The sequence below is a fragment of the Trichosurus vulpecula genome, chromosome 5 (assembly GCF_011100635.1).
Source record: "Trichosurus vulpecula isolate mTriVul1 chromosome 5, mTriVul1.pri, whole genome shotgun sequence".
Lineage (NCBI taxonomy): Eukaryota > Metazoa > Chordata > Mammalia > Diprotodontia > Phalangeridae > Trichosurus > Trichosurus vulpecula.
This window is the reverse complement of record NC_050577.1, coordinates 18495875-18563939: the sequence shown is the minus strand read 5'-3', so window position 1 is coordinate 18563939 and position 68065 is coordinate 18495875. Positions and strand designations below refer to the sequence as shown.

At 50.0% G+C, this 68065-nt stretch overlaps 7 protein-coding genes across 8 annotated transcripts; all 7 read left to right on the top strand.

The window, feature by feature from the left end:
• Window positions 1-1442: 1442 nt before the first annotated feature.
• HOXA11 (homeobox A11) lies at window positions 1443-4057 on the top strand. The gene is made up of 2 exons (XM_036758376.1): window positions 1443-2163; window positions 3825-4057. The coding sequence occupies exons 1-2, from the start codon at window positions 1443-1445 to the stop codon at window positions 4055-4057; spliced, it is 954 nt and encodes a 317-aa protein (XP_036614271.1).
• A 10180-nt stretch (window positions 4058-14237) lies between these two features.
• On the top strand, window positions 14238-18659 carry HOXA10 (homeobox A10). Of its 2 annotated transcripts, XM_036760447.1 has the most exons (3): window positions 14366-14787; window positions 14863-15407; window positions 17012-17286. In XM_036760447.1, the coding sequence occupies exons 1-3, from the start codon at window positions 14366-14368 to the stop codon at window positions 17284-17286; spliced, it is 1242 nt and encodes a 413-aa protein (XP_036616342.1). The 2 variants fall into 2 exon arrangements, with proteins under 2 accessions (XP_036616341.1, XP_036616342.1); XM_036760446.1 differs by having other exon boundaries at window positions 14238-15407; window positions 17012-18659.
• A 6214-nt stretch (window positions 18660-24873) lies between these two features.
• HOXA9 (homeobox A9) lies at window positions 24874-27183 on the top strand. Its single transcript, XM_036760381.1, has 2 exons — window positions 24874-25459; window positions 26945-27183. The coding sequence occupies exons 1-2, from the start codon at window positions 24910-24912 to the stop codon at window positions 27181-27183; spliced, it is 789 nt and encodes a 262-aa protein (XP_036616276.1). The 5' UTR covers window positions 24874-24909.
• A 9282-nt stretch (window positions 27184-36465) lies between these two features.
• HOXA7 (homeobox A7) lies at window positions 36466-38527 on the top strand. The gene is made up of 2 exons (XM_036760166.1): window positions 36466-36841; window positions 38223-38527. Exons 1-2 carry the CDS (start codon window positions 36466-36468, stop codon window positions 38525-38527), a joined length of 681 nt encoding a protein of 226 aa, XP_036616061.1.
• An 8266-nt stretch (window positions 38528-46793) lies between these two features.
• On the top strand, window positions 46794-48932 carry HOXA6 (homeobox A6). Its single transcript, XM_036760201.1, has 2 exons — window positions 46794-47232; window positions 48667-48932. The coding sequence occupies exons 1-2, from the start codon at window positions 46794-46796 to the stop codon at window positions 48930-48932; spliced, it is 705 nt and encodes a 234-aa protein (XP_036616096.1).
• Window positions 48933-51019: 2087 nt separating this feature from the next.
• Window positions 51020-53778, top strand: HOXA5 (homeobox A5). Its single transcript, XM_036760054.1, has 2 exons — window positions 51020-51689; window positions 52818-53778. Exons 1-2 carry the CDS (start codon window positions 51131-51133, stop codon window positions 53066-53068), a joined length of 810 nt encoding a protein of 269 aa, XP_036615949.1. The 5' UTR covers window positions 51020-51130; the 3' UTR covers window positions 53069-53778.
• An 11368-nt stretch (window positions 53779-65146) lies between these two features.
• On the top strand, window positions 65147-66603 carry HOXA4 (homeobox A4). Its single transcript, XM_036760239.1, has 2 exons — window positions 65147-65750; window positions 66233-66603. Exons 1-2 carry the CDS (start codon window positions 65147-65149, stop codon window positions 66571-66573), a joined length of 945 nt encoding a protein of 314 aa, XP_036616134.1. The 3' UTR covers window positions 66574-66603.
• The last annotated feature ends 1462 nt before the right edge of the window (window positions 66604-68065 follow it).

Here is a 68065-nt window from a genome sequence, read left to right as displayed (position 1 = left end):
TTTTCTTTGGTATTTCTCGTTCTGTGGGGTGTACAGAGACTTTCTAGTCCCTGCCTTGCCTAGCCGCCGCTGCCTACTTTCCCTTCTCTTTCAAGTAAAGAGAGGCAAAGCCTTGACAGCGATGTTTCAAAAACGGTTCCTCCTATTCTCTCCCTGCCAGCACCCATTCTCCCAGCACCCCTTTCCCAGGTCTGTCTGAGTCTGACTGCTGTGGAGAAGCGGTGGTTGGGGAGTCATTGAGCATCCAGCCTGCTCCTGGAAAGAGCCTTGGATGTCAACTCCCATTAACTAGGCTTGTGGCAATTAAGTAAGACTCAAAGTGTTTGGGGAGCCCGGACTTGCTTCATGGTCATTGGTTCCCCAAGCCATCAGGGCTAGGCATTGAGGAGAGCATGCAGTCTCCCTCCCGTTCCCAACCCACTCCCGGTCCAGATCTCTGCATCAGGGAGCTCCGAAGCTGGGTAGCAAGCGTGGGAAGATGGGAAGGGGGAGAAGTAGGAAGAGAGGAAGTGGGGGCGAAGAGCGAGAAAGATCCCGGGTGAGACGAAGGCCCTGCATGACTGAGCAGGTCCAGCAAAGCCCGGGTGAAAACCGCCTTGGGGGATTGCTGAGGCTCCTGGTAAAGGGAGGGGAGTTATTGGAGCGCCTCGGAAGTGACCGTGAATGCGAGCGTGTAATGGAGCCACCGTGCAAATCGGACAAGCCCCGAGCCCGGCACATTCACAGAGACTGAGGCTAGTCCTGAAACGGATAGACTGGGGGATGGGGGGTGGGAGATGGGGGGAGGGCTAGTCGGAAGCAAGAGACCTGGACGGGAGCTGGAAGGGGGAGGCAGTGGGAAGGGGGAGTCCAGGAAGCCAGGGAGAAGGAGAGAGCCCGAGGCGGAACCAGAGACAGAAAGCACAAGGCCCCCAGCCCCAGCCCCAGTCTCGATGCCTCCACAATATCACCTTGGCTAGGGATAGCAGGCACTCGCCCGGCTAAAAGGGGGAGGGGTGGAACGGACAGTCGAGGTCTGTAGTCGGGGGGGGGGCGAGGCAGAGGCTCAAGCCCCCCCCCCCCCGAGCAAGCAAGGTCTGTCACGCGTCCGGCGGTCCTCGGAGGGTGCCCCAGCGAACATGAGTTACACTGGAGATTACTGAGCTTTCGGTGAGAATACCAAGTGCCGATCTGTTGCTTCCCTTGAGATGGCCACAAAGAAAGGAAAGGGGGGTGGGGGTGGGGAGGGTTGGGGAGGAAAGGGGGGGAAAGGGCCCAGACTCGCAGCTTGTCAATTTCAACATTTGGTCACATGACCAGCACCTCCCTGCTAAGGATGGGGATAGATTTCCACGTCAGCCTACGTCTCCAAATTTCTACTTCACGGATCTGCTTCAAAGACGCAGCTGCATCAGAGAATCATGTGGAGCTCAGCTAATGCGCCGAGAGCGAGGTAGCCCAGGATGGATTTTGATGAGCGCGTGCCCTGCTCGTCTAACATGTATTTGCCCAGTTGTACTTACTACGTCTCCGGTCCTGATTTCTCGAGCCTCCCTTCTTTTTTGCCCCAAACCCCGTCTTCTCGCCCCATGACATATTCCTATTCGTCCAACCTCCCCCAGGTACAACCTGTAAGAGAAGTGACCTTCCGGGAGTACGCCATTGAGCCCTCCAGTAAATGGCACCCCCGGGCCAACCTGCCCCACTGCTATTCCGCAGAGGAGCTCATGCACAGGGAATGCCTGCCCGCCTCCGGCAGCGCGAGCGTGGGCGACATGCTGGCCAAGAACTCCGCCAACGTCTACCACCACCCCAGCACCACGGGCACCTCGTCCAATTTCTATAGCACGGTGGGCAGGAACGGGGTCCTGCCCCAGGCTTTCGACCAGTTTTTCGAGACTGCCTACGGCCCCCCGGACAACTTGACCACCGCCTCCTCCTCCGACTACCCGGGGGACAAGGGCGCGGAAAAAATGCCCCCGGCGGCCGGGGCGGCGGCGGCTGCTGCAGCAGCCCCGCCAACTTCAAGTTCGGACGCCGGCGGCGGTGGCTGCGGCAGGGAGAATGCGGCGGCGGCGGCGGCGGCCGCCGCAGCCGAAGAGAAAGAAAGGCGCCGGCGGACTGAAAGCAGCAGCAGCCCGGAGTCATCTTCCGGCAACAATGAGGACAAATCCAGCGGCTCCAGTAGGTATAAAGGCAGCGCCCCGCGCGCTCTCCGAGAGGGGACTTGGAAATGTAGCGCAGCCCCGCTGTTAAATTTTTATATGCTGTTTTATAAGCATATAAGGTTTATGAAGGGCCCTTAGATTTCCCCCAACAAAACTTTGTTATAAAAAGGCGCGATCACGTGGCGAGGGCTGAAATTGGCCGTGAAATACCCACCGGCCAATGGAGGCCTGAAAAAAAAAGAAAGAAAAGCACCCACCCTGGTTCTTTTTATTCCACCCCCCTCACCCCCCAGGCAGCCGCCCAGAGTCCCGGCTCCCGCTCCGGGGTCAGCCCTCGGGAAGGGGGGAAACAGAGGGGGGGGCGCCTGTAAATTCACCCCGAAAGGGAACCCGGAGCCTTTGATACCGAGGTAATCCAGCGCTTTTTATAAAAGCCATGTGTTGCGCCCAGAGTCTAGTTAGGGGCCCACATTCAAAGGCAGGGCTGATGTGTAACCACTGCCTAAGAGAAAGAGAGAGAGGGAGCCGGGCTGCGCAGCTAGCTCAGCCCTCGCGGCCCACGCTAGCAATATATTAGAAAGAAACAAATTAACCCAAAGCTGGCCTTTTTGTCCAAAGGAAGCCATTTTACTCAAGGCACTGTGGCAATTACTGGCCGCCTTCTGTCCGGCGGCGTGTTCCTCCTCGCAATTGTTATTCAATCTGTCAGAAGGGGGTTTTTTATGTCTGTGGGGTTTTTTTTTTCCCTCTCCCCTCAATCCCTCTTTAAGACCAAGCTTGCCAAGGCTTTGAGGAACTGGGCTCTGTCTCTTCCACTCCGCCCTACCTGCAGAGGGTCCTATCTGGAGAGGCCCTCGAAGAGGAGAGGAGGGTTTACTGAAATCTCGGGGAGTTTGCTTGGGAGAGGGGGGAAGACAGGGTCAGGGTCCGACTATGAAGCTAGAGGAAAGGACCGCCCTGTCCAGGAGCCATTGCTTTTAACCAAGGGGAGGCTATGAGTCCGGACGGACTGGCTAAGTCTAGACTCAAGGACCATTTGCCTCTGACAAAAAAAGGGGAAAGATAAATCGGAAATGTTTGCCAAATCCAAGCCCAATAGCCATGGCCACGAGAGCGACTGGGATGAGGGATGTCTTATTGTGCCCCTTGAAAAAAGAAAAGATGCCCCAGGTGCTAGGAGGTGAAATTTCCGTGAGCTGTTTGTTTAGTCTATCAGGGCCTTAAGAGCTTCAGGGTAGCCCCCGGCTGGCTTTAAAAGCTTCAACCAGTGCAGCCTGTTGATTGGGAGAACATGCGTTTCTGATCTGGAGTCTGGTGTGTTGCCTTCTTCGGGGGCCGGTCTGGCTAGAAGTACTGACTTTTATCTAGACTCTGCCTGGGATTGTGTGAGGAGAGCTCGGCTCACCAAGCCAGCCTCCTGCAGAAATTATCCTGTCGCCCCGCCCGACTTTAGGTTACAGAGACAGAGACGAAGTGGGCTGGAGAAGGGGAAGAAGGTGTCAGGAGGAGTCTGGTAGCCGAGACAGCCCAGGAGGGGGAAAACTAGGGGAGTGCCTAGCCCAAAGGTTCTGGGAGTCCCAGCCCTCGTGCCCATGTTCCTCATGTTAAGAGGCTAAGTTGAAACCTCAAGGTCACCCCGCCTCAACAGTCCTTTCTCTGCCTTCTCTCATTCCACAGGTGGCCAGCGGACCCGGAAAAAACGTTGCCCCTACACGAAATACCAGATTCGGGAACTTGAGAGAGAATTCTTCTTCAGTGTCTATATTAACAAGGAGAAGCGTCTACAGCTCTCTCGCATGCTCAACCTGACCGACCGCCAAGTCAAAATCTGGTTTCAGAACAGACGCATGAAAGAAAAAAAAATTAACAGAGACCGATTACAGTACTACTCTGCCAACCCGCTACTCTAAGAGTCGGTTCCGCCTTGGGGGGTTCGTGGGGCTTTTTTTTTTCAAGAGGAGATTAAACTCAGATTTCGCCCTTGACAAGGTCAAGCCACACGGTGACTTTTCAGGAGGAAGATGTGGAACCGAGGGACAGAGGGAACTGTGGGGTTCACACGCCAGAACAGCATCCTGGACCCTCGGAGAGGGTTTTGGCGCTATTATGGAGGATAATGGGATTTTCCTATTCCCATATCAACTGGAATCCATTCCATTGGGACCCCTGTGGCCCTTACTCGGAGTATTTTGGCCACCCCACGCCCCAGGGCGGAGCTTTTACCTCTTACTGTGACAGACCCTGCACCCGGGCTAGGAAGAGACTGTCTCTTTGGTTTTCAAATGAAGGCATAGGACAGAGAGGGAAGGGGTCTCCACACCTAGTCGTAGGTCCCTTTTTAGGATGGCTGATCTGGGATGAAAGTGTCTAAGACCCAGGATATGCAGCGAGGACTAGTGCGAAATCAAACTTGGAAAGGAAAAAAAACAAAAACCAAAAACCCAACAACACACCATCACGAGCAAACTGCAAACTTTGGCAGGAGGAGGGAGAAGAAGGGGTAGGAGACAGAACGAAGGGGTGTCTTCAGTTAGAGAAGGGCCCCGCTCCCCCTTGATGGAAAGGAAGACAAACAGTGCTCTCTCCAACAGCCGATACGAAAAGGGGCATAGGAGAGGGAAATCATTGGAAATATTTCTGAAAGATTTCAGGTACCGATTCGCCTGATGCCTTCGGAAAAACAAACAAGTGCTATCCCAGCAGCTCCAGCCCTCTGCCCACCTGGAGAGGCTCTGGGCTTTGTAGCGAGAAACAGTCGCGCTGGAGAGAGCCCTCCCGGGACTAGGGCTCAGCCCCTGAACTTCAACAGTGGACCAGAGGGAGAAGGGAGAGAAAAGACAAACTCCCTTTGCAGGCTGTTGCTGACTCCCCAAACTTTCTTCAGGAAATACCTGTGGAGAGCGAGTTTGGCAAATCCCACCCAACACTTAATTGAAACGTGGATTTGTGCAATGCACTGACATCGGATCATTAAAAGTCCTTTCATCCAGTGTTGTTTGCAAAGGGAGGGAGGGAGGCAGGAATTCCGCGACGGGCAGAGCAGGCAGACAATGTAAATACTCTGTTCTGTTTTCTCCCTTCCAGTTGTGTGTGTGTGTGTGTGTGTGTGTGTGTTTGTGTGTGTGTGTGCTACCATTCTGTGTCCTAAAAAGCTTTGCCTGAAATCCGCCAGGAAAGGAGAGTTGTTCGCAATTATTTTAAAAGAGAAATAGTCTATAGATATATATATATTTCCCTGCAGGAACCAAAGCGATGGAAGAAAAATGCAATTTAAAGAAAAAGGAAGAATGAAAAAATATTTAAGATTCTATATCTGTTTACAAAAGGAGGGATGTTCATGGCGAGGTTAATTTACTGGTGAGAATTTTGAATGTATGTTTCATACAGGAACAGTGTTTTACAAGACTTGTAAATAAAGAAACCATAACCTATTTTGTTTGAATACTTTTTTTACATATTTTAATTTGGGGGGAAAAGGGGGAGGGAAGAAGCTTTTCAAACTTGTGCAAAGTCGGGGGGACCTACAAACGAATTGGAGGCCAGTTAGCTTACCGAACGGGATCGGGTCCTTCCTTATCGCGATTCAATGAGATGCAGTATCTTCATATTCCATCACTGTTTTGAGAAATGTATCGTCTCTATGTATGTACAGTGTTCTTTTCGTATGCCAACGTATTGGGCTGCATGTATACACTGCAACGGGGCACAAGGAAAATAAAAAAGTGGAAACCTTATAATATTTATCCTGGTTTGTGATATTCCTCTCCCTGACTGCTTCCCATCGCCAAATGCCCAAAATCAAATCACCCACAAATAGGGAACGAGAAAAAAAAACCCAGCCCACTCATTCTCCATTGAACGAAGAGAATTTGGTTAGGTTTGCTGTTACTGTTGTTCATCCCAAGGGTGCCCCAGGCTTCAGATGAAAAGGTTCGAAGGAAATCGACGCTGGAGGGGTAGAGACTTAATGGAGGTCACTGGGCTAAGAGCCTGTCCCCAGAGTCCCCACCACCTGGGTCAAAGCAGATTGAAAGTCAAGGCCTCAACAATACAGAGGGTTGGGGTGCTTCCCAGAACGGGTCTTCAGGATAGACTCCATCCTTCTTACTTTCCCAAGCTTCTCTGAGCCAAGCCCGGGGATGGGGTGGTGGGGAATTAGATTTGTGATGTGCTAGTCCAGGACCATCATCAAACAGATGACCCCGAAAGGGTTTTGAGGTACATCAAGAGACAAAGTGTGTGAAAAATGAAGGACAGGGCTGGAGGGAGCACTTGGGGATCTTTCCAAAGGGGGACTCCTCTCCGTTAGTATACAAGGTAGCCTTTTCCTTTTATTCCTTCCCATGTTGTTGGGGGATTTTGGGGGGCGGAGGGGAGAAAGTTCTCTTTTCTCATTGTTTGCTGGCTTTGAACTTCTCTCTTGCTTTGGACATCACCCGTAACCTTGAGGTGAAGGGCGAACCAGCCAGGACCTTTTGTTGACCACCCCACCCCCTCAACCCCACCCACCCACCCATCCAGTCAGGCGGGCGTCTGGCCCTGGGGAGAGGGATATAATCTGAGAGTGAGGAAGGGGAGCCCGTGTCAGTTTGTTTGTTTATCTGACTGGTAGGGCCTGCTGGATGCAGGTTGAAAAGTCAGCCAGACAGACAGAGAGATGTCTGTCAAGGAAATCAGACAGACAGACACACAGACAGAGAGACCAGGATATTGAGGAATGGGGCGGGGAGGGGGGCTCGGAAAGGGATGTGTAGGATGCTGGGGGAGGGGAAGAGGAGGGAGGAATCTCTTCGCCCCCCGGGCTGAAAGCAGGGACTTCCTTTTCTTGCTAGTTAAAAATTAACTGAAATTCGCTGCAAGTTGCTGGAGAGACTCAAGGCCTGGAGCTGCTCCCTGGTCGGAGGATTTGATTTCCTGGCCCAATAAAAATCACATCCTCTTGGTTGCTGTGACAATGTGGTCATAAACCCGTCCGTGACTGGCCGATTTGCATATTTGGAATGCTCTGCTATAAACCCGGCCGAGGTTTTGAAGCAATTTCTTAGATGTAAAAATTAGATCTGAATAGCAGCGGTCTGGGCTCATTCTCCAGCATCTCTTTATGAGAGTGAGCCGTCTTTGAAAACAGGGGACTCCCGTTCAGGCCTAGGCAGATGGCGGCCACGAGGTGGCGCGCTTCCGATCAATGTCAAAGCCGCCGCCGTGGGAGCCTCGGAGCCCTGCAAGAAGCTGGCTTGGCCTTTGTTCCTTTCAGATCCTAGGAGAAGCACGTTTAAATTATCTCACTTTCCCCTGTTCCCAGTCGCAAAAGGGGGTCCTCAAGACAGATTGGTAGTCGCATTTAAATACACCCCCCCACACACACGGGGGAGGACGGGAAGGGCGAGCCAGCGGAAGAGATGGCCAGTGCCTTAGGAAACCCCCTCAAGGTAAGTGCTCACAAGTTTGAAGGTTCGAGTCTCAGGTGGCGTCCGTTGAAAAACGGGCTCTGAGAGTTTGGTTAGGCTTGGTGGCCACACCGAGCGAGCTCCGAGGTTTGGGTTCAAGGTCCCCGGGGCTGAAAAGAGACAAAGCTCGGACCCATTCTAAAAGTTGGACATTCAACTCAGGGTTTAGCCTTTTTCTCCTTAGAGGCAACTGTCTATCTTGTTTGTACTGTCACAACCTTGGTCAAGCTGGCTGGAGAAGCGGACAAGTGTTACGGAAGTAAGGTCATTTTCGTAGAGTTGCGGTTGTGCGGTAGTGTTTGGTCAGACGAGGTCTCACTCTTAAAGTTATGTCGGTTGCAGCCTTAAACTCGAGCAGAATCAGAGGGCCCAATGCCTCGCTGGAAGGCTTTGCTGTGTATTCTGCAGGACGACTAGTCCCCCCGCCCCCCCCCCCCCCTCTGTGCTGCTCCCTAATTCGCAGGCTGGCTTGGTGGGCGACCTTTGTTCGAGAGAGGGAAGGCCGCTGGGGAACGAGCAGATTCAGATTTCTGCACCAGCAGAATTGGGAAGAGCTATTGGTAAATGCGAATTTTCAAAAGCTTGCATTGTGCATGAATTCTGATAATGTAATCTCCACATCAGGGTTTTCATAAAACTAGATTTAAGTAGACATAATTCATTTATATTTTTTCTGGGCCACGTTGCCCTCTCTCCCTCACTCCCTCTCACTCCCTCCTTCTCACTCTCCGTCTCTGTCTCTCCCTCCATATATATATATATATATATATATATATATATATATATATATATATATATATATATATATATATATATATATGTATATGTATATGTATATGTATGTATATATTTATATTTTCCGTTTTCCTTTTTTGTTTCATTCCTATTCGCTGTTTTCCTAAAACAGGCCCAGTTTTTGGAGCATGTAATAATGGGTGAAGGGATTAACCTAGCTCACTTCCGACCTACACTCTCTAAATTCCTGATATCCGAGATTCTTTTACTATCCGGTGCCACAGAATTAGGCTGAGACCTCGGGTGACTTCCTTACTCTGAGGTTCACTAGGTTCTTGGACTCTGGGGGTCTTTCATATTTCGAGCTTGGGCCTACCCCTTCAAGGAGAGTGAAGAGCCATTTAGAGAGGGCAGGAGAGAAGACAGGCAACCTCTGAATTCTATGAAAAGGCCACCGGAAACCCAGTGAGGGCTAGAGAGGTTGGTTTCCGAGGAAAGCAAAATTTGGGTAGTGATTGTTGAAAGCAAAGGGCGCATCTATCAGCTTGGTTCAGGGTAGCTAAATAGGAAATGTTAACGTTATTGGAGATGAACGCGAAAAGGACGTCATTGCTGACGAGAAATGCTTCTAAAATATGTGCAGCGATCTCGGGAAAGCTATTGACTGAATTCCAGAGTTCGTGAATTAGTGACTATCGTGGAAACAGTGTTTATTTTTTGCAGGCCTTTGCATCCCACTTCCCAGTATTGCTAGGAAAAAAATCGGGGAGTCCCATCGTCCACCCCTGCGTCCTTTAAATACAAATTGTTTACCAAGGGGATCAGCCTAGGAACTCAATTTAAAAACAAAACAAAACAAGCTTGCTTCTTGCAATAACAGTTTATTATTTCTTATCCTATGCAAGGGTCCATTTTGGAAGGAAAATTCAAAGTAAGGTCAAAGGGGTGTTTTTCTGGCGGCAGAGTATGTCCAGGGTGACTCAAAGCTCCCAGGCGAGAGCCAGGCCTCTCCAATATCGTCAGGGACACCGAGAGCAACCAGGGCCATTCGGGACCTTTTAGTAGAATCAGGACTTGGGCCTGGGGAAGGCACAGGGCCGGCTTTTGAACATCCAGAAGAAGCATCCGCTTGCGTCAAAGGCGTCTTGAGTTATCGAAAGAAAGGGAGGAAAGTAGTGAAGTGACAGGGGCTGTAGCTCCAACTGGGCGTTTCTGCTCAAGTTGTCCATTAAAACACGTTGGGAAAAGATGTTTGGATATGGGAATATTTTATTGATGAAGGTAACACCACCATGTTACCATGTGGAAGAGAGTCTGGTCTTAGGATAGAGTCCAGGTCTGCAGCCTTCTCCATAGTCATGGGGGGTAGGGTGGGGGGGAGGGAGGGAAATCGGTGTTTAACTTGAGCTTCTGCTGCAGCTGCGGAATGTGGGTTTTGTAATCCAAAACATTCCTTAATGCATTGGTTCCTCAATGTATGTGGCTGTATAATTCTGTGTGTATAAACGGTGTGTATGGTCCTTTGAATTGGAAAAATCTATGCTTCCAAAGTAAATAACAAATGTAGATATACTCTGTAGGTATATAACACGCTCACTTATATCTAGTATATGGGATAGGACTGGACCTCTGATTTCATTCTGATATAAATAATGCAGTACTACGTTGTATTAGAGAGAAAAGAAAAACAAATGTATTCAACATATTTATTACAATGCAACTTATCCAATACATTTATTACAATGCAAACATGTACAAGACTATGGCAAAGATCTAAAGGCGTCTACCTTGTTGGAGTCACTGTTACTATCGTTTGTTCATTTGCAGGATATTCCTTGCCCTCCCGGCCCGGGCCCCGCTTTACCCAGCATGAAAGTATTCTAGTAAAGATAAAAATTAGCGAGTCTGTGGTTCGTCCCCTCGGTTGGCACTAGGCTGCAGCCGAGAGGGGGAGGCGGGGAGCCGCCTACTTTGGAACCGATCCAGACCAAAAACCCATTTGGCTCTTCCACAGGGTCCTGACAAGTGACAGACCGAGAACTCTGAAATAGAGGAGCTTATGCCATTTTGGGTTTTTTTTGGGGGGGGGGTGGGAGAGAGTTCGCTAAGCACAGTGGGGGCCTTAGAGATTTTCTCTGGATTCTGGCTAACAGCCTCAAGTTGTTGCCTCAGCCGCTTGAATTTTAGGTAGCGATCTCAAAGTCCTTTACTTCGATGTTGGGGGTGGGGTAGAAAGGAGGTTTTCCCCCCTCTTTTTCTTTCTTTCTTTCTTTTTTTTTTTTCCTGAAGAGGCACTTCGTCCAAGAGCAGGAAAAGCCCACATTAAAAAAACAACAACAACAACAACAAAAAAAAAAACCAGATTCTCAGCATTTACTATTGAGCATTAAAAAAAAAAAAAACACAGAACGGAGATTTGCTCTGAGAGTTAGTGAATTTAGGTTTACCCAAAGATTAGCGAGCTGAGGGGAACCTCAGCGCCTTCAGTTGATGCATTTAACAACCTCACGCTGCAAGGCTAAGGAGAGAGGTCTGCTGCCCTCGTAGCCGCCCTTGTTCTTTGCCCACTTCAGTTGGGCTAAATAGGCTGGTCTCCCTATCCTTGAGGGTCCAGAGTAATTTGCTCCTGGACATGAGTGGGGTGGACGCAGGTCCCACATACCCACTTCTTTGACCCCGTGGGTCTTTTTGATTTTCCCGTTCATTTCCCCAAGGCCCAGCTTGGCCGAGGGTAGGCTGGCCGGAGCAGCAGTTAGCAAGTACAATCTGGTGAGGGCAAGGAGTTGTGGGATGTAGTACCTGGACAAGGAGCCGACTCACCAGGTTCTGAGAGTGCGGGTAGGGGCACCCCTAAATGTGGCAAGAAACGTGTGTGACGGGTTTACTTCAGCCACCTAGGATGAGCCAGGCTGCCGTTTGCCTTGGCCTTGTGAGCTATCGAGGGAAGCCTCAGGACAGCTAACAGGCGGCGGCGGGTTCATGATCTTCCTCTCCAGACGCCAGGAAACTGACCCTCAGTGGCCCAGCCCCAGCCCCAGCTCCCGCCTTAGCCCCTGCCCCCGGCGGAGAGGCCCCGGCCGGCTGGTCCTTTTTCTTTGCCTCCTCCGTCCCTGCCCTCCTCCTTTTCTTCTCCTGGAACCCTTTCCTGGGTCCAGCTGCAGCACCCACCACCTGGCAGATGAAGTGTAGTCGATGAAACTCAGAGACTGGCAAACGCGAAGGAAAGGGAAGGAGGGGGCGTAGAGGGTGCGCCGCTGTCTGGGGCTGGGCCAGACCTTAGGTTTCTGCACTCCTCGAGTAGACAGGAGGGGAGAAGCACAGGGCCTAGCTGGGCAGCCAGATCCCTAAACCTCTTCTCCTCTGGCCAGCACAGGAGCTGCGGCTGATGGGGACCCCTCTCGCCTCTGGCCTTGGCCGCCCTGAGGGCCTCTCTCCCAGAGACCCGCTGCATGTCTGCAAAGGAGCCTGGGTGAGGCCGGGGCTCAGGCCTTCCTTTGGCCGCTGCCGGGCAGACCGAGCGGAGCCGAGAGCGACCTGCCCCAGGGAACCCAGCTTTATACCTGCTGTGGGCTGAGAAAGGATCTGGAGCGTGGGCCGAGAGCTCGAGTTTCATTGCACTGAGAGTGCTCTGGCGCATGAGGAGCCTTGTAGGTCAGCCAGCAAATGGGGGGGGGGGGTGTTGAGCCAGCAGGAGGTATGGGCTGGAAGGGGGGAATTTTTTCTGGGAATACTGAGTAAGGAGTTGGGGGTGGTGGGAAAGAGAGGGTGACTCAGGAAAGAGCGAGGACAAGAAGCAGGGAGGCCGGTGAAGGCGCAGAACCCATGCCGGATGCCTGGGCCTGGTCCTCGCTCCCTGTTATAAAGACAGTCATTTCCTGGGATCCATTTGATCACACCCGTAGAATGTCGCTTTTCCATAAACCTTTTATGGGGCTGGGGAAAGTTGTGACAACCTCTCCTATACCCTGGCGTTTACAGTTGGCAAAGAGGGACCCTCCAAGATGAGGCGGGAGAGGGAGGAGGCTCAGGGACGTCCCCTCCTATAGAAAGTCATCCAGGCTGCCCTGCTGCTTGACTGGCCCACTCCCCAATAACTTGTCCTGGAGCCTGTCAAACCTGGGAAGGAATTTGCTCAGCTGAGATCCACGCTAAAATATCCAAACGGCTGACAGATCAATGCGATTTGGAGGGGAGGGAGTCCTGGGGGGAGGGGGGAGATGGAGGAGGATAGAGGGGAGGGGGTAACCGAGAAGCAGGAAGGGGGGGCTAACAGTGACACTGATTCTTGTCAGATCCTCCGGGATTGTGTGAAAGCCAAGGCTAAAGACAGGGGAAGAGGACAGCATTCAGAGCCTGGGCGGCACTGTTTCCTCCCTCCTCTTGAGCCCCTCTTCTTCGTCCCTTCCCCCCGTCCTCTATTCCCTTTTTGCTCCCACTGCAGCCCTGCGCTGGTGGGGAAGGAACAGCCTGTGGATCGGAACATGGGAGGGGGGAGAAAGGAGTAGAATTTGAGTTTGGTTTTAATTGGGAAAATTGATTTTCTATATAGGTGGGTCTGAGCTCTAGGAAGCTTCCCAATGAGATCAGAATTCTTAGATTTGTTAGGAAAGAGAATCACACGGAGCCACCTTCGTGAGCACTATAGCACTAGTCCTGGCTGCCTAGCCTCCCTCTGCTCGAAACCCGGAAAGGGGTTAAACAGAGAAGCCGCCGGTCTGCTTACCCAATGCCAAAGCTGGGCAGACGCTGGGCCCTGGCCTTTCCTTCAGGCTGTCGGTCCTAGGCCCAGGTATTCAATGTTGCCTTCTGTGGAATTTCGAGGCAGACCTTTTAAAAGACCCCAAGCCCAGAAGGTCAGAGCTAGGAGGGATAGGGATCATACACATCGTCTACATACACTGTCCTAAATAGATTCTGGAAAAATAATAATAACAGGGACAACAATAGCCAACAGACTGAAACAAACACAGCCAAGAGACGGAGCAGAGTAGCCGCTAAGACTAGGAAACAGACCGAGTGCGGCGTAGACCTAGACGCTGTGGTTGGATCCGAGGGGAGGGAGACAGTCTCAGCGCCTTCCTCACTTACAAGAGAAACGCAAACGAGGGGAGGAGAGCTACCGGGGCAAGGAGCCTGCCAGATACCCCTGTGTGCGGGAGAGGTGTACTCATTCGGCTGGGCTTCCAAGCTCCTTTCTCTTTCATTCCCTTCGTTCGTTAGTTCTCCGGCTCGTTGCCTTGGCCCGAGGCGCCTGGCCTCACTCCTCTGCGTAGCCCCGCCCGAGCTGCCAGGGTTCTTAGCTGAAGCTGAGAGCCTGCCTTGGACCAGAACTGACACTTGGGTCCCAGTCTTTCCTTATGCTTTGGGGACAACTAATTCCTCAACAATTTAGCGCCAAATCCGGGCCAAGATCTCTGCTGTCCCCTAAGCTGGGCAGAGAGAGAAATAGCAGGGCTAGAAGATACCGGGAGGCCACTGACCTGCCCGCCACCCCTGCCCCAAACCAAAATTTGAAAAAGGCAGGGAGAGGAAGAGACATGTGTATATAGTTTTATTTAAGTAAGCTCACATACATGCGTTATCCGGAAAGAGGCTTTTGGAACAAGCCAAGGGCAGACTCGAGCTCCCGGATAGCGCTAGGTCTGAGGCGTCATAAACACCCCACTTGTTTACTATCTGATATCAGGGCCCAGGAGCACTACAGAGATGAGCTTAGTTTTCCTCCTCCCGGCATGAAAATGGGGTGCATGACTTGGAGAAGGAGGGATCCGGTGGCCAGTCCTAAATCTTGGTCAAGATCGCGCCCCCAGAGTCCTGAGCCTCAGCCCTAGGTGTTGGGGCGTGTGCTCCAGGCCCATCAATATACATTACATATTTATATAAATTCTCAATTCAGAGGTCGACCTGAGACCAGCACAGCGCCTACGAAACCAAACTGGGAGGGGTCGCTGGGAAACCCTGGCTCTTCATTGGCTGCGGGAGCTCGCCGAGGTGCGGGGGGATCTCTAACCCTATTCAGCATGTTTTGTACAAGAAATGTCAGCCAGAAAGGGCTATCTGCTCCCTTCGCCAAATTATCCCACAGCTATGTCATGCTCCGAGAGCCCGGCCGCGAACTCTTTTTTGGTGGATTCGCTGATCAGTTCGGGCAGAGGGGAAGGAGGTGGAGGTGGTGGCGCAGGCGGCGGTGGCGGCGGCGGCGGCGGAGGAGGCGGCTATTACCCTCACTACCTGCCACAAGCGTCCGAATTGTCCTACGGTCTGCAAAGCTGCGGGCTTTTCCCGGTCCTGAGCAAACGCAATGAAGGAAGCGGATCGCCGGGGGGCATGGTGCCCTCGTCTCACCCTTACATGTCAGGCATGGAGGTCTGGCTAGACGGCCCCAGGTCGTGCCGAATGGAGCAGCCGGATGGTCCGCCGCCCCCGAATCACCAGCCGCAGCCCCAGCAGCCGCAGCCCCAGCAGAACCAGCAGCAACAGTCCCAGAACCAGCAACAGCCCCAGAATCATCACCACCACCAGCAGCAGCCCCAACAGCAACCGCAGCAGCAAGCGACCTCTTGCTCCTTTGCTCAGAACATCAAAGAGGAAAACTCTTATTGTCTCTATGATTCCGACAAATGCCCCAAAAGTTCAACGGCCCCAGAGCTAGCCTCCTTCCCCCCGCGGGGCCCTCCCGAGGTCTGCGCCCTCAACAGCGGCGGCGGCGGCGGGGGCGGGGGCGGTGGCGTGCCGGTCCCGGGCTATTTCCGCCTGTCTCAAGCCTATGGCACCGGCAGCTCCAAGAGCTATAACTCGGCGGCAGCGGCGGCGGCCGCAGCAGCATCGGGGGCGCAGCTGGGCGCCTCCCAGTTCCCCCAGCAGCCCCAAGTTCGCTTCGACTCGCCGCCCGCTCTCGCTTCGGTCTCTGCTGAGACAGGCAGGAAGGAGAGCTCCCTTGAGTCGCCTCAGCCCACGGCCTTAGCTTGTGGGTCCCAGGCTGCTGAGGAAGAGACACAGGCGTCGTCCCCCGCCGCCGAGGAACTGTCCCCCGCTCCTTCGGAGAGCAGCAAGCCCTCTCCGGAGAAAGACCCCATAGGTAAGTGTGCTTAAGCCACGGACCTGCCAAGAGGGAGCGGGAAAACCAGCTACAGAAGGACCAAAAGAGAATGAGGAGAGAGGGAACCAAACAAGGGAACAGAAAGGAAGGAAGGGGAAGAAAAAGACAGAAAGGGGGACAGAAAGTCAGAGGTAGAGAGCCCCCGAAATAGCAGAGAGCCAGCAAGGAACCCCGAGGAGAGAAGAGGGAACCCAGCAGCCGGTAGGCTCGGTCTGGCACGCAGCTCCACTTCAGCTGACCTTGTGAACTTGGTTTAGTTTTTTTTTTTTTAATATTTGGGCGTGGGGACGCAGTAAAAATTAATGTCCGGTTTAGATAGCTGCCTACACCCTGACTGTGCTTTCTAGCCCCAGGCTCGTTCCACAGGCTGGCTAGGCTGGAGGTGATCAGGTCCAGGAGGCCAGGGAGCAACCCTCCTCCACCACCTCCTCCTTACCATTCTCTTCCTTCACAACAAAATCCCTAGCCCAATTGCCCCAGCCCACCCGCCCTGCCCCGCCAGCGAGGAGAAGGTGGTTCGCAGATAACAAGGCTGTTTGTAAAGCTTCCAAAATAATCAGCCGCCGGCGCCAATAAATAAACCTTATTAACGGGCGAAGTTGTAGTTTACGATTCCAAATGTCTTTTGCAAAGTCACAGTCGCTGTGAGATCCTCCTTGCAAGGAGCAGTTGCAGGGAATCTCCTCTGACGCCCCCAGCCCAGTCCAGCCTACCCCAGATCTAGAGCTTGGAGTCATAGCATAGTAGGGCTCCCCCCCCCTCTTTTTTTTTTTACCTTGGAATTCCCCAAGTTCCTATATTCTTGGCTGGGGGTTGGGGATGACACCCAATCGACTGTTTTTCCTCCTTAGTTTTGGCACAAATTCAACCGTCTCCCACCATCCCCACGCCCACCCTCAGTCCAGTAGAGACCGGTTGGGGCAGCAGCCAAGGTCCCCTCCCCCAAGCCTTTCCTCTGCTGACCCTGGGGCAATAATGGGACTCCCTGCCCCCAAGCTCAGGGGGGCAGAGGAAATGCTTGTCTGCGAAGTGGAAGGAAAGGCAAAGAAAGGCGTTAAGTTCAAGATATACGGCCGCTCTTCTCCCGGTGCCCAGCATTCGCTTCCAAGCTCTCTTCTGCGCCCTCCCCGCTAGTTCCCTTTGTGTGAAAACAGGTGTTTGGAAAACCAATTAAAACGCAATTTGGGGGATGTGGGGTGTTCTTAAGGGTGAAGAGAGAACCAGGAGGCCTTTAGAAAATGTCTTTTAATGAAGTCGCCCCCCTCCTCGGCATGACCAAAGGGGAGACTTGAACCCCTTTCTCGCTTTAGCTTTCAGCCCTCCCCCCTCCCTTTCCACAGTCTGGGGTCCATTAGGGACGATGTGCGGGAAAGGCCTTTCAACGACGTCCTGGGCCAAAGCAGCCAGAAGGCTCACGGGGATCCTGAGTCAGAGCCGCCGCCTGCTGTCAGCCAGGGTCCTCGGTGTGCTGTGCTCTAATGAGGTCCCCGCCGTAACTTGCCTTCCTCCTTCTCTCTTGTTCCCTCCTCCCTGCCTTCCCCTCCTCTTCTTTCCCTTCCCCGCTTTCTCTTCTTCGACCCCAGGCAACACCAAAGGTGAGAACGCAGCTAACTGGCTCACGGCGAAGAGCGGCCGGAAGAAGCGATGCCCCTACACCAAGCACCAGACTTTGGAGCTGGAGAAGGAATTTCTTTTCAACATGTACCTAACTCGAGAGCGGCGCCTAGAGATCAGCCGCAGTGTCCATCTCACAGACAGACAGGTTAAGATCTGGTTTCAGAACCGACGGATGAAACTGAAGAAAATGAACCGAGAGAACAGAATCCGGGAGCTTACAGCCAACTTTAACTTTTCTTGATGAACCTCCAAACGACCACCACATTTTGACGGTGAAAAGAGCCAGTAACCCTTCTTCCTAGGCGCTAGAGATTCGCACCTGTATCACCCGGAGTCAAGAGTTCCCCCCCCCCCCTCATTCTCCATCTATCCATAGCAACTTTGCAAGGCGAGATTGGGTGGGATTGTTTGGTTTGTTTGTCTTGTTTTCTGGGGGTGAATGGGGAGGGAGAGCCATGCCTCCAAAACAAACAAACAAACAAACAAACAGAACGGGCAGATACATCAAGCGACGTCTTGGGCTGAGCTTGCTCCACTCCCTCGTTCCCCACTCCTTCCACGGGCCAAGTGTCATCTCTCAGAGGGCCGCGCGTGTCTAGCCAGGCTACGAGCCCAGGCGACCCTGGCAACAAGAGTGTACTCATTGTAAGCCCTAAGGTGTCTATGGGGAGGTGACGGGTGAGTAGTCGAGGCCTTCCATTCTCTTTCAGGTCAGAGTTGGTGTTTGTGTGTGTGTGTGTGTGTGTGTGTGTGTGTGTGTGAGAGAGAGAGAGAGAGAGAGAGAGAGAGAGAGAGAGAGAGACTCTTTCTTTGCCTTGCGGTTCCTAGTTGCTTTCTTTCCTTTCGAAGGGAAGGCCTTCACCACCGCGAACACGCAGGGTGAAAACAAGGACTTGACGTTGTCTTGGGGGAGAGAGAAGGAGGGAAAGAGGGAGAGAAAGAGTGGGTTTCCTTCTCTCTTTTCTCTGTAAACTATCACAGCTTTAAAAATTGAGCAGGAAAGGGAGACCTCGCTTGGCTCCAGCCAAGGTCTTGTGCTGCTCCGGCATGAAATGTTCACACTTACCTCTGACTCCCGCTATCTTCCCTGTTGTAGATAGTGACCTAATGTAGTTTTGCTTATTATATTATGTGGAATTAGTGGATTTTTGTCTCTAAGTAATGTTACCACTGGTAGCACGTGACAAGCACACACAATTCTCCCTGCCTTATGAGGATGGGGGAGCAAATTTCGCTTTTATTTTGCTCACTAAAATTCATGGGACCCTTCAGAGGACTCTAGCAGACGGGATAGAAGAGAGAGAGGGAGACATTGTTCGGATTTCCTTTATACTGTGAAGTTACATGCATAAAAGGGTCAAACCTGTAGGTGCAGAAACAAAGAGAAGTCTAAGTACAAATCTGTATAAATGTCTATTATTAAAGAATTGCCAATACTGTTTTAAGCAAATGCATTCTATCGTTATTATAAATGTTAGTCCTAGCTCTATTTACTTCTTACCTTAAATCAGAATAAATTAATATTGTAATGCTGCTGTGCGTGGAAAAAAAAAAGACAATGTTTATGTTCTTATATAGAAGAATAAAAGCCGTGGAATGAAGCCTTTTAATTTTACCTCTTTTGTCATTGTTTATCTTCACCACCCACTTTATCTCGTCCCCAACTTTTACAACAGGAATAGTGCCTGGGCTCCCTGCAATTACTCGAGGCATCCATTTAAATATTACCTAGACAGTCGTAATTTGTCTCGGCCGTAGAGCAATGCAGCTCTAAGGTTTGTGGGCTTTTGTTCCTTTTTTTATGACTTGCTAGTATATCTGGATTGTTGCTGACTTGGACGAGCGAGTGGTTTCAGTCGAGTGAGGAGCTGCATAGACAGAGGAAGCCACAGAGTATTTCTGGAGGGTAGAGAATGGATCAGAGATCAATTTTTTTTTTTTGGTTTTGTTTTGTTTTGTGGCCGACACCCAGTCTCAATGAATCGAGGTCTCTTCCTAGGCAGGAAGCAGGCCATAGGTGCCACCCACAAACCTCGGATGCCCCAGGAGCTGCTGGGAAGGTGAGCCCCTACAAGGGAGATGGCGGATGGCTAGAGACAGTGGTGCCCCAAGCCCAACTGTCCCCTCCCCACAAGCTCCTCTCAACTGTGGTTGCCCTCCTCTCCCATCCCACCCCCACCCCCACCCCACGCCTTCTGTCTGTCTACCTTGTTGCTCTAGCCTGGCGAAGCAAGGAGGTTTTTGCCCTGCCAGATTAAGGTGGGAATCTGGGGGGTGGGGCAGCATCGAGAGGGCGCTGGGGGAGTGTTTGAAGAGAAGAGGAAGGGAGGGGGGGAAGGAAGTGAGGGGCAGCCGCGGCAGGCTTGGCTGGCCCAAGCCGCTGGGCCAACTCTCCTCCAGGATAGACTTTGAACCCGGTGCTCAGCTCAGTCCTTTAAGGCTTTATGGTAGGCCCATTAACGCCCTCCCCTTTTCTCCACGATTCGCCCTACTTGAAGGTTTGGGAAAAACAAACCCACACACCGGATTTCTCTCTCTCTCCCTCCCTCCCCTCTCTCTCTCTCTCTCTCTCTCTCTCTCTCTCTCTCTCTCTCTCACACACACACACACACACACACACACACACAATTTTCTCTCTTCTCTCTTGCTTGTTCTCGCTCTCTCTTTCTCCCTCTCCAGCATTTCCCTCCTCCCTCCCTGTCCCTCTAGCCCTCTTACCCTCCCTTCTCTCTGTCTTTTCCATTCCTTTTCCCATTTTAAGCAGTCATAAGACTGCAGCGGTGGTGGTGGCTGTGGCGGTGGCTGTGGCGGCGGCCCCGGGCAGGTTGGAGCGGCGGCGCCTTGGTCTGGGGTTTGACCTGATTTTGTTTCTCTCTCTATAGCGGGATCCCTACATAAGGAGCCGGGCCTTGGGGGAGCAGCAGAACTGGTCTGTGATTTAGGTAGTTTCCTGTTGTTGGGGCTCCACCTTTCTCTCGACAGCACGATACTGCCTTCATTACTTCAGTTGAATTCGTCACCAGGTATAGAGAGCCGATGGGCAGGGGGCCGAAGATAGGGGCCGTGGACGGACCTCTAACTGGGCGTCACGTCCAAATGCCGCTACTGCCCCCGGGAGCACAGTACCTCGCCGCTGTCTGCCCTTCCGGATCCCGGGAGTGCGCGGACCAAGGAGTACTCAGTTCTCCTCTTCCCTCTTCTCCTTCCTATCTCTTCCCATCCCTTGCTCCTCCCCCCTCCCCCCATCTGGGGGCAGGTATGGTCAGGTTAGCTCGCTCGGTAGCGGCGGGGGCGTGGTAGGAATTTCTCGGCTAGGGGCCATTCAAGGTCAGGTGCGGTTTGCTGAGGAATGGGGGCGTCGGGTGCTTGGACCCGTGTTTCAGCTGCCCTTGCTTTTCGCATAAAAGCCCCAGGTCTCCTGTTCCCGGGAGAGAATTAGGGGAGGACTAGAATTATGAATGAGATCCCCTTCCTCTCACCCATCCTCTCTAAGATCTCTGGTCCAGACTTGTCGAGGAAGGGCCAAGGTGGAAGGAAGTAGTCGGGATCTTCTCTCTCTCTCTCTCTCTCTCTCTCTCTCTCTCTCTCTCTCTCTCTCTCTCTCTCTCTCCCCTTCCCTCCCTCCCTCTCTCCTTCTCTCTTTATTTTCTGATTCTCTCTTCCCTATATTTCCCCCTTTCATTTTGGCCTTTGAGGCACAGGCCTGGTTTGTGGACTAACTGCGGATTCGCTTTAGTTCCCCCCGCTCAGGTGCTGCGGTTAGGTTTCGGGTAAAGCCTAGAGAAACTGAGGTCTCCATTGCCTGACTCGGGAAGGAATGGGGTCCCGAGGAGAGGAGAAAATAGTGGCAGATACTCCATTTTGGCTTGGTAGTGTTCGCAAGGCCTCGGTTACGATCACGATTAGGCAGCGGCCAGGAGCCTGCATTCCTTTGAGGCGGACTGAGCAACAGCGACCTCGCTGGGTCTGTCGCGGGGAGCCCCACACTCCAGGCTTTGTTACATGGACACCAAACAAGAACCAGGAACCCGGGAGCCCGGGAGAGATGGGGGCTGGCGGGAAGACAGGGTGGACCAGAGGGGTCCCGCAGGTTGAGCTTGTGGATACGGGGGGCATGCCGCTCCATCGCTCTGTGCCAGGGGCTGAGGCTGACTGAGTTGGCAAGGGCATGGAAGCTCTTCTGGGAGAAGTCTCCGAGAAAACCCGGTAGAAGCCAAGCCGGGAGACAGCTTCTGCGATTGGCTTTAGGGCAGAGCTTTGCCACGGTCCTTATTCTGGCTAAGTTAGGAGAGTGTGTGTACGTGCAGAAAATGCCATCCCCTGGGGGAATGCAGTCCCAGGTTTTTGGAATAAATATCTATATATCTACTACCTTAAATGCATGCCATTGCCCAATGAATTTTGTTTAAGAGTCAGGAACATGGAAAGAGAATGGGGAGCTTCGGAAAGGCCAATTTCCAGATTCAGGAAGTTTAAAATAATCCAGGGAGGGAGTGGACGGGACCCACAAAACTCTAGGGAAGACAGCTCAAAGTTGAGTGCCTGTCCCCAGGAGGAGTCTATTCGGAGGCAGAGGTCACTTCCCCCGCGAGCGGGGCTTGCCACAACAACAGAAAGGCCCTTTGCGTCCCACGCGGTGCCGAAATCCGGCCAAAATAGACACTCTCTCTCCCAGCCTTTTGGGCCAACCTGGCGGGGACCTCTTTTTTTTTTTTCTTTAATGAGGGAAAACGAGATTGCCGTCCTTTTCCAACCTGCCGCCTCTCAGTTTACTCTGAAGACCACTTCGAGTGTTGGATTAACCTCTGGTGCTCGTGGTCTATGGAGGGTCGTTAGAGAGCCTGGCGCGGTGGTGGCGTCTACAATTTAATTCATTTGCTATGCAATACCCTTAAAAAAGAATTATATGCAGGGAGGAGAGCGGTTCTTAATTACACTAGCTTATTAGGCTGGCGGCTAGGGTATTTATTTTTCTCTGAAACAAACAAACAAAAACCCAACCGCTGCTTTCACATTCAAAATAAAAATCTAGGCCAGCTAGCTCATTGACCTCTCCTCCAAATATGGTTTGGAATTTTTCCTTGTTAGGCTCTTTCAAGCCTCAATTCACCGAGTATCAATTATTCAGCTATGGCTCAGGTTAGGAAGAATTCAGCAGTTTGAGAGAACAATCTCTCTTCTTGGTTGTTGTTTTGGTTTGGTTATTATTGTTGTCGCTATCATAAAGAGTTTTCTCTAGGTTGAAGCTGGGAAAGAACCGACTAGGATTGCCTCGGATGGGAGACAGTAAAGTCTATTGCTCTCAACTAAGTCTGAAGTGTTTACAACGAACAAAATTGTCCTCAAGGAAGGACCAGCAGCCTCCGAACGATGCCAGAGGACTATTACGGACCCCTTGTTCGTCCTTTGTTTATGAGGAGACAATTTAAAAAAAAGAAAGAGGATAAAATCAGCGTTCTGCGAAAGCTAGCCCCGGACGTAAGCAAGCACACAGGCGAGGGCTAAGTTGGAGGTCATTGTGTACCTAACTTCATTCACGTCCATTCCATATTTTTTTTTAGGAAGCCAATGGGCCGGCCTCCCTCGAGTTGCTGCGTCTTGCCGGGTTCTCTGACTGCCTCAAAGAGATAAGACTCTCACAGCCTCTTATCACGCGGAATCAGCCGTGGAATTGGGAGAAAGAATAGGATCTTTCTGAGATTTCTGTTGTAGCTATTGAGAAAACTTGAACAGGAGGAAAAGGGAGGAAAAAAAAAGGAGGGAGGAGAGAGGAAAGGGAGGAAAGAGCCAAAAGAGATGTAAAGCTAATGAGAAACATATTTTTGCATCGGAATATTCACACGTGAATTTAATTACTACCCAGTTGCAAGTCCTCGCGGCTTTCTGCTTAGGATTGGGTTTTTCAAATTAACAGGGAGGCGGCCTGCTTTTCCCCCCAGCCCCCGTGGCAATGATTGGGGGGGTGGGGGAATAAAGAGGCCCTTCCCAAGTAAAGCAAAGGAACTGATTCAAGTAAAATGTCCCATTCTCCCCCTCCTCAATGCTGGACCTTTACATTAATTCTTAACACTGGACTTGAGCTGAGGGACGGCTCACTTGTTTTACTGGGAGACTGTAACCCTCCGCTCAGTTTGGGTATCGGGTGCGTGAACCCAGTAGACTAGGGGCTACCAGTAAATTAATAAACAAACATTTCTTCCCTGGATCTAGGGCCTGTGACCAACTGCGTCGGGGTTCCCCCCATACCCACACAGAGAATTCCCCTGCTTTCAAATGGCAATGGGCAGGGGAAGGAGAGAGGGAGGAGGGGAAGGAGGAAGGGAAGGTCGATGGGCCTCTTCTGTTACTGGGACTGCATTTTTCAAGACTCCTTCTCCTTTGGTAAACACTTTCCCCTTCCCAGGCCTGGGCTGCGAGCAAGCTTCTTCCCGGGTGCTCGGCCCCAGCGGAGAAATTGCCAAAGGAGTCGCAGCTCGGGACAGAGTTCTTTGCTTGGCCTTGGGGCCAGATTGGGGGCCGGACGCGGTGCTTAGCGTTGGGCCGAGGACCCAAGACTCGGCCTCGGAGCTGCCCTCTCTCAACAGCTCTGCTGAGGTTTCTCGGAGTATGCCCGGGTGCCCGCTGGACGTAACCGCTGGTCCCCACGAGAGCAGTTTCCCCCAAAACTTTAGGCCGACAAGCTTGTCTCCACAGAGCCAGAGAGAAGCAGGCGGTGGCGTGTGTGTGTGTGTGTGTGTGTGTGTGTGTGTGTGTGTGTGTGCTCGCCAGCGCCTGTGTCCGTGCCGGTGAGTGTTGGCGTGTGTGATAGAGAAACAGACTAAGGTTGGGAGAAGAAATCTGTAGACACCCGAGTGCGGCAACTGGAGATGCTTTCCGGGCTCGAGCCTCCTTTGCTGGGGTGCGTTTTGGGCACCATAGCCAGCCTGAGGGAGGCAGGGTGGGAGAAGGGGGGTATGCAGCCTGGGCGTCCTCAACAGCTTCAGGGAAAGCGAAGGAGATGTCGGAGGGCGGCCGGGGGCTCCCCAAGAAAACTCAAGCTTTCCTTCGGATCCAGGCACGCGGGGCCCCGGGATCCGTCCCGGGGCCGGGGCGCTGGGCGTCGGGGCCAGGCGGGGAGCAGTCGGGCAGGACCGCTGCTCTGCTGCGCCTTTGACTTTCGGCCGGTGGCTCCGGCCCGGGCGCAGTGCGGTTATTTACAGTGAGCTCCCAAACCAAACACAATGGTATAATTTAACCTTTCTGAGCACTCGTAAATTTTTACTACGGGGAGACACGGCGAGGCAAATGAATATGCCTTTCCTTACTGACTTCCTACCAGCCCCGTGGCTCTCGCAACAATAACTCCTTATGAAATATCATAAATATATATTTAAATACAGTACAGCGAGAATGCGATTTTGCTTTTTTATGGCTTCAATTATTGTATAATTTTATGTGGAGGTCTCGGCTCCCCAGGTTTTCGCAGGGAGCTCTGCCTCACTGATGGCGTGATTAATTGTGATATAAAATAGTCCGCTTAAAAAGGGGGTAGTCAGACCCAACCTGATCTTTTAATCTCCATTGGCCACAATTAAAACAAACTTTATCGTAGAACTCAAATATCCCTTTGCATAAAAACATATGGCTTTGCTATAAAAATTATGACTGGAAAACACTGGCCCATTAATAGCCTGCGGAGTGATTTATACTTTATTGTTCTGCTGGCCCGGCACGTGACGCGGCCAGCCAATGGCGTGACAGGCAGCCTTCAACTTATTAGGTGACTGTACTTCTCAGTAGGACCAAGTTGTTACATGAAATCTGCAGTTTCATAATTTCCGCAGGTCCGGCGTCGGGGCGGCGGCGTCGGCGGCGTCGCGTGGCCATGTCTACTTCGGGGACCCTGAGCAATTACTACGTGGACTCGTTCCTGCTCCACGAGAGCGAAGAGCTGGTGCCGTCCCGCTATGGTCCCAGCGCCTTGGCGCAGCCCGCCAGGCAGCCGCCGTTGGGGGAGCACCCGGACTTCAGCCCGTGCAGCTTCCAGTCGAAGGCATCGGTCTTCGGCACTTCCTGGAACCCGGTGCACCCGCCGAGCGCCAACAATGTGCCCGCCGTCTACCACCCCTATGTGCACCACCAGGCGCCCGTAGCGGCGGCCCCTGACGGCAGGTACATGCGTTCCTGGTTGGAGCCTATGCCAGGCTCTCTGTCCTTCCCGGGTTTACCTTCCAGCAGGCATTACGGCATTAAACCTGAACCGCTCTCGGCCAGAAGGGGTGACTGTACCACGTTTGACACTCACACTTTGTCTCTGTCTGACTATGCTTGTGGTTCTCCTCCAGTTGATAGGGATAAGCAGCCCAGCGAAGGTGCGTTCTCGGAAAACAATGGAGACAGTGAGGCCGGCGGGGACAAACCACCCATTGATCCGAGTAAGTGTCAGAGCGGACACCTTTCTACCCCTGTACCGCCGCTGTCACTTCGGCCACCCCCTCGCAGCCCGCCTCCCGTCCGGACCTGCCCACTGCCAGGACTGAAAGCTGCTCTTGCTTGGGAAGGACCTCTCTCTTCTTCCTCTCTTTTTCTCCATCCCTCTATCCCTTCCTTGCCTTTTCTCTCCTGTCCTCTCCTCCTCCTGTCCTGTCCTGTCCTGTCCTCTCCCCTCCTCTCCTTTCCTCCCCTTCCCTTTTCTCTCTTTCTCTATCCCTGACTGTCTCTCTCTTTCGTTCTCTCTGTCTCTCTCTGTTTCTGTGTACCTCTCTCCCCACTTCTACCTGTCCAGACATCCCCTCATCCCCACCCCCACTAGGAGGCAGAAGTCAGAACTTGCTAGTGTAAATTGAACGGATGAAACACTCTCTTTCCTCTCCGCCCCCTTCCCCAAATCCAGAACTGAGCTGGAGGGGGGTGGTGCTGGAGGGCGTGGGGAGGGGGGAGGCAAAGGGAGGAGAGAGGTAGGGTGGAGTATGGGACTGGGGGGGGGGCAGCGCACAACTGAAACCAGGACATTCCCCCCCTCCCCTCAATCCCTGCTTAGGGCTTTCTGATGTGCCTCCTGGACTCTAGGGACAAAGTTACTTTGGGCCGGTTCTTGGAAATCATGGGATGCTAATATATTCTTTTGTGAGACATGTATGGCCACTAGCCACAACTCCAGCAGCAGCGAGAGTAATAACAGTCTGAGCTGGGGGGACGCTGGGCCGGGGGAGAGAAAAAACCGTGCTCGACCTAAACTCATTTCCTTCAGCTGACTGCTATATAAACTCTCTAGAACGCAGCACACTCAATCTCAAGCGGCGACAGCCTCAAATATCATGCTATGCAAATAAGCTTCATAAGCAATCCAGGCTTAATTCAGCCAGCTGGAGAGACGTGGTCTTGTGTCTCGCAGTCTTCCAGGGAAAGCGCACAGGAAGGTCAAAATGAAGAGGGGGGAGGGAGGGAGGGAGAGAGAGAGAGAGAGAGAGAGAGAGAGAGAGAATCGAGGGGAGGTTCGTATTTCTATGCCAGTACAATTCAGTGTGGCTTCCTCTGGGATAGAGAGAGAGGAGGTGTATTTTAAAGTTATACTCTGTAATCAATCTAAAAAGACCAGAGAGAGAGGAGGCGGAGGCTGAGGGCTTGGCTTGGCTACGTGTAAATTGTATGTGACCTTCCATGTGTTCATCTGTATTTTGATTCCATTGTGTCTTACCCCAACACACACACACACACACACACACCCTGTCTTGGGAAATAAGAAAGGAATATCCTAACCTTCGGTGTCCTTGGGTTTTTCCCAAAGGCTCCCCTAAATTGGGTGAGGCTGGGTGGACACTGATACTGCTCTTGCTGATTCTTATCTTATTATAATCATCGGGGGGGAAAATCTCTCACGCTCTCTTATCTTCTCCCACTCCCCTCCACCCCCATCCCAGACAACCCAGCTGCGAACTGGCTACACGCGAGATCCACCCGAAAAAAGCGCTGTCCCTACACCAAGCACCAAACACTAGAACTGGAGAAGGAATTTTTGTTCAATATGTATCTCACCAGGGACCGCAGATACGAAGTGGCAAGACTCCTCAACCTCACCGAAAGACAAGTCAAAATATGGTTTCAAAATAGGAGGATGAAAATGAAGAAAATTAACAAAGATCGAGCAAAGGACGAATGATGTGACCCAGGTTGATAGGAAGGCTGGGGGTAGATTTTCCCCTGCTCCATTCCTTCTCCTACCCTCTACCCCCCCCCCCCATCCTCCCTGATCCCCAAACAATACGACTGTATCCAGGCCCCATTCCCTCCCCTTTCCCTTTTTCCTCTCTTCCCCAATCCTTATCATTCATATTGGTGTACCTTGCCCCGGTAGCCCTGGGGCCTTGCCCAGCCTGTGGTGGAGGTACTGTAAGCTTTTTTATTTTCTATCCTAGGACAAAAAAAGGGGGCATTAGTGCTGTATGGCTGTGTGTGTTGGCTTATATTAAAAAAAAAAAAAAGAAAAGAAAAGAAGAAATCTACCTGTTCCTTACTTATGGAAAAAAAAAAAACTACCTTTTTCCTAATGCACAACTCTCTGGACAGACTGTAGAGTGTAATGTGTGTAGTTCTTTGATTTTGCTATGTGTGCAGCGGAGAGGGCTGCAGTAATACTTGAACATGTGTTTGTTTGTGGTTAATCATTGTTCGTGAATCCACTTTTGTGCTCGGGTGCCGGCCCTACCGGTTGTCATCGTGGACGCTAGGAATCTCATTCGAACTCAGGTTGTTGAGGAGAAATGTGGCAAAGGGTCTAGCTCTGTAGTGTAATAAGTCTTTCTTCTGTATAACTAGTCAGTTAACCTTTGATTGTAATATAAATACAGAGAGTATATAAAATAATATCATCCCAGTTAAAAGAAAAAATTAAAAGGAAAAAAAAGAAAAACCAGAAGCTTGTTGGGCTGGGAGAGATCCGTGGACTCCATAGCCTCTCCCCAACGTCTTTCCAATCGGGACATTTTAGTCTGTATAGTTGATCTCTAGTACTGTCTTGTCAGTTGTATATAATCTATATATTAAAGAAAAAAAGTAAATACTCAGCCGAGCTTGAATCTTGTTTTTGCACCAGTGAAGCCGTTTTCAGATTTCGGAGTTATTTGTCCACGTGAAGAAGGTAACTACCTACCTAGAGTTTACGTTTAATTTTAAAGGGGGGGGGGACGAATGCTTATTGTAATGGAGTTAATTTTATTGATAATAAATTATGCGCTATGAAACCTGCCATTGGGCTATTGTAGGTTTGTATCACTTGAAATTTGGGGACTTCTGTTGAGGCAGAACAATAAATACACTGTATATTTTGCAAGAGTTACCTCATGGCCTACTGACCAAACTGTTGTGTTGAGATGATATTTAACTTTTTGCCAAATAAAAATATATTGATTCTTTTCTATTCTGCGGGTCCACTGTTTTGAACGTCCTTCTTCAAGCGGCCATTGCCGGGTTGTTTCCTTCCCAGTCAGGTCCTGGAGGGGCGGCTGGGCAGGGAGCCCAAGGGACTGCGGATAGGGCAGGGACCGAGCCCAAACTTGGGCCTCCTTGTGCTCTCTCCCCCATCTGGCCGGGTGGGCGGAACCAGGCTGCTAGTTGCAGTTTTCTTTCTTGATCCTTAGCTTTTTCCTTCCCTCCCCAGACCGAGATACTAGCTTCCACACTGAGCTCTAGACACCGGCCCCCTGGCCAGGAGGGGATGGGAGAGCTGGGGAGAGCAGAGAGCTCCCATTAGTGTAGGCTCCGGGCTCATTCCCAACCTGGGCCCCTGAGCCCTTAGACTTGGTCCAGGGGAGCCCCAAAGGAAAGTGGGTGAGTAGGAGGGGGTGACCAACAAGCCTGGCTAAGGAGCGAAAGAAAACAGAAGGTATATCCAGATGTGGAAAGGACTGGACCGGGGACGAGCACGCTAAGTGAAAGTAGCTCTCCACAGCCTGTTTGCGCCTAATCGGGGTTGGTGGAGAACGATCCGGCAAGCCGGGATACTGCGAGATTTTTCTCCTTGATTCATTTACCATCAGTCCCTGGAAATGGGGAGTCCCCCCCCCACAACCTCCTCTTTGTCCTCCCCAAAGTGGCAAACTCTCCCAAGACTTAGGAATGTTTCTTTCTTCCTCCCTCCTCATTTCCTATGTCCTTTCTTTCTTTTTGTTTCTTTCTTCTTTCATCTTTTTCTTTCTGCATGTCTTCCCCGTTTCTCTTTTTGTTTTTAACTCGAAAGAGAAAGTGTCTTTCTTAAAGGATGGGGCTCTTTTGGAGAGATAAATATTTCAATAAAAAATGAAATTTAACTAGTGGCATGGGGAGAAAAAGGAGAGAAAGGGAGAAAGAAAGAAAGGGAGAAAGGAAGGAAGAAAGAAAGAAAGAAATTAAAAGTAAGAAAAGCCAAAAAAGTAAAAGGACTTTTCTTGGGGTGAAAACGAAATTTTGCTGTGAGGGGGAAAGGGAACGGTCCTTTTTCAGGATATGGAAGGGACTCCAGAGAACAACTGAAGAGGGAGTGTTAGAGGGAGGCTCTAAAGTGTAGTTCCTGCCTGAGTTGACATTTTAGGTCTCAGAAAGCCTTCTTCCTCCTCCCTTGCACCCGTCCCCCACCCCAGCTGCTTTCTCAGGCAGGGCATGGGCATCGGAGACGCCAAAGAATCACTCTGAGCCTTGCCTTCTAGGGGGGCCCAAAAGAGTGAATACTCAGAGTGTCAAGTCTTGGCAGAAGAATCTGTAAGGAAAACGCAGAACCATGGAGCGCCATAAAAGAAAATGAGGGCTGTTAGCGTTTATGGGGTGTAAAGAGCTTCAGGGGGAGAGGACAAAACTTAGGGAGCCGCCGCCGCTGAGATTTGGGCGGGGAGGCCCTACAGGGGTGCAAGGGGCCGAGGAACTATCGATCGAACCCTCCCTCCTCCCAACCCCACCTTTTTTTTTAAAAAAAAGTCGACCTCTGGAAAGCTGGATATATTGTTATAATTAGTAAAAGGGGAAATAGTTCTGCTGGTCAAAAGGAGAGAGAGAGAGAGAGAGAGAGAGAGAGAGAGACAGTGAGAGAGAGAGAGAGAGAGAGAGAGAGAGAGAGAGAGAGAGAGAGGAAAAGAGACAGCAAGAGGAGAGGGAAAGGAGAGAGAGGGGAGAGAGATCGGAGAAGGAGGGGGAGAGAGGGGGAGAGAGAGAGAGACAGAGAGAGAGAGAGGGAGGGAGAGAGAGACAGAGAGAGAGAGAGGGAGGGAGAGAGAGAGAGAAGAGAGACAGGGAGAGAGAGAGAGGGAGAGAGACAGAGAGAGAGAGGGAGAGAGAGAGGGAGAGAGAGAGAGAAGAGAGACAGAGAGAGAGAAAGAGAGAGGGAGAGAGACAGAGAGAGAGAGGAGAGAGAGAAGAGAGACAGGGCGGGAGAGGGAGGGAGGGAGAGAGGGACCTTAATTGGTCCATGTTGGGACATCCTCTGTTGCTGCAGACTGAAGAAACTTCAAAGAATGGGCATTAAGGGTGTGTAATAAAGGACGGGTCTGCAAACTGTCTGGAATTCGGCCCTTAATGAGTTTACAACTGTCCAGCCACAATTAAGATTTTTCTACAAAAGCTTTTTTTCATTTATTTTGTCTGGTCGCCGAAGATAAGGGGGGGGGGGTGGTGAGGGAACAGCCCCCTTTTATGGGGACTGGTTGCTGCCCCTTGGGCGGCTTGGGCTCCGGTTTGGACATTTATCTTTCATGTTTTCTGAGCAACAGGGTAGGAGGATGGCGGTCGGTTTTCCCCCCTTCTCCCTTCTATAATTGGGACCCTGCAGCGGGCTGGAAGTGGAACCGGCGTCCCTGACTCCAAGGCCAGCTGGTTAAGGGGCCAGCTGCAGCCTCGGATCCTGGGCATGCCGGAGAGCTGCAGTTGCGTCCCGTGTCCAGCAGATGGCAGTGTGGTTCCACGGAAGCAGCAGCACTGCCGCCATGATGCTCTCAACCCCTACCCTGGGCAGCTTCTAAAATGTCGACTTTATGGGAGCATTTCTGGATTCGAAGTCACTGATTTGAGTTTAACAACGGTCAGATATTTCCGGTCCTGCTCATGTTTTGACTGTTGCCTTGGTGGGAGGGTTAAAAAAAAAAAGACGATAAATTGGTCCATGGACAAGGCTGGTCTCTCCCTTGTACTGAATTCTGGAAAAGGTTGGAGTTTGCAGGACGTGGATTTTTAAAGAGGCTTTTGGGGGACACCTTAGGAACGCCCCTATGACCCTGGCATTTGTCACCCCGACGGGGCACCCCACCGTCGAGTGTGAGAGAGGTTCCACGTAAGGTTCAGCATTTCCAGGAAAGGCATTTTTAGCTAGAGTAACCTGCCCGGCCTGGGTCCCACCCTAGCAGGCTAGCTGAAGGAACCAGGGAGCCCTGAGGCTCGCCTTCGACAAGCCCAGCACGCGGGGGGGAAACACCTACCCACTCACACATTACAACAACAGCAACTATAACAGATCAGAGGACCTTGGGGATGATTTAGTTATTTGGAAGAAGGTATCGAAATAAATTGGGCCGTGAAGCACTGGGATAGAAAATGAGCTCTTGGAGTCTCGGATTTTACTCCTAAATACTGCCTTTTGCAAGAAGCTAAAGACCTTTTCGTCCCCCCAAAACAGCCTGTCAATTTAATTGATAGCACAACGACAATTAGCAATATCCTGGACAATATAGACTTATTTTTAAACTGATGTTTATTCCTCAGCTCCAAAAGCTGAGACACAATAATTTTTATCTTCCCCTCTCCTCCTCCTCTTTCTCTTTCTTTTCCTTTTTTTCTTCTCTTTCTCTCCCTTCTCCTCTTTTTGGTAAGAAAAAAGGAGAGCTAGCCACCAGGATTCTGTAGGGTTTTTTTGTTTTCCTAGTTCAGAGTGGGGAAAGAGTAAATGAACGGCAGCGATTGAGGTGCGAGTGGGGTTCAGGTCCCAGGAAAGGAGCAAAAAGGAAAGAGTCAAACAGTCCCTCTCCTCCCGGAGCACAGCAACACATAGCATCACTACTATCACTGCACGTGGAGAGTGGGGAACCCGGGAGCTGGGTTTGTTTCCAAATGGAAAAAGCAAAAGAAAACTGAGAAAACCACTAACCCACCCGGGAGCTCTGGGAATTCGGCACACTTTGTATTTATTGGGATTATTAGAGTCTCTGCCAAGCCCACAAAATGTTTATGACCCACATCTCCGCGACAAACTCGTTGTAAAATTGAGGACAGGATTTTGGCTCTGAGTCGACCTTTTCCTTTCTTTTATTCTATATGCTTGTGGTATCTATAGCTGTATCTATCTGCGGATATATGTGTGTGTGCATGTATGTATAAACACGTGTGTATAACAGTATCTATATTATCTATATATACACATACGTGTGCATACACACAGTATACATGTATATTTACTCACATATATCCATATAAAATATTTATAGTGAGATAATTCCACAAATTGACATTTCGACCTAGACAGATTTGTATTTGCTCACGTATATATTCCAATTATAAGGATAACGATTTCACGATAGATATTTGATGTGTAGCAATATGAATATGTGTATATGTATATACATACACATAAATAAATACGTTATAGATATGTATATGCATAGATAGATTGTTATTTATTTATACATAGTAGGAGCCCACATGTCAATTGCTGGGCTCAGTCTAAAGGCCAGCGAATTGGTCCAAGTTGTACAAGCCGGGAATTTGACTAGTCAACTTCTGGTCAAGAGCCTCTGGAGATAGTGGCCTGTCTTACACTCGGCGGTGTCAGCAGAGATTTCAAGCCCCCAGTCCACTGTCCACATATGTCCTGGATTGGCCGGCGGGCCTCGGAGATCCCCGAATTACACAGCAAGGCTCGAGAGCGCAGGCCGCGGCGAGCGGTGGTGGCAACCGATCCTTCCTTCCTTTGCCACCCCGGCGGCGGTCGAGCCCGAGCCACCCCTCGCTACATGTAGTTCGTTGCTAATTTTCGCGCGTCTGTAATGAGTTTCTCACCGAACCCTGCCAGTCCTGGGATGTCTTTGCTTAGGGCAAAGAATGGGGAGAAAGTGGCAAAAAGCGCCATGGAGAAGGGCATTAAGAAATACGCGTGGAGGCAGAGTTGGCAGAGAATGGAGCTGTGGAGTGAACGCTAGCATGAGATAGTTGTTGCATTAATACATAAAAAGAAGACTTTTATTGATTATTATATTTCTAGCTCTAGCTATACAGAAACACACATCTGGGGAGAGAGAGCTAGGAGCTAAAAACTAATGGTGTTTTTTCTCTCCAAGTGAAATAGATCCTCATCATTCTCTAAACCCAGATGTATGATATGCGTCTTGCCAGTTTAATTCGATTATTTGGCTTTGTATAAATGCGTGGATAGGGGTGTGTGGATATACACACATGTGAGCACCTGTAAGCGTGACAATTTATCCAAAATAATAACAATAAAAACGTTATTATAGCTGTTATTTCTCTAACTACTCTATTGCAGGGGGACGCTGGTTGAGGCCAAACCTCGGCAGACCTAGACAGAATTTTTGACTTGGAACACAATACAACCTGGCCCAGGAAAGAACATTTCAAATGCAGAGAGAGTGAAAGGGGATGTGTGTGTGTGTGCGCTTGCTTGCTTGCTTACGTATATATACGCATACACATACACACATATATGTATACAGACATAGATTTCTTCTCCTTGACTCTCCCAGTTTGGGGACGTGGCTGTAGACCGATTCCTGGGAAGCTACTTTCAGAGGTTTGGGGGCAGCAGCCAAGGAGCTGGGGCCCAACGCAGGCAAAGCACGACGTGTCTGTCCCACGAGGGGAAAGAGCTTGCAAGCAGCAGTTCCTGACACCCCAGTCCTGGGGTGCTGAAATTCGTTTCGTTCCTTCCCCAGCCCCCCGCCCAGCGGCCCTCCGGAAAGAGCAGGGTCTGTTTTAAATGGCATCTCTGCAAACACTGTCGCCTATCCTCTCGGCTCGAGTCTAGACAGGGGCTGGGCTGCCTGTTTCTTTCTCTTGCATCTTGGTCTGTTGTCACCAGAGGAACAATTTATTGGTCTAAAGCAGTCCAATTCAGTCGCTTTGATCTCCTGAGTCGTCTTCTTGTTGGCTTTGCTTTGGTTAACATCCTTAGGCCTCTATTTCCTACCAGAAAGTGATGCCATTTAGGATATTTAGTCTGTTTCTCGCCCCCCCCCCCCCATTCAACCTTCCCTCCCTTATTCAGGATAGGGCTGGCTTCCTGAGACGCCATAAACAGGCATCTCCGGATATTGGACCCACTGGTTCCGGGTAATTACTGCGAGAAAGTGCCCAGACAACGGTTCTAGGGCCCGGTTCTAAGCCAGCCATCTTCTAATTCCCCTCTCCATTTGGGCCCAGTGTCCAAATGGGCCAGGGACTTCCTTCAGCAAAGTTCTGTGACATTCTCTTAATTCTTGAATCTCGGGGCTGTTGGGCCCTGCCATCCTTACCGGGCCTCATTCCACCAAGTGCCTTTTATGTATTTTTTTTTCCCAGTGTCAACACCCAGCGAGGGTGCGGCCAAACACACTGGCCAGGAACCATCTCAAGTAGTGAGCAGCGCTTTGTACCCTAGGAACCAAACTCTCATTTGCAGGAGAATTTCCGGGGTAATCTATTGTGCTCCCTCCAGTTTATGATGTGCAATACAGGCGGGCAGTAAAAGCTGTCCTGACCCGGGCCCTCTGTCTGAGAGCCGCAGCAAAGTCATTTTACGATCCGTTTAGAGGAAGGGCTCGCCCCGACATCCTCAATGGAGAGGCATTTCCATTGTTGGAAGGTGGGCTGGGCTGGGGTGGGGGGGGGGGCGGGATAAAGCTGCTTTCTTGGCTTTCCTGGGGGGGGGGGAGATAAGGTGGCCTGCAGTGGAGCATGGGAAAGGTAAGTGTGTGTATGCGCTAGTGTGCGTGTGTGACTGTGTAGGGGCGCTTGGGAAAAACAGTCTGGGGAGCCACTGGGAAAGGGAGAAGCAAGGCGCCCCATTCCCTCTCTGCTATTTACACTAATTCTGCAAAGAGACAAGGCTACGAAGTTCCTGAGAAGGGTACAAAAGTGGCCATCACCTCAGCTCTAGTTTTTGTTTTCTAGACCTGGCCTCTTCCCACAATACGTGCCCATACGTATACAATACAGATCCACTGAGGCTCATTGGGGCTGAGTTGGCTGAAGGGATCCTTCTTCAACCCAATTCACTTTTCCGACTTGTCCTCGAAGCCATTGCGCCTGAGGCCAATGGCCTAATTTGGTGGGGGAGGAGACGGGCGTGAAAGGGGGTATGGTTGGGGTCGGCTCCTTAGCCCCAATTATGCAGGGTGCTGGTCATAGAACAAAGGAACGTCAAAACTGGCCTCGGAGAGACCCTAAATTCTCCAGCCGGGCCAGCGGGTTAGACTGGAGTGGAAAGGGAGTGGATGGACACAAAAATAGTCTTCCTCTTCCAGAGAGGCAATTTCTGGAAGAAGGTGGCCCCAAACGACCAAGAAGCGATTGGGGTGCAAACTCAAGGGACGGGGAATATCCAGGGTTTAGTAAATCCGTTTTGCAAATTAGAGTCATTAATCTAGGGATATTTAATTTCTTCCTTTGGGGTGGAAAATTAATGCCACAAATGCCCCGTCAGAGATTCCCTGAAACTTTTACTTCATTTGAGACACATGGTTCCAGTTTAACGTGGTGACTTGTTTTATTTTAAAATGTAATTTTAACTGCATCTGGAAGCGACTTGCCTCCTTGGCAAGCCCAAATAGGACACCCTGCCTGTAACGGGTCATTATGGAGAGTGAAATAATAAAGCAGTCATGCTCGGGGCCACAGCCCCAAGGCACCCAGACCGCCACTTTGCCCATCCAGTCCCAACCCTGCAGGGGTCCGGGGAGGGTCAAGGGAGGGAAGAAAGCCCGCAGAGTTAGGCAAGGGAAACCGTGCCGAGAGGAGACGACTGTCTGGAAGCAGAAGGAGAGAAGGGTGGCGGTAGTAGGGGGTGGGAAAGGATTGGATACTATATCGGCTTCAGTGAGGGAGAAGTTCGCTGCCTGTGGTCATTTTTAGAGGAGGGGCAAGTGTCCAGGGAGTCCCAGGTCCCGAGGTGCTCTTGCACCCAGGCCTCCCGGGCCCCGCACCCTAGGCAGGGCTCAGGGTGCACCGCTCACGGAGCGCACACACATTCCCTCCCCCGTTTGAGCCTCTTCCCCTGCCATGCGAGGAGGGAGGCTGGAGTCACCCTGAGCTCTACCACCTGTGATGGAGGAGGAGATTGGCGGAGGCCGTCATATGACCGGTCACGTGCTGGAGGCAAGCTCCGTCCAAAAGAAAATGGGGTTTGGTGTAAATCTGGGGGTGTAATGTTACCATATATCACGCTACCTCGTAAAACCGACACGGGAGCCTGCCGGACAACAAATCACAGGTCAAAATTATGAGTTCTTCGTATTATGTGAATGCGCTTTTTAGCAAATATACGGCGGGGGCTTCTCTGTTCCAAAATGCAGAGCCGACTTCTTGCTCCTTTGCTACCAACTCTCAGAGAAGCGGCTACGGACCGGGTGCGGGCGCCTTCGCTTCCTCCGTGCCCGGCGTGTACAATGTGAACAGTGCCATATATCCCGGCCCCTTCTCGTCCGGATACGGCCTGGGTTCAGACGCCTACAACCTGCACTGCTCATCCTTTGATCAGAATATTCCCGTCCTCTGCAATGACCTAACCAAAGGCAGCTGTGAGAAAGCCGAGGCGAGCGCCCTGCACAGCCAGGCAGAGACCAATTTCCGGATATACCCTTGGATGAGGTCTTCAGGTAGGGGCAGCGGACACGAGGCGAGGCGAGGAGAGGAGAGGACAGAGGAGACAGGGGAGGGAGAGAGGAGAAAACTGGACTGGGCAAGGAAGGAGACAAGAGAGGAGAGGAGAAGAGGGCAGAAGAGGGGAGAGGAGGAAAGAGAAGACAGAACAGAAGAGAAGAGGAGGATAGGGCAGGCAGAAAAACAGAGGAGAGGACTGGGTAGGGCAGAGGAGACAGGACAGGAGAAGAAGAGGGGAGCAGACAGGGCAGGAAAGGACAGGGAAGTAAAGGGGTCAGGACAAACCAGAGAGAAGCAGGGAAGCGGAGCTAAGAGGGCAGGGCAGTGCTGGAGAGCAGAGGCCAGGCAGGCCGGCAAACGGGGAGCCGAAGTGACTCCTGTCAGAGCCAGCCTCCATGGTTTTAATTATAGCAGAGGCGCCATTGCGTAGAGAGCCCGTAGCATTGTATGTAAATGAGTATCATAAAACTTTTTATTGCCCAATTAATGGGTTCTATCCTCGTAAATTTATTTAACTCCGTTTGCTTTGGAATTTTTAACATTAAGTGTATTCGTTGGCCACGTTCTCTCCTTTACTCTTTTTCCTCTCCTCTCTCTTTTTCTTTTTCTTCCTCCATGGAGACAGAAGAGAGCTCCTGAGCCATCCCCCCCTTCCACGCCCACACCACCTGGAGCCCAGACAGATTTGGGGTAAAAGGCTGAAGGAAGATTAGGGAGAGAGGGAGAAGAAGGGGGACCGGAGGGAGCTACTGAGGGGATAATAAGGCATGGGGTCCAAGTCGAGCTGGATTGGGGAGAGATGCCCAGCTGCCCAGGGAAGCTGCTTTGGTAGCTGGGCATGTTTGTGGGCATGGGGGGGAACGGAGAAGGGATCCAAAGACATGTAACCGTCAGATATTTGCCTTGGCTCCGGGTGCTGCTGGGCCCCTCTTCGACTGGAAAAGGAGATATACTCCCTTAACTTGCCTCCAGTCTATATTGCTAACTTCCCTTTGTCAGAGCAGGCATTGTGGAAACTTAGCCGGCTGGAAAAAAAAAAAGCCTTCTAAAGTTTGGACAGGACTTGATGTTTCCCCCCACCCCCACCTCCATGAAGATCTGTTTTTTTTAATCTCTTCTCTTTCCATCAGGACTCCCCCCCCCCCAAAAAAAACACTTCATAGGCAAATAGAGGCAGCAGTAGTTGGAGACCTGATAGGAACTGGGGCTGGGGGCGGGGGAGAGCAGGGAGGTCGAGCAGCCCGGCGGGAGAGAGTGGAGAAAGAGGGGGTGGGGGCTAAAGGGTCCAGGCGCCTGGGGGAAATAAGGAACTTGTTCTCTTGGTCTCTGACTAATTCCCTTCTGGCTGTTTCTCTCCATGCCTGACGCTGCTCCCAGGTCCGGATCGCAAGAGGGGCCGGCAAACCTATACCCGCTATCAGACCCTGGAGCTAGAGAAGGAGTTTCATTTCAACCGCTATCTGACCCGGCGGCGGCGCATCGAGATCGCCCACGCCTTGTGCCTCACCGAGAGGCAGATCAAAATCTGGTTCCAGAACCGGAGGATGAAGTGGAAAAAAGAGCACAAGGACGAGGGACCTGCCGCCCCGGCCGCCACCGAGAGCGCCTCGACCACCCCCTCGGCGGGAAAAGTGGAGGAGGAGGAAGAGGAGGAGGAGGAGGAAGAGGAGGAGGAGGAATGAGGCTGGAGGTGAAGCGAGGAAGCCCGAGGTGCCCAGCCGAGCTGTGGAGTCTGATGGATGCACGTGACAGTCGGAAAAGCGTCTTTAAGAGACTTACCCGTTTTATTTAACAAAAGAAAAAAAAAGAAAAAGAAAAAAAATCCTCTCCCCGCCCCCCTCCCCATCAAATCCCCCTCCTCCCCAACCTTGCGCCATCCTAGCCCAGTTCCCAAGACTGGCGGTGCTGAGGTACTCCAGGAAGGCCGAGATGTCTAGTCTGTGTCTTCCTCTCCCCTCCCCCTTCCACCTCTTTCTCCTCCCCGGGTCTCTTAGAGTCTCCTAGCTGTATTCCTCTACCCTGAGCCCACACAGGCCCGCCTCCCCCCACCCCCGCCAAGTCGGTGCCCTCGGCCCCGTGGCTGCTATCCCTACCCCTGGCAGAGGGACCCCGACGGGCACATAGCGCTGGCGCTCAGAGAAACTACCTAACAGAGCCCTTGGGCTCGGTCACCCCCTGATGAAGAGGGCAAGGGCGTCCAGGCGCCCACCAAACTACCTAATTATGTCAACCCAGAGCTCTGGGGCTTCCGTTTCACAATTCAGAATTGTCTCTTTCACTTTCCTTCCTGAGAGAGCAATAAGAGCAAAGGTGGGGAAGGGAGAGACGTTCTGACAACACACAAAAACACAAAATACACACACACACACACACACACACACACACACACACACACACCCCTAGACAACCACTACACTCCAGCAATGAGCTGTACTACCTATCTGATTTCCAAACTACCTATTTTTTTTTTTTTTGCTTCACCTACCTAGCTCCTTCATTAAGACTGTACTTTAGGAATCCGAGAAGGATTAGATGTTAAAGATGACTGACCAAAAAAAAGAAAGAAAGAAAGAAAGAAAGAAAGAAAGAAAGAAAGAAAGAAAGAAAAAGAAAGAAAAAAGAAAGAAAAAAGGGGAAAAAAGAAAAGCATAATATTTTCACAAAAGGCTTTTAGTCCACTTGACTGTGGAGGAGCGCTTCTTCGTAGCTTGGGCAAAGAACTGGGGACCAGGGCTCACTGGCTTCTATTTAAATTGAAAATAATAGTAATACTAATATATTTATTCCAAAGCGATTCTAAATGAAATCATATGCTGCAAACTCGCTTTCCTCTCCTTGCCTGACCATTCCGAGTCCAGGAGAAAATTCCTCCGCTCTTGGGGAGGGAGCAAGGAGGGCATCCTCTTTCCCTCGGCTGGCACCTCATTAGGCTTCTGCTTGGCCAGCCTTCCAAGGGCTGCAACATCCTCTGAACCAAGTTTCTGGCGAAAGTGACCACTCCCCCTCCCCCATACTTATATACACCTTATGCTTACTCTTCTCACTTCTCCGCCCCATCCTGTGCCCGGCCCCTTAACTAATGTTTAATATTGCCACCCTACTTTTCCTACGATAACAAATTCTGTATATTTGAATGAATTTGGGGGGCCATTTATATTGTCTTGAAGGTTATTTGTAATAACTTGTCCTGACTCGGGAAGACTGTCATTCATTAGGATACCTTTGTAGTGTGGTGTTTTGTTGCTAACTCCTGTAGCGAGGCAAGCGGACAGGGTGCCTATAACACTCTGTTGAAGCTACCCAGTCTTGGCCCCTGCCTCTGTTTCTGCCCCTGTCTCTGGTGTTCTCTCGTGTTCCCGTCAACATTGGCGCTGCAGTCTATGTAGGTCTTGAGAGTCCCAACCGTGTGCGTGAACTCCATGGAGGTGATTGTTCCAGTCTCGCCCCCTCCAAATGTGGTTTATGTTACATAGAAAAAAATAATAAAATATATGCTTGGTGACAATAGACCAGGTTTCTTTATTCTCTACCAGGTACCATAAAAAGCACTGGGGGGAATAAAGGGGTTTTGGGAAGGAGGAGGAGGAGAGGGAGAATATAGCCTGAGTGATATGGGCATGTGGTATAAGGACATGAGTATGTGCTATTTACAGGTATATGTGGACATGAACAAACATTTCCATCTGTTAACATTCTTCCTTTCACTTATATAAGAGGACCCCCAAATCTGTGCCCTTCTCACAGTGGGGTCCTGGGGGATGGTGAGGAAGGGAGCTTTCCTCACCAAGTTGACTTTGCCTTATTTCCAAGATAGGTTCCTCTCCTCAGCTCCATATTCTGTCCCGGCTCGGAAGGCTAGTCCAGCCGAGCTGAATCAGAGTATCTGACCCCATCCTTCGAGGTGCAGGATCCAGACTGCAAACAGCACAGAAAAGTGTGGGACTTGATGGCCAAGCTGCCCCTGGCAGGGCCTGCTGTTGGCTGTCTTCTCCCATCCCGTCTAGTCCATTCCATCCCATTCTAGATCATCCCAGGCCATTCTAGGACATCTCATCCCATCCCTGGGGCTGCTGCAGCATAAGGGTAATGGGGAAGGAAAGGGTTCCCAGGAAATCGAAATTCACTAAAGCTCCCCTGCAACCGGGGAAGAGAGGGGGAGAAGGAGGCAGAAGCAGGCCGAGAGGGAAGGGAGAGGGAAGGGAGGGGGAAGGAAGGGAGCTCAGGGCTGACCTAGGAGCTCAGAGCTCCACTCAGCTTGCCTCTGCCAAGCGGCCTTCGCCTCGGCCTCCTCTGGGCTGGGAAAGTGTCTGTCTATTGCTCCTCAAATAAAAGGAAAGCAAAGTGGGTCTGCAGAAAGCCAAGCCTAGCACTCTGGGGCTGCCTTTCTGGTAAGATGGCGCCTCCGTAAGACCTGCCTCTTCTCAGTGATGAGGAAAAGGCCATAAATCCGTTGTTGTTTATGAAAATTTACAACTTTGCAATACAACTTTATGAGTTGTTCGGGGTTTCCATTGGCCGCTGTCGGTCATGTGGATGGCAACCGTGAACATGAACTTTTTTATAATTTCCCTTGCGAGAATAGAGCTGCATTCTTTTGCTGAGCTCGGTCCTGCTTCAGATCTCAGGCTTTTCAGTCCCTATAGCGTTTGCTCTTTGGAAGGCAATGGGGAGCGGAGAGAGAGGGGATGCAGGGCTGCCTCCAAGCCCCCGCCAGCCAGCAGGGCCCTTGCCGGGAGCCTGGGTGGAAGGGAAGTTGGGGCACGCTGGATACCAAGCTGTGGAGTGGGCAATTTTCAACTCGCAACCTGGCTAATTTCCTGCTTCTTCTGGAACCAAAAGGAGGGCGATTCGTCTCCCGGGCAGCAACCAAAGCGACAGTTGTCAGAGTGACTGGAGGTCCTCCCTGTAAGCCAGAATCTAAAGGTGAGGCGCGTTCACTACTAACAGAGGTAGCATAGCAGCCCTAGAGCTGACCCTGGCGGGAGGCATTTCGGAGAGCATAAATAGAGACAGATGTGGATACAGACCTTTACACCCACGTAGATATGTACACATATATGCGTATGAGTGGGGATGTCTAGCTATAATATATACTGTATATGTTATAGCAATATATACATATATATTAGTAATACTAGATTGGCCATCTGGTTGGCATGTACATGGCTCAGAATCCAGGCACTACCAAGGCACCGAGTGCTGGAGGCTATACCTTCAGCCACCCAAACTACCAGCGTTTGTCTCTGAGCAAGATTTTTCACATAGACCCACGATTTTGGGTTGAGGGCTTTTCTCCCATAGAGGGGTTTTTCCCTCCTCCTGTGCTGGTGCTGGTGATTCAATTTAATTCGGATTCCCGCCTTCCCTCTCCTACCCCCTCCCCCAAACCAACGAAGAAACCAATTTCCGGCAAAAGAAAAGGAAGGGAAAAAAGAAAAAAATAATAAACGGGCAAGTCTTATATTTGGGTACAAGCTGGCCCTTAATTTGGGGTGAATTCAGTTTGCCAGGGTAAAAGAAATAAAAAAGAGAGACTTACAAATTGAGAGAGCACTCTTGCAATTACCAGCTTCTCGTTTGGTACGGGTTTTCCAGGAGAGAGGTCTGCAAATGGGAGAATAGAGGAAATGGATTTGTTGTTGGAATTGGGGGGGAGAGGGTAGTGTGTCGCCTGAATAGGCTTGCGTGTTAATTGGACGAAGTGTCGCTGCTGGTGGTGATGAGTATCTTCTAATGGTTTGGTTTATACTGTGGCCAAGTACGGTTTAGGTGTTTTGGAGCAGGTACGGCGGCGTGGATATTTGGGTCCATGGATGTTGAGTGACTGTCCACATCTGTATGTATCTCTCTGGGTCTATGGACAGTCTTGGAGCTCCCTACTCCATTTTAATCATAAACCAATTTCTTTCAGCTTAGGACAGAGGACTTGTACCTGACCGTAAAAGGAAGAGATTGTGTAAAAAAGAAACGGGTGTGAAAAATGATTCATAGGAAAAGGAAAGCTGAGAGAGACTCGAGTAGGGTTGGACTGGATGTGTAACATATTTGGTATCATAAGGCGTTTTTCAGTGCTCTGGGGGCCCTTCAGTTTGTGAGCTGCGGAGCGAAAAGGGAGAGGAAAAGCTCTCACCCTGGTAGTGGTGCAGGGGGTTGAGGCTCCGGGAATATCTTGGTATTCATTACCGTAATTCAGAAGGAGCCTCGCGCACTCCTAATGTTAACACCGGCGTTGTTTGTGTTCTCTCGGCTGCTAAAGAATTGTATTTGCATGGTACTGCGGTGTCTGCTCCCCTGCAACTGCAGTGAGGGGGCTGCGATTATTTATGGTGGCTGGCTTGGTGCTCAGTGCTGCCACGCTGTGGCCAACAGCAGTAGCGGCGAGCATCCGCCGCCTAGGGGAAGCCGAGCCTTGGCGAGAGTGGCTTCTCTCTTCCCTTTGGAGGAATTATTGGAGTGAGGGAATGGAGGGAGGAGGGGGGACGGGCCTACCCACAGAAGTGGTGGGCACCTGGTCATTTATGGATCACGTCCCACTCCAGGTTGAGTCTCTACAGGCCCTTGGGTGGCCTGGACACTCTCAACCCCCACTTCCAACTACACATTTCTGGAAACCGGTTGCATAGCCTGGAGAGGGCTGATTTTGAATGACATGGCTGCCTCCTCCCCCAAACTGAGGTCCCTCAGGCCCGTGAAATCCAAACAATGGTTCTGGGAGCGGGGTGGGGATGGGAAACCAACACCGTTTGGATCTTGGAATCTGAAAGCAAGCTCCGGGGCTTGTGGGCGGCCCAGGCCCAGGTCTGAACCTGAGAAGAGACGTTTATAGTATCGGTGGCTGGAGAAATAGAGGTTTGCCTGGAGTGATCGGGTCCAGCCGGCCCCCCAGCACCTGTGTGATTAGCAGCCTCTGACTTATTGATCCTATTGATGGGAAGGAGGCTGCGTGGCGTGGCTGTGGCCCTGCCGGACTGTGGACTCGCTGGACTTGACACTTTCATCGGGCGAGAATGAGGAGCAGCGGGCAGAGCGTGGGGTCCTTGGAGCCCCAGGCAGATCCTAGGGTTACCCACCCCCCCTCCTTGAAGAGCATTTTCAAGGTAAGCGGCCTTTTCTCCTCCTCTTCTCTCTCTTGCTTTTCGAGAGCTGAGGAGTAGCCGGGGGAGGCGTCTGGCCTCTGAGGGAGCCCCTGGAGTCTGCCTCGTGCTGTGGTCTAACCCCGCTTGGTTGTTGTGTGGGTCACACCAGTTTCCTGGTGTGCATGTGTGTTGTTTTTGATCCATGAAAAACACCTAAAGCTGGATGGAGAAACAAATTGGTCCGCTGCCAACCCGTCGCACAGCAGCCTTGTAGAATACGCTGGGTTTCAATTTTGTTTTGGTTTATGGTATTAATTTTTTTTTTCCGGTTTAGTCACTACGGAAACGAGGACGTAACGTTTTTCCCCTTTACCCTGAGAAATGAGAATTTCACTTTGTCTTGGGAAAATCATATCGAGAATTTAGGCCAAACCACGAAAACAATGACAACCCACCCCAAATCCCAGTTCTAACCCTGAGGGGCTGAGTGTGCTGTGGGGATTGAAAGGGCATGTATAAAATGAAAATGTTTATACAAATAGCCAAGCCAGCACCAAGCCCTGGGGTTTTCACAAGATTCCAACAAATTCCTTATTTAAAGCTTTCACTGAAAACCCCCTAAGTCAAACCAGGACTTTCTCCCACGAAATTTTAAAACACAAATTCCTTCTCGCCTCCCTGTGTTTTCATCTGGACTCCATTCTGAAATATATGAGGGGAAATACCCTATTTTCGCCGCTCCATGCCAGCGTTTATTTATTTTTGTGAAACTTTCCAGGGAAAGGGTTCGTTCTGGAAAGAGGGAAGAATACTTTAGCTGCATCCCATAAAGAAATAAAGATAGACGCACACAGTATATGTACAACGTCCAGATGTTTGTAAACATACATATATACCCACCAGATCTTTTCAGATTAGGAGGGTGTAAAGAGAGAGAGGAAAATGGAGGGAGGAGAGAAAGAGAGATTAACAAAGTTCCTGCTTGATCACTGAAGGTAATTGCTGCTCCCACTGATATCGCTGACACCACCAGGATATTGCTGAGAGTTGCATACATTCGCTAGGGTTTTACAGATCTTATAAGCAGCCTCCGGAAATGCAGCAAAATGGTATAAATAGACTTTCTCCAGCCACCATAGAATTCAGGGTTTTAAAGCTAATTCAGGAGGCTTTACAAATACAACCATAAAAATGCCACTGGGACGCTATTGCGTTTTTTTTTTAAGAGATAGATCCATCTGTTGGGAAGTCAAAGATCTAGAGGAAACACCTCTTGGAAAGTCATCCTGGATGGAGCCATTCATTCATTTACTGTCTGGGGAATGTAAGGGGTTAGATAGCCAGCAGTTTCAAGCAGCTTCCAGAATTTCTGGGAGCAACTATCATAACTCCGCCCAGGACACGAGCTCCCCAGCTTTTGGGCTCGCCGAGCCCTGCCAGAGCGCAGATTTCGACCTTTAAAGATGTATCAGTTCATTCAAATGTTCAGAAAGCCGGGGTTCGATCGCTTAGCCCTCTAGATTCCGAACAGGGCCTGAGCTGTCTGGCCTCTTCGGGTATTGGCCCACGTCCTTGTTGAATAGTAGAGTCTTTTTTAATAAGGTAAACACTCCTCTCTGGATTTCGATTTCAGTGTGTAAACAGCAGCGATGAACTGAGGGAAAGGAAACGGGAACATTTTGAGGGGTCGGGAAGGTTGAAAAGGGGTAGGGAAGGGCCCTTGCTGACTTTGGGGGCCCCCAAATCTTTGCAGCTTGTCTCCTCTTTTTTGCAATTTCCTTCTTTCATCTGTAGGAAATGGCCGGATTCGGGTTCACTCTTTAGGGAATTAGGCTGGGGGAGGAGAGTGGGGTTTTCTATGCCACTGTGGCCCAGATGTCTGGGGCTTCAAAGGAGACCTCGGAAAGTCCCGGAGTCGGGGGTAGTAGAGATGCTTAGTCTTTTTTTTTTTTTTTTAATGGGATGAGGAGGCGTGCGGGAGGAGACGAGGATCAGAAGGACCATTTAGGACAGTGGCGGTGCCTGACGCTCTGGTCAAGGAGAGCGCGAGTCTCCCTTTTCTCCCGTTACGAGGCTGGGCTCGACGGGTTGTCCGCAGGCCTCTTTTGGGGTCAGTATGAGAGAAGGAGGTGGCTTCCTCTGTTTCCCAAGTTGCAGTGAGCAGACCAGAGACGGGAGGCCTCCATGGAGCTTTCCCCCTCGCCCAGAACGTGCGGTGGGGTTCCAGCGCCCACGGGTGGGAGTTGAGGGAGAGGTAAGGGTAGGGACCCCCTGACCTCGGCCTCCCCCTGGTGGAGCCTAACTCGGCGAATGTGTCCCTTTCTGCAGTTGCAGTGAGCAGGGTCCTGTTCGGGTGGGAGGGCAAAGTGAAAAGAGATATGGGTGGGGGTGGGGGTGGTGATCAGTTGTTGTCACTGCCCCTCCTGGCTGAAGATCTGTTAGAGTTCCAATTTCTTATGAGAGGGGGGGGGGGGCTGGGCCAGGCTGTCCTCCAAGGCCAGGAGCCCGGAGGGCCCTCAAACCCCCGGGGCCCAGAGGCCAAGGAGGCCGAGGCCGGCCCCCTCCCCGGCGGCCCTCGGCTGGCGTTCCGGGAAGAGAGGCGGGCGGGTAGGCTGGCTGTGCGTGCCCATTAATCTGCCGGGTGTGCGGGCTGGGGGTTGTTTGTAACTTTGCTGGCTCGGTCGCCGCGGGTCCCCGGGGAGCGGGCTCCACGGCTCGCTCCCATTGGCCGCCGCGCCGTCAGCTGGTGCTATTTGCTGCTGTCGCTTTTGGCGCTCGGCCATCCAGAAACAAACCAGTTCGATGACTACTAATAGTTATAGCCAGATGTACTAATACACAACAAATCACAGTCCTGCAGAGGGGAGCGCAAATGAGTTCCTATTTTGTGAATCCCACTTTCCCTGGGAGCCTGCCTAATGGACAGGACTCCTTCCTCGGGCAAATCCCCCTCTATCCAGCTGGCTATGATGCTCTGAGGCATTTCCCCGCTTCTTATGGGGCATCCAGCCTCCAGGACAAGACATACACCTCACCTTGTTTCTACCAACAGTCCAACACGGTCATTGCTTGCAATCGAGCGTCCTATGAGTACGGCACCTCTTGTTTCTATTCAGAGAAGGACCTGAGTAGCGCCTCTCCCTCGGGCAGTGGCAAACAGAGGGGCCACGGGGAGTATCTACACTTTTCTCCTGAGCAACAATACAAATCCGAAAGCAGCGTGCAGGGCAAAATCTTAAATGACGAAGGCAGCGACCGGAAGTACACGAGTCCTGTTTATCCCTGGATGCAGCGGATGAATTCCTGTGCTGGTAAGTCATTGGCATGCAATTCCCCCTACAACCCCACCTCCACAAAAGAAAGAAAAGAAAGGAGGAAGGGAAAAGATAAGAGAGGGAGAGGAAGAGGGAGAGGGAGGGGGAGAGAGAGAGAAAGAGAGAGAGAGAGAGAGAGAGAGAGAGAGAGAGAGAGAGAGAGAGAGGGAAGTAAGAAATAACAGAAAGAAATAAAGGACAGAAAAAAAGGAAGAAAAAGTTTTCTTTTAGGTTAAAAAAAAGAAAGGGAAAAAAGAATCCAATGTAGATTATAGGAAGGCAGGGCTCCTTTCTCCATGTAACCTGACACTTTTGGGGAGTGGTAGGGGGCTGCCATTGCCAAGTTATCTGGGATCTGTGACATGGACAACCTAAAAGGGAGAGGGAAGGGGGGAGAGAGAGAGAGAGAGAGAGAGAGAGAGAGAGAGAGAGAGAGAGAGAGAGAGAGCATGCTACATCCTCGTGTGAAGTTCTCGAGCCACGGTGGACCAGTATTCTACACACACATCATTAATGATCAATCTCCCTCCACACCAAACCCCCCTCTCCTATGCGCCCTGGAGATGCAAAGATAGATGGAACTGCCCAATCTACTCCCTTCTACTGACACCCTAAAGCAGTTGGAGGACTCAGTTCTCCAGCTTCAGAATTTGTCCCTCCTACTTCCTCTCCCCCTCTTCTAGAAACTATTCCCTGAATAGCTAACTTCTGAGACCCTGGTAGCCCTTCAGCTCCCCAGCAAGGTGGGCTCAATTAAGGTGGAGGATACCCTAAAGACCCTATTTGCCTTCAAGGCCATTAATTTCCAGAAACTCCAGAAAGCCTCCCCTCCCTCCACCCCTATTTCCTCTGTTTTCATGGAGCTCCACTAACAGAAGGTCTTTTGGAGCGAGACAGAAGGATTAAAGCACATTTGGAAACTTAAGTCTTGTGCCTTTAAAAAAATCCATTTATCTTTAAAGGGGGCATGCTCCATTCTCTTTCATGCAAGGTGGTTTTGGAAGCTGAGTGTTTTTATACTTACAACTTGGCTGCTCTATGATGGGTTAGCTTCACTGATATCTACACAGATGTTTGTGCACATTCACACGCAGGCACACACACATCATTGTATGTTTCTATCTCTCTATATGGTGAGGTTAGTATGGCTCCCTCTCCAGCTCCCAGTAATAATGGTTTCCTTCATAGATACGAAAAACACAATGCAATAATTGTAAGTTAGAAGACCATCCCTGCCTAGGACAAATAACACTGACCTGTTTAGTCATCTTGATCACTGCAGAATTAGCAAAGGCAAAAATAGCCCGGTGTGCTTGGCTTGCCTCTCTACGAGAGACTAGAGGGGCTAGCTTAGAACATGTCTTGCTCTTTCTTGCTGGAACCCTAGAACCTTTTTTTCAAGCCAATTCCCTTGATCTTTCCTTCTCCCAGGTACTGTGTACGGCACCCACGGCCGAAGGGGAAGGCAAACTTACACGAGATACCAAACCCTCGAATTGGAAAAGGAGTTCCATTTTAACCGGTACCTGACGCGAAGGCGCCGGATTGAGATCGCCAACGCGCTCTGCCTCACAGAACGACAGATCAAAATATGGTTCCAAAACAGGAGAATGAAATGGAAAAAAGAGAACAAACTCATAAATTCCACACAGCCCAGCAGCGACGAAACAGAGGAAAAGGCAGGGGGAGTGGAATAACGAATGCATCAGCAAAGTATCCAGGCCTTCCCCCTTCTTAGCGGCTTTCCCCCCTTGTGTTCTTATTCTGCCAACACTATTGCTGCCCTAAGTATTCACAGTCTGTTGATTTCTAAAGCTGGAGGAGAGGCTATATATTTGCAACCAACAGTGTATTTCTTAAAAGAAAAAAAATAGGAGTCATTTAGAAGTCTGTTGTGTACATAGCCCCTCTTTTCCTTCCCGTGTAAAGTCAGTTAGCCAGGCACTCCACCCCCAGAAGGGACCCTGTTTTCTGTTGAGCATCTCGGACTGTCCCAGTGTCTGTTCTAGTAGCTGTTACTCGGCTACAGAAGCAAATAGGTGCATAGTTTAGCATCTGAACTGTGAGGTGATTTGGAGGGGGAAAGCACCAACTCGAGATTTCAACCCTTTCAGAATCCCATTTACGGTCGGGGTCGTCTCCTCCCTACGGTGTTTGGGAGCTGGCTGTCCAGCGGGGTCTACAAAAAGTTTTACAGCAGTAAGCAACAATGCAATAAGACATAAACCAATAAATCTGCTAAACAAAGGAGGAAAAGACGGTTGGGGTCCCCCACACCCCCTCCCCCCAAAAGACCTCCAAGAGTAATTTCGCCTCGGGCAGAAATGGGCAAGGGAAGAACTTTCAGGAAACAAAGAATCGCCCAGAAGGAGCTATAAAACTAATGTTCCCAAATGAAATCGGCTAACTATAACTGGAAGAAAAGCAACCTTCCTAGGAAGGCAAGAAAATCTGGGCACTGAACTTTGCAGGCTCAGGAGAAGCCCGATCTTTCCGAGGGTGCTGTGCCACGGGTAGTCCCAGCTGCAATTCCAGAAGACCGAGTTGTTGTTGGTTCCTTCCTCCCCCTTTTAATGTCAGTAAGAGGGGGGCAGTTTTTATTAGGCGGTACGTTGGCCTGAGCTTTCCGCATTTCCAACTGGCTCATAGACTTGGTCCAGACAGTCCCCTATCTCTCTGCTACCTTTGTCATTTACTTTCGAATTTCTAAGATCAGGAAAATAAAGGCTACAGACCGAGCTGCCCTGAGATGCTTCCATTCTGGCTCTCCTTGAATTTTTTCTCATCTGAGCAGGATTCCCAAAGCAGGTCGGTCAAGCTATCTCTGATTCACCCCACCTCTGCCGCTGCATTTTCGGGGAAACAAGCCTGGGCACAGAGGTACGCAGCAAGAAACCCCCTTGCTCTCAGGGCTGGCCGGGCATCTGGAATACGAAGATTTTCTCCGAGCTCAATCCTTAAAGCGATTGGAATAGCTGTCTATGAAAATCATATGTATTTGTGAGCGGGGGAAAAATCGACTGCGACTATAAAATTCGACAGAATTTGACCTCGCCTTGGAAAACTACAACGCAAAAGCTATCTTTACTAAATGTTTGTCATTTAAAATCGGCAGAGTAGTGTCCCTTACGCGCCTGCAGAAAAGAGGGCTGTGATTGCAGCTGCTGGGGTGGGAGGGAGGGAAGATTTATTTCTCCAGTTGGTTCAATGTACATCACCATAAAGAAAAAAGGTGATTTTGGTATTTTGCAGAATTCTGACCTGACAGCAGGACAACCCCCCCCCCCAAAAAAAAACCCTAACTAAAAAAACAAAAAAAGCAACCCACACCAACAATTAGAGGGGAAGAAAGGAAAAAGAAAAACAAGTGAATGCAAAATAATAAAAGTAAACAATTTCCCCCAGTCTTTTGCATTATCGCTAGTTCTGTGATCTTCAGCTGATAGCCCTTACAATTGGTACATACTAATGGAACGGCGAGGGAAATGCAATAATTTTGCTATAATGGGCTGTAACCTCAATTCGACCCCAGCCCTGCAGACCCTGGTCGGCAGGGTGAAGATCTAGTTTGTCTCCAGAGGGTGGCGCAAGAGTCCGACTGAAAGCCGGGAGCTGGTGGCGGGAACGCGCCCGGGGCGCGCGCGCCGAGCCTCCAGCATCCACCCAACTCCCCCATTAGTGCACGAGTTTACCTCTAGAGGTCATCAGGCAGGATTTACGACTGGACAACAAAAGCACGTGATTTGAAGTCGTACCCCATATTTGGGTGCCTACGTAGGAGGGAACCAAGTACATGTCCCAGTCATTTCCATAATTCATCATAAATTGTGCAAGGGTGCTTTAGACGCACAAAACGACCAAGAGCCACAAATCAAGCACACATATCAAAAAACAAATGAGCTCTTATTTTGTAAACTCATTTTGCGGTCGCTATCCAAATGGCCCGGACTACCAGTTACATAATTATGGAGATCACAGTTCCGTGAGCGAGCAATACAGGGATTCAGCGAGCATGCATCCCAGCAGGTACGGCTATGGTTACAATGGCATGGATCTCAGCGTCGGGCGCTCAGCTTCCAGCCACTTTGGTGCCAATGAGAGAGCCCGCAGTTACCCCGCCAATGCCACCTCGGCGTCCACGGAGCCCAGGTATAACCAACCTGCCACGTCGTCTCACTCGCCTCCACCTGACCCTCTGCCCTGCACCGCCGTGGCCGCTTCGCCTGTCAGCGAGAGTCATCACGGGGTGAAAAACTCGCTAGCTAACTCCACGAGCACAGCGTCCAATTCCAGCAGCACTCACATAAGCAGAGAGGGGGTTGGCACCTCGTCTGGGACTGAGGATGACACCCCAGCGAGCAGCGAGCAGGCGAGTGCCCAGAGCGACCAAAGTCCAGCCCAGCCAGCCCAGCCACAGATCTACCCCTGGATGAGAAAGCTGCACATAAGTCATGGTAAAGCTAACCTTGCTCTCTCCCTCTCTCTCTCTCTCTCTCTCTCTCTCTCTCTCTCTCTCTCGCTCTCGCTCTCTCTCTCAAACCGCGATCGCCACGAGCTCTGTCTTTCTCTGACTGTCTCTCTTCTCCATCTCCCTATCTTTCTCTTCCATTCTCTTCCTCTCTCTATTTCCTCTCTCTCTCTCTTTCTCGTCTGAATCTCTCTCCCTCCGTACATCTAGTTCGCTCAGTTCCACTGTGCTTGGAAATGGGGTAAATCAAATGGCCGCTTTGCAAGGCAAGTTAAGGCATAAAAGAAAGATGAAAAACAAGGAAAGAAGGAAAGAGACAAGGCAAGGGAGAAAGTGGGAGGCGAAAGAAATCCCTCAACCTTTCTTCCTCACTCCCAACGCAAACAGCTGAGGGGGCAGAGAGGTAGATATTGGGAATGGGGGAAGTGAATAGGTGCTTGTCACCGCGAATAATTTATTAGCAGGGCTATCCTGGGGAAACAGCGTTACTAATTATACCCCCCCCCCAAAAAAAAAGAGTTTAGGAAATAATAAGGGCAGGAGCTCATAGGGTTATGCAGTTGGGGCGGGGGGAGAGAAGGAGAGTAGGCATGGGGCGGGGGGAGAGAAAGAACCCCAGGCATGTACGCTGGAACAGAGGGTAGGCTGGGGAGGGGGGTGGGGTTCGTTCTTCCCTGTAACTTTGAGGAAGGATGACCCGGGGGCCACTTTTCCTATCGTAAAATGGCCATTATTAGGGGGCTTTCAGGGCATCGTAAAAGTGAATCTTATGAAAGCTGGGAGGGCTGTGCCTCTGGGAGACTAGCTTCGTGGGGTGGGGAGGCAGAAAGCAGGCAGCAGCAGAGAGGGGAAAAAGCTACAGCTCCAAGCCTTACATCTGCTGATTGTTCGCCCGTCGCCAAACCGTATTGTTTTCTCTCCAGAAAGGAAAGGGGGAGGAAATGGGGGAGGGAGAGAAGTGGAGAGAGGACTTGTTGAGCGTGTCCCCCCCCCTCCCCACATTGAAAAATAACAATCGTCCAGAGTCTAACGGTCCCGTGGCTCTCGTGGGCTACTCAGGACCTTGCGGGCAAATCGCTGCGGAGTTTTAAAATCAGTGACTTTTCTGTTGCAGACAACATAGGAGGACCAGAAGGCAAAAGAGCTCGGACTGCATACACCCGTTACCAGACCCTAGAGCTGGAAAAGGAATTCCACTTCAATAGATACCTGACCCGCAGAAGAAGGATTGAAATAGCACATGCTCTTTGCCTCTCAGAGAGACAAATTAAGATCTGGTTCCAAAACCGGAGAATGAAATGGAAAAAAGATAATAAGCTTAAGAGTATGAGTATGGCCGCGGCGGGAGGGGCTTTTCGCCCCTAATAATCCGAGAGTTTAAAAGTACTGAGCAGTATTAGTGGAACCTGCGCCTAGTGTCAGTACTAAAGGTGACTTTCTGAAACTTCCTCGTGTTACTTCTGTGAAGAAATCCTGTCCTTGTCACCCCACCCCGCACCCACCTTTTAATCATGAGCCTGTTTATGAGCATTATTATATCGCCTGTTTAAGTGTATACGTAGATATGCTTTCTGTATATTTCTTTGTCCTGAATGGCTTTGTCTTGAAAAAAAAATAGATGTTTTAACTTATTTATATAAATCGAGCTGTGTTACTTGAAGTAACTGTAAAAAAGAGAAAAAAGAACAAAACAACAAAAAAAAAGAGAGACTCTCTCCCCCCCCCACCTTGTTTAGTGCCAATGTCGTGTGTTGCACTCGATCCGTCTCTTTAACTGTGCATGTGCGTGGAAGTGTCCCTGTCTGAATAGCTCCAAGCTGTTAAAAAGATTTTTATTCTAACTACCTATACTCCCTGTGTAACTAACTAATGCTGTTGTAGAGGTGACTTGATGAGATGCAACTTTAACTTCTTATCAACGTGTAGTGAATAGTGAATCTGTGACGGCAAGTGTGACTCGAAGCAGTGTCTGTTTTGCTGTGCCTTTTGTACAACTCTTTGCACGAACTCCTAAAAAAAAGTGGCTTCTTATACGCGCAGCTTCAGTGGTGTCTGTTTTTGTGAACAAAGTTACAAACATAGTCCAAGTCTGGCTGTTTAAAGCAAACTGTGATAAGCTCTTTTTTTTTTTGTATTTGTTTTTAAAGAAAAAAACCTGACTGGAAACAAAAAATAAACTTTCTATTGTAAGTTCTCGTGAGCTGGTTTGTACCAAACGGTGAGCTCGTCCTTCCTCTCTGCTTCTCCCCCCGAGACTCTGAGACTCGGGGTCTGCACTGAGCCTCAGGGTCTGCACTGAGCCCCAGGGTCAGCGGAATACCTGGCCAGCTAGGGCCCACTGGTGCAAAGGGGATGGCTAGGGTGTACCCGCCAGTGAGCTCTCTGCCACTGAAACTTTCGACTTAGTACCTCGTGAGTGAAAGGTAGAAATTTCAGGGCAGAAGCCCCCGTCACACTGCCTGCCTTTCATTTACCCAAATGTTTGCTATTGGGGAAAAAAAAAAGAAAGGAAAGGAAAAAAGATAAGAAAGGAAAAAAAAAAGAACTAATGTCCTTTGTTAAAATGCCCTTCTCGGCTTCACAACATCTCTACTTCATTCTTAAACTGCTTTTGTGGTTTCAACTAGCTGGAGATACTGGTATTTCCAGGATCCCAAGCCCAAACCCTCTTTGCCATAGTCAGATCCTATCACCACCTCCCCCCATTTCACCCTTAACAGATAGGATTCCTTTTGCTACAATTAATTCGCTACAAATGTAATGTTACTTACCCCCATCCTAGCCCGATTGGTTAACTCTTCTGAGCTTCGAAGAGCAACTAAAGATTTGCACATTTACTGAGTGCTTACATTGATGGCTTCCTTTAAAAGTTATAAAACAGTAAACTTTATAAGCCCCAGTTCCGGCTATATGACATTTGGGTGCCAAATGAATAGGGTTTTGTCTATGAATTAGATCGTAAAATCATCCATAGCACAGACAGATAGGCTCACTGGCTATAGAAAGTCACGTGGTGCCATTAAAGTAAGTTTTATGGTTTTGGGGAGTTGACATCCAACATTATATACCACATAACATATAATCTCACTGACGCTGGACTTCATTGGACTCTTTTGCAGGCTACATGTGGCACCTGGTCATTCAAATGGTCAATTTTAGGGGCAGAAGTGCCCAAACCACGAATTCTCAAAACTCACTGAAAAATGGCTCCTAGCAAGTTAAGGTAAGTTTGACTCATGAGTTCCTTACAGTTTATTTGTACAGTGAACTAACTCTCTCTCTCAGTTCCTCTGTCTCTGTATCTCTGGTTCAATAACTTGAGGGGTTGCCACTGAATTCAAAAGAGTAAAACAATCCACCCAGACTATGAATCTGCCTGCATCCTTGCTTCCCTTCCCAAATAAGAAGTGCTAAGAGCGAGCTCTGAAATTTTTACCAGTCCCATCCAAGTAAACCACAATAAGTGACTTTGGCAGAGATTGATTTTGAGGCCTAACTTTAATTACTTGGACTACCGCAGATGTTAATGACTTCCGCTGCTCTCTGAGTCTGGTCTCTCCAGTTTGCAAAGAGATGATTTTTGTGTGTGTGAGAATGTGCATATGTGTATAGTATGTGCATTTGTGTGTGTGTGTGTGTGTGTGTGTGTGTGTGTGTGTGTGCAGGGGATCTGAAAAGCAGACTCTCAAGAAGACCTTGTCCTGCATCTGGCTAAATCTTCTCTGAACCCTGGTGGTGGGTGAGTGGGGGCTGGCAGACTGGATCCTGACGGTTCTGAACAGGGCGGGGTGGGGGTGGGGGTTCAGGCTGAAAGCTTGGAAAGGAGTCTGGGCCAGGGTACTCCTCCGTTATCAAGGATTAGGAAGGGCAGTGTTGACTTTCCAAACCAGATGGTTACTGATTTCTTGTCTGACTGGAGTGTGTGCGTGTGTATGGGGGAGACTGTTGAAATATTCTTCCCAAAGGCTGAAGTCATTTGGCAGGGTCTGAATTCAAGGGGTCCTTACCCTGTCCTACCAGTTTCTGTAATATTCTGGTCCAGAATACTGGCTTGGAGGCAATTTAAAAGGCACTTTTCACCACTGCAGGGCCAGTCAACAGTCTTGGATTTTAGAGGCTGGAAATCATGTTATAGACAAGACAATAAATAGAACATCCTTGGAAATAGAGACGCCAAGAGTTCTGGCCTTTGAGATCTTATCCTTCTCTTTCCCCCAACCCCCGACCCCCAGCTGTGGGAGCTAGGCCTCAACTGCCTGTTTGCCTCTACATTCTTCTTATTTTCAGTGGGGCTTTTCTCACCAGCCTGTGATTACTCAGCAATAAACTTTATGGCCGGATTTCACTCTGGTCTTTGAATTTCCAGAGCTGAATGAAAAGAGTAAAAGAACCTTTCTTTTCTTCTCCTTCCCCTTCCTTCTTTTCTTCCTTCCTTCCTTCCTTTCTCTCTTTTTTCTTTCATCGTCATCATCATCATCATCATCATCATCATCATCATCTCTCTCTTTCTTTCTGCAGAATTGCTATTTCAGTGCTTTTTGCTCCAAAAAGGTGACAGAACTGTCTAACTAGCAATTAGAAAAAATAGCTCTCCCTCCCACCTCCCATAATTCCACCCATTAAAACCTTGGCTCTGGAGTTTTGGGGGAAATAACACAATCTTCAATGTCCAACTTAAAAGTCTTGCAGGACCCTTAGGTTTGTTTTTCCTGACACTCCATAAAGGAGAATTTAGGGAAGAAATGAGTTGTTTGTCAGTAGGAGATTTCCGCCTTTCTTTTGTCAGCCCCTCACTCTGTTTGATCATGGACAATTTACATAATCTATGATTTTGAAAACAACCATTTCCAAAATGGCACCGGCGGCTCATTCTTTGGTGGAAAAAGGATTGTATTTTTCTATTTGATCTCATCCTCCACCTACATTCACTGGCCTCCGTCTTTAGCCCTCTATATTTTCCAGAGCAAAACTTTACTGTAATGTGGCCTCATCCCAAAGTGGTATGCTTGTCTATATTCTGGGAGCAATAGAGTTAGCAAATAACCCCAAAGTCCTTTCCAAAGGCGTTGTTGAGTTCAGCCTAACTTCTCCAGCTGGTCTCTGGAATTAAGTAAAAAAAAATCAAATATTGTCTTCCTTAATGCTCTCCTCACTTAGGACCTAGATAGCTTCCTACAAGCAACAACTTGAGAGGGCATTTTCAGTTCTCCTGACAGGGGATGTGAGATTCAGGGGGTTTTAAAACTGCACCAAGCTTTATTTTATGGAATTTATGTTTTGACAGTCAGCATCCATCCAACAGCTGCCCACAGAATCAGAGGTTTAGGAAACAAAAGTTAAAGAAAAGCAAAGTTTCTAGGAAAATCCTAAATCTGTTTGGTCCTGAACAGTTCCTTTTGTTGGTTGGGGAAAACCTGCATCATATAAGTTGTATAGTGTGAGCCTCTAACCTGATCATGGAAATTCAAATATCTCTACAACTCAAGAAATGGAGATTATGTTTGGAATTTTCCCCTCTTTTTTCTTTTTAAGGTGTGTGTGTGTGTGTGTGTGTGTGTGTGTGTGTGTGTGTAAAATCTTAGTTCTTTGTTTTGTTACCCAGACTCCTGCCTTCATTTTTAGAAAACATTAACTCGAGGATTCATTTTAGTGTCCTTCGATTAATCAAGTTAAATTATTTCTTGGTGGCCGAAATAACAAACAGAAAGGGAAGTGGAAGGACTTTGCCATAGTCTAGTGGCCTAATCAGAGGAAGTATGTAGCTGCACCTATGAATAGCTAGTTATCTAGAAAGTTGTGTGCATTAAAAGCTGAGAAAGACTGACTGACAAACAAGACTTAGCCTAGTATCAGCTTCCACAAACTAACCAAGAGCTCAACTGATTTTTCAAAAGTATTAGCTACAAATGTTATTATCTTGTCTGGGTAGCTGTAGTCTTTAAACTGAATTACTGGTTTTGTGGATACCTAGATCAACAAAGTTCTGCGACTTAAAAATTCTAAATTCAATTAGTATTTTAAGATTATTTTAGGAGAACTCTCTCTCTCTCTTTCTCTCTCTCTCTCTCTCTCTCTCTCTCTCTCTCTCTCTCTCTCTCTCTCTCCCTCCCTCTCTGTCTGTCTGTCTCTCCCCACCCCCACATCTGTCTGTCTGTCTCTGCTCCTCACTGCCTCCTGCCCTCCATTTAAATGGCTCAGAGTGAAAAACAGAGGGTGATCTAGTTGTCTGCTCATTTTCTCAATGAATACTTTTTTCTTGATCCATATTGATTTGGATCATTTTATGGGAGGTGACTTACTTTTAAAAGCTCCGACTCTTATCTTTATTAAAATATTTAACCTCACCCAGGGACAGAAGGGCATTGAAGTGTCTCACCCTGTAAAAGGAGAAAACAATCTAAATTTCTGGGCACCAAATTCTCTTCCGTAGCAAGAATGACAATATCCCCAAAACCATAAAGACATTATAGGAAGCTTCTGGTCACACTTACTTACAGGTTGTTAAGTATTCTATGGGCTCATCTCAAAACAGCACACCAAGATTCTAACTTTTTTCTTCTTTTCCCATGCCTCATGGTGGGTATTCTTTCAGAGAAAGTATAGTGTTTCATATCAGAAAAGCTACTGGTGCAATTAAAAATTTTACTATTTCCAAATAATTAGTAACAAAGGGAAATATCATACTATGGATTATAGTATGTTAAAGAGGAAAATAAACCTTTCAACTTGAGTGGACCCTGGTCTTTCATGCCTAAGCTCTAGGTAATCCCCTGGTTTGCCCTTCCATGAAGAGGACAATACATAGATCATCTACAGGAGGTTTCCTCTTGGTCAACAATGGAGCTTTCCATAGTCATCCAGGAAAGGCCTCCCAGAGCAGACTCTTGTTCAGTCTCTTCTGACATACCCCTAGATAGTGGATCTACAGAACACCCCACAGAAAGCCACAAAGATGGGGAGTAGGGTCCCTCCCTTTGGTATTTTACACCGGGACTCTTACTTTTCTCCCTCTGCCTTTTCCTCTCCCTACCCAAACCGTCTTTTCAATAATAATATTTGTTATGAAGGTTATTGGGTAATTATTGCGATTTTGTGAAACGGTCCTTGCTTGAGGTGAAGTCTGTCATCGCCAAACAAATGACAGCCAGCGCAGTTCACTGCCGGGTTAAGTAAATGCAGAAAAGATAAATCTGCACGCCCTAGGAATCACCACCAGAGCTCGCTTCAGACCAAGTTCACAGTCAACTCCTTTGCCTAGGCAAGCATTCCCAAACAATTCGGTTTGTTGTGTCTTTATTTTTAAATAAAGAAAAAATGACGAATGGAAGTCTGGGCCACCACTTTCCCCCCATCACCTCTCTCTTTTCGCTTTTTTCAACGTTCTCCCAACTTACCCAATATTTCCCTTGCAAATGTAATCATGAGTTTCTTGGAGTTAATCTAGTCCCTCTTATCGTTGACGAAAGAGTTGGGAAACGGATTTGACAGCAAATACAATAATGAAAGAGGGGGAAATATATATATTTAATCCTCTCTCTTTCCCCAAATCCACTTTCAGGAGGTGGGGTGGGGGGAAGGCACAACTATTGAAACAAACAGGGCGCCCTCTCGGTCCTGAAAGAAATAAGAGGCATCGCTTTTGTATATCTTTGTGGTTAGGTCGTTACAACTGCGGGTCAAAAAGTTGAGGGTCAAAAGTTTACGTTGTGCACCACTCTTCGTCATCTGCCCAGACAGAGTTTGATGTCAATGTTACAGCCGAGATGCAGGCTATCAACACAAAAGATAAAATATAGCGTCGAGTTTCGTGTGTATCATGGTATGGACTCCAGGTGAACCCTGGTGCTTGAATGACCTCAATTACTGAGGAAAGGATAGAAAATTCCTCTTTTCGAGAGGAATACGCGCTGTATTTCATCTTGAATTATCGGGCCACATTCTGAGGGACTCTGTGTACCTCGGAGGGAACAGGTAAATAAGCTGCTGCTCCAAATCGTCTGCCAGCCTTGAAGGAAGGCTCGCCTGCTCCGGGGCTTTGTCGTGGACCAAAATGCACCCAACTCCTGGAGGTCTGATTTTATTTTATCTTTGAAAGGAACTTAGGCATCGCCTCCAGTTCTCCCCCTTCCCCTCCGTGGTCTCAGAAGACAGGAAAAGGGGACATGGGAGATCAATTTTAGAACGTGACTTTAATTTCCTCATTTTCTTGGCGAGAGTGGGAGTGGGGGAGAAGATAAGACCAGAAATCTTTCAGATTGCGATATTTTCAGATTTTTTAAAAACAAAAAGCTGTCCTCCTTCAATTCAGACTCCTCATCTGGAAAGAGGACTAAGCTGTAGAAAACAGATAAGCGCCACGCCCCCACCCTCCAAACCCTTAAGAAAGAAGTGTCCCTTAAAGTTTTGGGTTTTCTGGACTTGATGAAAAGACCCTCTATGGTGTTAAGATTTCCACTTCCAGGTCCCTACTATAAAGTTATCGATTGCCTTTGAATGTAAGGCAGTTTCCACTCTTTACAACTATAGAAAATGTGCAATTTGGAGCAGGGGACCAGGAGTCACGGTGAAATGTTACTTACAAAGAAAAATATGATAGAGTTATGATTTCCAGGAAAATTTAAAGATATATTTGGAAGTGGGGATGGAGTAGGGAGGGACAGGGGAAAAGCAAGGAAAGAAGAGAACGGAAACAAGATTACGCTGAGGCCATAAAATGGGCGAGGGAATCTCATTCCTGGTCCTTAGCTACATTTGGAAAGCTAGAAAAAAAAATCTGTTTAAATGCTGCTGGACACTCAGTCTGGGCTTCTTTTTTGAGGGGCATAGTGTCTCTGAGTTGACCTTCGGGTGCTTACTTGAGGATAACAGAAAAAAGCAAATATGAAATATTTATCTTGCTCAATCTACATCCAGAGATCTGATTATCCTGCAAATGGGGATGCGTGTGTGTGAAGGTCCGTGTTAGAAAGTCACTGCAGCCACTGAGGGGGCTTCCTTTCCTGAGCTGACCACGCTCCCTGTGGATGTTTGGGGGAGCAAAGGAAATGTTTCACTAGTGGGGTCTTTCCTCATGGAGAAATTCAACACTCTCCCCCTGAGCTGGGTGTCATTATGACTCCTGAATTTTTGGTTAAGTGTGTAACTGCTGGATGGGAGAAAAGACAGGCTTACTCGTGCCTGAGCTGAGCATCAGCCTTGCACATTTCCATGACTACGTCTAGGTTAGTTCGAGAAGGAAAATGAACATTTACTTTCTTCCTCTCCACTCAAAAAATTACGTGTCTTCAAGTGCATGTTTTCATTATGTTTTAGGTCAAAAGTTTGTGACACGCCTAAAAAAAGATTTCTTCAATAATTATTAACATCTTTTAAGTATTCTTAAATGAGAAGCTAACGGCAATTATAAAATTTAGATAAAATATTCCTTTATTCCGAAAGTTCCCTCCTTTAAGGCGGCAAGCAGATAGATCCTTTAGATGGTCAAAATTCATTTAAATAAGAATGTAAGTTACATTTCCCATGTCTGGGTTTTATTTATTTATTTTTTAAAGCACAGGCAAAACAAATAGCCCTAGGTACATCTCTAAGGAAGCCTTAGATATTTAAAATCGTATATCCGACGGAATTTTTTTGGAAGATGGTGTGAATAACCAATCTCAAAATGTCATCCCCTCTTTTTGGAACCCCAAAGCTCCATGGGCTCCTTAACCAGTATCCAGTACTAAGCAATGTGGGTGGGTGGGGGGACGAGACAGGGATCTTGGTTCCAAGGAACAAAGGACAAATACAGTCGATCCATTCCGTAACGTTTACACTTCCCTGTGGACCCCCCCCCCCGCCCCCGGTTTTCTCTCCGAAGAAGTGACCTGGGCAAAGCACCCAGCTATCTAAAAGACACTGTATAGACCTTTGAGAACAGCTAAGTCCAAGGCCGAGGTGAACTTCAGGTCAGCGCGTCTAACAAATATGAAAATGTCGGCTGGTGAAGGGCGCGCCTTGTTATTTAACAAAGACTGTCAATGTGTGAGATTAATAAGAAACAAAATGCACACGGTGTCACTTTTCGGTCACTTTGAAAGTTGGGACAGGGTTGCATTCAGGAGGAAAGGCTGATCCAAATATATTCAAAATGATTCAAATCAGATTCAAACTAGACTAAAAAAGCAGTTGTGCTTTCTCTCGCTCTCTCTGTCCTCTGCCTATCCCCCTTCTCTTCCTCTATTTTTTCCTTCCTTGCTTCCTTGCTTCTTTCCTTTCTTCCCTTTCTCTCTCTGTTTCTTATTTCCCCCCTGCCCCCCCCCCCAATTTGTGGTGCTTAGATTCAGTGGAAAGTTATTTTACATAATGGGATTTAAAGAAGTATTTTGTTGTACATATATTTTATCCGAGCACGTGGGATGAGCAGATGTGCTTACATGTTTTACAAAGAAGGGGAAATCCCTTTTCACTACTTGGAGTTGGATCCAGTTGGTATACGAAGATTAGACCTTCATTTCTGCTTCATTTCATTGAATTCCATTCTCTTCTCGGGAGAGATACTGCTGGTAAACTTTTGGTTGTTTTATTAGTTGGGTTAGCGTCTTCCCAGGCTTACTATGGTGTCACATTTCTTGGGATAAAAGGTGCTTTAATTTTTAGAATATGGATCTCCATATGATTTAATTTGGTTGAATGATGTGCTGTTTTGCAAAGGGAGGTTCTGGTCGGATCAGAAGAGGTACCGAGGTTGTTTATTGCAGCCATAAATCTCGCTTTAAAATGTCAAAATGTCGGTGTCTGAGATAACACTTGGTGGTCTTGGCCGAGTTTTTGTTTATGATAGCAAACCACCAAGACAAGTTACAGGCCTTAGGAGATCCCGAAGAAGCCCATCTCCACCAAGTAATAGAGCCACGTGAATAACAGACTTCAGCTGGTCGGTTTAGGCCGACTAGACACAAAACAGCGCTACTTTCTTTTTAACCTCCAAAAATAGCAACGTCGTAGAAAGCTCTGCAGTTAAACAACAAGAATTTTGCGTTTTAGTACCGGTAAATCATAGTAAACAGACACAGAAAAGGCCTAAAGAAGGCAGGGTTGATGACAAGAGGAAAGAGGCAGCATTTCGTGGTGTGTTTCTGGCGGATGGGCTGTGTGGTTCTGTTTACCGGGCTGCCTTTCACAGCTAGAGGCCATCACCGAGAACGCACAGACTCTTTTTTGGGAGCTTGTGGGGAAATCTGTAAATATTTGATTAGGCGTTATTTTATACATACTTACATATATACATACATATGCATATGCATACACACATGTGTGTGATTAATTCCTTTGGGTCTTATTTTAAATTGTCCATGCGCCCTGTGCAAGCCTGTATTCGTGTCTATTTCTCTGTGCTTTTCCTGACTCCCCACCCCAGGCCCGAAGTAGAAAATAGCTTCGAAACCTCTCTTTGCAGATCTGGGAGATCCTAGAAAGAAAGCCAAAAAGATCCCTTTCTTTAGCCTCTTTTCCTAAATTAGTTTAAAGATTAGTTGGATATAATAGGCTTTATGTGGCTAAGCATTAAACGACTATCCATCAAATAGATATATTTCAACATTCAGTAACTCATGTGTGTAACTGATATAAATGGAGAGAGAAATGACATTCCTTCTGAAGTGTCGCTGGGCTTTAGGCTATAACTTTCTCTGTCTATCTTGGAAACCCAGGCGGGAAGGAAGCTTTTCTTCGTAATGCCCTTTGAGAAACCCAATTAAGGTACCCCTTCCGGAAAATCCTGGCCTCGCCCCGTCTTTGTAGATACCCGGTTTGTCCTAGATTTCTGGGTGAATTAAATGGTCTGCCTGGATGGTCAGGCAGGCAGGTGAGGAGAGGAGGAGGAGGAGAAGAGGAAGGGAGAGGGGAGATGAAATGGAGAGAGGAGTGAAGAGCGAGAGGGAAGGAGAGAAGAGAAGAGGAGGGGAGAAGAGAGGAGAGGAGAGAAGGAAGGGAGAGAAGAGGAAGGGAGGAAGGAGGAGAGGATGGGAGGGGAGAGGAAAGAGAGGAGGGGGGAGGAAGAGAAAGCAAGGTGTATGTCTGACTCAGAGAAGGAAAGAGAGAGTAAACACGCACACATGGAGAAATGCAGCTTTACTATTTACTTCCAAGATCAACACTGGGTGGAATTAATAAGTAATTTATTTGTTAATAATGCGGTAATTAGTTTAACCATCAGATTTCAATTACCCTGTGGCAGGCTTCAGCCTCTCCCCTACTCCGGTCCCCTGCTTGAGGCACCCGTCAATCCTCAGCCGGACCTGCAGATAGGGTCCTGCCCGCCCGCCCGCTTGGCCCACTCGGCTTTCAGGAGGGAAGGCAGGGATTTTCAGGGATGGGGGCTGGTCTCCAGTGGAGGTGTCCGTTGCCCCAGTCCGCACGGACACTGTCACGCCGGAGGCCCCGTCCTCAGTGAGCCGGGATCACCTCCATCCCGAGCTCCAGCCATCCCTCCTCTTTCAGCCTCGGGCCAAGTCCTGGCTAACCCCGCTCATGGCCGGGGAAGGACCAGGATGGCTCAGGGAACTAGGGTAGAGGCCCAGGTGAGACCCTCAGGTGCTAGGACCCATGTGGGGGAAGGGAGGCCAGGACCTAGGGAAGGGGAGTAAGGGACACTCATCGTACGGACGGGCTGTGAAGGACCTGAAGGGGGAAGGGTTGGCCACGCGCTCCTTTCTGGGTGGGGGAAGGGCTGGAGGACCTGGGCGGGGGCGAGAGGAGGTGAGGAGGGAGAAGGGCCAGGGGCTGCATGGGAAAAGAAGTGTGGACCCGGTTTGGGGGACGGATAGGGGACCTCTGCTTATGGGGAGGGAAGCTAGGACCTCAGTGCGAGGGCGGGGGGGCAGCGGTGGACGTTGGCTGGGGGAGGGGCGCGGTGACCTTGGGGGCTGCGGCGAAAGGACTGGTTTGGGGGGATGGGGGACAGGACAGAGCGGTCTGCAGCGCTCGCGGCCCCCCACCGAGGACCGAGGACGCATCCATTCCTCTCCTTCTGCAGAACCGCGCGGGGTGAGAAACCCGCTGACCGCCCTCCCCCAAGCCTAAGACCAGGGGCATCCATCATCCAACCCCGAGTTTCCTGATCCGGGGCCCGCGCGCGCCGCGCTTCCATTGGACAGCAGTGGGTCACGTGCGGGGAGGATGGGGTGGGGGGGCCAAGGTGCGGAGGGGGAGGGGCTGGGGGAGGGGACGGGGCCCGAACTTTGTCCTCTCAGCAGCAAGACCCGGGAGGGGGAGGGGGAAGGGAAGGGGGAGGGTGCGGGAAGGGGGAGGAGAAGCATTTGGGGGGCGGGGGAGGGAGAGGACAGGAGGGGGAGGAGGGGGGCCGAGGGAGGATGGGGAGCGAGGCAGGAGGGGGAGGGGCCTCTGCGAGCCCAGAAAAACGACAACGCGAGAAAAATTAGTATTTTTGCACTTCACAAATTAATGACCATGAGCTCGTTTTTGATAAACTCCAACTACATCGAACCCAAGTTCCCGCCCTGCGAGGAGTTCGGGGCGCCCGGCGGCCCCGACGGGGGAGGCTACCCCCCGCCCCCGCAGCCCCCTCAGCCCCCGCCGTCCCCGCACCTGCAGCCGCCCCCGGGGGCCGGCCGCTCGCCCCCAGGCTACTACCGCCCGCCGAGGCCCGGGCCCGAGCCGGGGTACCCGGCGCCCCCCACCGCCCTCTACCCCGCGCCCCCCGCCGCCAGCGCCCGCTACCCGTACGGCTACGGCCGAGCCGGCCCAGGCCGGCCCCGGCACGAGCAGCCCCCACCCCCACCGCCCCCGGCCCAGGGGCCCGCCCGGGGTCCCGCGGCCGCCCCCGGCGGACAGAGCCTTCTGGCGGCCGGCCATGGCCCGCCGCCCCCGCAGCAGCAGCCGCAGCCCGCGCCCCCTCCGGGGCTCCCCCGCCGCAGCGAGGCCGCCCCCGCCGCCGGCAGCCCCCCGGGGTGCCCCCTGCTCCTGGCCGACAAGAGCCTGTGCGGCCTCAAGGGCGGCAAGGAGCCCGTGGTGTACCCCTGGATGAAAAAGATCCATGTCAGCACCGGTGAGCGACCCCCGGGCCGCAGCGGGGGCGGGGGGGCCGGGGCCGGGGAGGGTCTGGGGCAGGTGGGGGGACCTGCTGCCCTGGCACGGGGGGCACCGTGCGAATGTGTGCCACCTAATCAAAACGCGAGAACCCTTTGTGTCCGGGGTCCCTTTATCGGGAGATTTACGAGACGCCAAAGTGTTAGGGCAGTAATTATAGCCCCCATAAATTCGATGGCCCTGGCAGCGGCTCTGGGCCATGTGTCTTTGAAGCTTTTCTTCAGCCCCAATGCCCAACACCATTTTTTATGGCTCTCGCTTGTTTTCCGTTGTCAATAGCCTGTGAAACATTGTCTTTCCCGTATGTATTCTTACGTGAACTTGGTGTCAGGTTATTATATAATGATCTTGTCCAATTGCTCTCCCCCCCCCCTCTTCTTCTGTTCTTCCTCTTCCTCCTCTTCTTCCTTCTCCGCCTTTTCCTGGGCCCTGCACGCTCAGTCAACCCCAATTACAATGGAGGGGAACCCAAACGCTCCCGAACCGCCTACACCAGGCAGCAGGTCTTGGAGCTGGAGAAGGAGTTTCATTTTAACCGTTACCTGACCCGGCGGCGTCGCATCGAGATCGCTCACACGCTCTGCCTCTCCGAGCGCCAGGTCAAGATCTGGTTCCAAAACCGGAGGATGAAGTGGAAGAAAGACCACAAACTGCCCAACACCAAGATGCGCTCCTCGGCTCCGGCCCCAGGCAGCCAGCTCTCCAAGACACAGACTCAGGGCCCGCATCTTCACCCTCGCCACCAGCCAGGTGCCTCCACACCCAACGCCTCCACGCTATAATCGTCCACATCCCCAGACCGATTTTATTCCCTCCCTGTTTCTTCCTTTCTTCTTCTGCCCCTCTTTCTCCCTCCTCTGTCTGGACCAAAAATAAACACCAACACAACACCCAACTTCGCGTTTGTAAATAATAAAGATGAGAAAGAGAGAAGACACGCTGTCTGTATGGCAGAGGACAGGTTGTCATCCGGATCTGGACCACTAGATCAGGCACCGGCTGGCAAGCCTACCGGTGGGATTGTTTATTTATGGAAATGCTCACAGAGCTGGGATGGGAAGTTCGGTACCTAAGAAGGACTCCTTTGTATGCAGTATTTTTTTAAATGGCTAAAATAAACAGTCCTATCCAGTGGTGACTTGAGTTGTGCAGTTCTCGGGAAATGTCCATCTACATCTAGTGCAAACAAAAGAACCGGGCCCCTCCTCCCCCCATCTTTGTATCTCCCCCCTCTCCCCAACCAGTTTGCAAAAACTGATACTGAACAGAATAGAGGAGACGACATTTGGAATGTCATAAGGTTATTTAATTGGTCTCCAGGTGTATAGTCCCTGATGATATTTGTGACACATTAGCTTCTCTTTATCTCATTTATTTAAAATATTGTTAGAGGTTTATTGTTGTCTTACTCTCTGGCCCAGCTCTAACTGGCAAGAGGGGGCCCATTTAGATCCACGTGAGACTGTAAATTGTAGGTTTTGGTGTAACTGTATATAGAGTCAAGTGCTGAGAATAAATCCTGTAAAACAACAACAAACCATGATATTAAAGGCTTAAAACAACTGGTTCTCGTGTTTCCTAAACTTTCTGGTGAGGAAGACATCTCCTTGGATTTCGATGAGCAACTAGTTTGAAAAAGAAGGGGGTTTTGTGTCTAATGTAATGGGAGTCACCAAAATCGTTTTGCTAAGTTTCCAACTTGAGTGAGAGATAGAAAGAGACAGACAGCAGAGAGGCAGAGACAGAAAGACACATACTGAGAGAGAGAGAGAGAGAGAGAGAGAGAGAGAGAGAGAGAGAGACTAAGCTTTTGCTCTCTGGCTGGCCTGAACGATCGCAAAGTTTAAAGGAAAAAGGAGGGTGCTGTAAACATGCCTGCTCTTTGGCATAGAGTTAATTCTTCTCGGTGGCTATAGAGCTAGGTATAGAAAAGAGACGTTTGCCCTGGCCGAACAACACTCAACCATAATGGCACTTGAAAGTAAGTGGTCATTTTCATACTTATTGCGGTGCAAAGCTTTTCTTAGGAGTCAGGATGGGGGAGGGAGGGAAGCTGGCTTTTTAAAAAATTCTGTGAGCTAAACACTGATTTACGATTTTTGGAGGGAGAGGGTGCGGTTTGAAAAGGAGTTAAATTAAATTCTCCAGTATGTGTGCCTCAAAAGTTTTGGCCCAGAAAGATGTGCAGATGATGTCACAAAGAGGTTGTTATCTCAATAGCAGGCAGCCCCCAAGACTGTGAGAGTCCCGGGTGCCACTTTTGCTTTCGGAGAG

Bases quoted from the DNA above. Each gene is read 5' to 3' on its own strand.
- HOXA6 (XM_036760201.1), top strand. From the start codon at position 46,794: ATGAGTTCCTATTTTGTGAATCCCACTTTCCCTGGGAGCCTGCCTAAT. The intron at 47,233-48,666 runs GTAAGTCATTGG...TCCTTCTCCCAG, and splicing joins GCGGATGAATTCCTGTGCTG to GTACTGTGTACGGCACCCAC.
- HOXA5 (XM_036760054.1), top strand. From the start codon at position 51,131: ATGAGCTCTTATTTTGTAAACTCATTTTGCGGTCGCTATCCAAATGGC. The intron at 51,690-52,817 runs GTAAAGCTAACC...TTTCTGTTGCAG, and splicing joins AAAGCTGCACATAAGTCATG to ACAACATAGGAGGACCAGAA.
- HOXA11 (XM_036758376.1), top strand. From the start codon at position 1,443: ATGGATTTTGATGAGCGCGTGCCCTGCTCGTCTAACATGTATTTGCCC. The intron at 2,164-3,824 runs GTAGGTATAAAG...CTCATTCCACAG, and splicing joins GGACAAATCCAGCGGCTCCA to GTGGCCAGCGGACCCGGAAA.
- HOXA10 (XM_036760446.1), top strand. From the start codon at position 14,366: ATGTCAGCCAGAAAGGGCTATCTGCTCCCTTCGCCAAATTATCCCACA. The intron at 15,408-17,011 runs GTAAGTGTGCTT...CTTCGACCCCAG, and splicing joins TCCGGAGAAAGACCCCATAG to GCAACACCAAAGGTGAGAAC.
- HOXA4 (XM_036760239.1), top strand. From the start codon at position 65,147: ATGACCATGAGCTCGTTTTTGATAAACTCCAACTACATCGAACCCAAG. The intron at 65,751-66,232 runs GTGAGCGACCCC...CTGCACGCTCAG, and splicing joins AAAGATCCATGTCAGCACCG to TCAACCCCAATTACAATGGA.
- HOXA7 (XM_036760166.1), top strand. From the start codon at position 36,466: ATGAGTTCTTCGTATTATGTGAATGCGCTTTTTAGCAAATATACGGCG. The intron at 36,842-38,222 runs GTAGGGGCAGCG...CGCTGCTCCCAG, and splicing joins CCCTTGGATGAGGTCTTCAG to GTCCGGATCGCAAGAGGGGC.
- HOXA9 (XM_036760381.1), top strand. From the start codon at position 24,910: ATGTCTACTTCGGGGACCCTGAGCAATTACTACGTGGACTCGTTCCTG. The intron at 25,460-26,944 runs GTAAGTGTCAGA...CCCCCATCCCAG, and splicing joins CAAACCACCCATTGATCCGA to ACAACCCAGCTGCGAACTGG.